The 72089-nt window shown below is 37.8% G+C and overlaps 2 protein-coding genes and 1 pseudogene across 2 annotated transcripts; all 3 read right to left on the bottom strand.

The window, feature by feature from the left end:
- Nucleotides 1-39501: 39501 nt before the first annotated feature.
- LOC143635187 (DExH-box ATP-dependent RNA helicase DExH7, chloroplastic-like) lies at nt 39502-44174 on the bottom strand. The gene is made up of 11 exons (XM_077103075.1): nt 43824-44174; nt 42218-42301; nt 42049-42147; nt 41820-41960; nt 41642-41712; nt 41452-41521; nt 40938-41030; nt 40628-40840; nt 39877-39969; nt 39636-39758; nt 39502-39555 (listed from the first exon to the last, which is right to left on the bottom strand). The coding sequence occupies exons 1-11, from the start codon at nt 44172-44174 to the stop codon at nt 39502-39504; spliced, it is 1392 nt and encodes a 463-aa protein (XP_076959190.1).
- Nucleotides 44175-48242: 4068 nt separating this feature from the next.
- LOC143635176 (DExH-box ATP-dependent RNA helicase DExH7, chloroplastic-like) lies at nt 48243-59568 on the bottom strand. The gene is made up of 19 exons (XM_077103066.1): nt 59377-59568; nt 54920-55070; nt 54380-54843; nt 53613-53757; nt 53419-53471; nt 53249-53360; nt 52938-53126; nt 52763-52842; nt 52535-52657; nt 52356-52442; nt 52161-52241; nt 51658-51713; nt 50990-51170; nt 50045-50191; nt 49849-49950; nt 49616-49768; nt 48615-48719; nt 48368-48508; nt 48243-48260 (listed from the first exon to the last, which is right to left on the bottom strand). Exons 1-19 carry the CDS (start codon nt 59566-59568, stop codon nt 48243-48245), a joined length of 2580 nt encoding a protein of 859 aa, XP_076959181.1.
- A 3752-nt stretch (nt 59569-63320) lies between these two features.
- LOC143635168 (DEAD-box ATP-dependent RNA helicase 53, mitochondrial-like) lies at nt 63321-71398 on the bottom strand (annotated as a pseudogene).
- Nucleotides 71399-72089: the final 691 nt, after the last annotated feature.

The raw sequence follows: 72089 nt of genomic DNA, 5'->3' as shown, positions 1-72089 counted from the left end.
TCATTTTACACAAATCATCACTTGCTTTTCCTTGTTGCTTTTGTGTTTGTTTGGATATTACAGCAAATCCGGTACAAGTTTGTTATTTCGAAAATTCTCATAATATCTATTTTATAAAATGGGGTTGGATCAAATACAAATAACTTTATCATGCGAAGTACACAAATTAATTAAAGTAATTATGTGATCAATAGAGTAATTATTATTATTCAATAACTTTTGAACTAAAGTTTTTTTTTAGAAAGATAACTTTTGAACTAGAGTAATTATTATTAAATTATTTTATTTTTTGCAACATAATTACTTTACTTCAAAACTGTAATTACTCTAGTTTTTTGTATGTTTTGTACGCTAATTTTATTTGTATCGAAACTCACTCCTATAAAATGGTTTTCCAATTTTGTCCACCATTTACAAACAATACCCAAAATGTCCATTACTAAATCAATGGAACGACTTTTAATCATTCAAGATGACTGGTTCGTGTAGCCAATAAAAAACGAACAGGTGTCCCTAAAGCTGGCGTGGCGACTGGTTCGTGTAGCCAATATAAGGGTCAACACTGTGATCGGGCCGACGCCTGCATTCATGTCTATGTAGGGTCGAGTAGATCATGAATATTCCGACTAGATCGTGAAAATGCCGGCTAGATCACAACCAACTAGTAAACCATATTAGAAACCCGGGCCAACTAGATCACGTTATTAAAAGCCCGGGGCGACTAGATCATGAATTATGGAAGAATCATTGAAGGTATACTTTTACCCGTTCAATAATATTTCTACTAATATTTAACTAAAATTTGAATCTACTTCAATTTCACACTACAGCCGATGTACATGGCAAGTTGGAAGGATTTCACAGACAATGAGCTACAGGAACCTTGGTATCAAGAAACGTTAACGTATATACGACAAGAATTCAATTACATTAAAAACTTGGAGAAAAAATTAGGCAGACGGAGTAGAAGGTAACCGACCAGGTTTTCCGTTGACCGTGGATTTAGTTTTTTTAAAAAGCCTTAACTTTTTGGGCCTTATGATTTGGTTGTGTAAAAAAAAGTTTTATATAAAAATATAGTCAAAATGTCTCAAGTGAGGTTAGAACTCACAACCTTTTGGTTGAAAGTCATACCCCTTTGCCACTAAACTAAGCTAGTGGTTGTGATATTAAGTTTAAACATTATATATACATATTATTTTTCATTAAAATATATATATAATTTTTTTTTAAAAAAAATCCGGGCCTATCGAGGTGTCGGGCCGGGGTCGTCGACCACCCGGCCCTCCCTTATAGCCGGGCCTGGTAACATACTCTACTCTGAACATCCAACCCAGGGTCCTTTATTTTTTAATAACGTGATCTAGTCGGCCCAGGTTTTTAATATCGTTTACTAGTTGATTGTGATCTACTTGACTTTTTCACGATCTAGTCGGCATGTTCACGATCTAAGCGGAACATTCATGTTCAACTCGGCCCAACATAGACATGAATGCAGTCGTCGGTCTGACTGCTTTGTTAGCGCTTAGATTGGATACATGAACCAGTCATTGTGTCAGCTTTAGGGACACGTGCTCGTTTTTTATTGGTTACACGAACCAGTCGTTAGAATGATTAAAAGTCGGTCCGCCTTTTTGTAATGAACATTTGGGTATTGTTTGTAAATGATGGACAAATTTGAAAAATCATTTTATAAAATGCATATTATGGGATTTTCCCTTAGCTAATCCTATTAACATAAATTCCTCTATTGTCTTGAAAATGCAAAAATTCAATCTAAAACAAATCAACAAATAAAACGATTAACTTTGATTGGGACCCAATTTAACCAACAAATAAACTTAAGCACATATGCATTAAGTTATCAAGTTCCCACCTTAGAGGTGAACAAAAATTCGGTTCCAGGCCCGAACAGAACCGACCCACACGTATGAACCAGGTTTCGGTTTCTCTTTGGAACCGTTCTCGAGCCCGGATGCGACTCAAAACTAATTCCACCTCTTTCCAGTCAAAACTCAGACCCGACCAGGCCAAAACGAGATAAAAACCCGAACTTACTTGGAGCTAGCTCCTTTCCTACCCGATTCTTGACTTATTGACCAAACTCAGAACCAGTTCCTATCCGGTATCAGGAATTAAAAAAAAAACCCTATTTATCTACCTCTAAATTGGGCATTGACCTGTCCAGCCCACCCCAAAACCAAAAATCCTGTATTATATATTTATATTCACCCTTATTATTATTATTATTATTATTATTATTATTATTATTATTATTATTTGTCATGCTTGCTGTGCGAGCATATAATGTAAAATGTGTGAACCCTCGGGTGGACAAAAGTGAAATTGCACTACTTTTGACGTTATTTTACTAATCTCGTGAAAATAACGTTAAAAGTGGTGGAAGGTTAATCAGATATCATGTGGTGGCGTTGATAGCCAAAAGACAAGGGTACATGCACCAATCGGCGGTGTCCCGATGATTGAGTGTTATGTGCCTTATGTCCAAGGCTTGATGTAAAACTACTATCGAGCCGGGGGTCTCACCGGAAGCAGTCTCTCTATTCCTAAATGGTAGATGTAAGGTTGTCTACATCTTACATTTCTCAGACCTTATCATAACTTTGCTATTGGTGGGGATATATTGAGTACGGCTATTACTATTATTATTATTACTATTTATTATTATTATTATTATTATTATTATTATTATTATTATTATTATTATTACTGCTACTGCTACTGCTACTCCCACGACTACGACTACTACTACTACAAGTATATCAACCCGTGCGTTGCGGCTGAATAGTTTAAATGCATTACATGTTCGAACATTATCACATATTGCGACGGGAACTCGGTCATTACCAGTTCAATTCGTTACGGAAAAAGTATTGTGACAAAAGTTTCATTAACAAAGTTGAAAGCCCAAAAAATATATATGTGAAACTTTTGTGGCAAAAGTCTAATAAACCAAAGTTTGTAATTAAAGCTAAGGGGCCGAAAAATATATACGCGAAATACGACAAAAGTCAAATGTAATATAAAGCTTTTAAATTAAGTTCAAGAGCCGAAATATATGTAAAGAATGGCGACAAAAAGTCCAAGTCTAATGAAGTAAAGTTTGTAAACAAAGTTAAGGGCCAAAAAATATATATACGAAAAGTTTTGTGACGAAAGTCCAATGAAATAAAGTTTGTGCATATAGTTCATGGCCAATATACAAATGTATATTTGTAAAACATTTGTGGCAAATTTTTAAAAAATGGAAACTTGATAAGTTTCCTTTAAATATCCCGGGCAGCGCGAAGCTTGGATGAAGATGTCGAGGGGGCCGGACGAAAATACACATCAAAAAACCCGTAAACAAAGGGACCGGGATCAAATTTTCAGTTGAAAACGGGTAAATTTACACTACATATATAAAAATATCGGACACAAACGGGTAATTTACACTGCCGCACAAAAAACGGAGGGGGCCGGGTGGCTATCCTTCGCCACTGATCCCGGGCATTTACATATCTAGGAATGAGAATTGTTTCCCTAATACTTTTACCCGTACCCGTACGTGTCATTATTGGATGGCGGGTTCAACCCGATATGACAACGAAAATTTTACACGACCCAAACATATAAGCAAATGCTATACACATGAACAACTCCACTCTAACAATGTAAAATTACATTAAAAATTCAAAAACAAAATACATCCACCAATCTCTCTTTTTTAACTAGTACCAACACATGATAAAACACCATCACACTTATGATAATATTCCTTGGGTTTGATTCAATCGCACCACCGAAAGGAGAGGTAGGCTCCAGCGTTAAAAGCCCATTATCGTTTTCCTTTTGAATTGAGAAGCCTTCTGAATTATGATTTATATGTAGTTCTTCACAACTCCCTTTTTCAAGATGGTGGTTTATGTACCATGATCAACATGCTATCTCCATTCTTTTTTAATCAATTATTATTTGGTGTTCCACATTCTACACTTGACTCAGTTTGTATATTCCAGACCCGTTTTTCTCAACAGTTAGATGTCACAAACTTGTATAACAAATTTAGGCTAACAGGCTTCAAAGGTTCCGGTTAACCTAACGCAGGTCGTCGGGTCCCTCTACGTTTGCAAAACGTAGAGAGAGGTTCACTAGTTTAGTTGTTTATTTGTTATACTTCACTAAGGATCCAAGACCGAGATGTTGGAACCGGATTTTGGATGCAAGTTCTTAGTGAAGCTATGTAGTTTTTGGAGTAAGAAAGAAGCAAGCAAAGTGCAAGCTTCTCCGGGAAGAAGAGAAAATTAGAGTTTATGTAAACTCCCAGATCTGGTGTCTCTTTATGGCTGAGTTGTATTCCTTTTATAGGGAAAGAAATCCAAGCCTTTTGTTTGAAGGATAAACTAGTTAACCTCTAGTTTGGTAGAGGGTTGACCGTTTTATGGGCGGGAAGCTTTTGACCTGCGATTAATGATATATAATAATAATACTTTGAGCATATCCCTTCTTTTACGGCCGAGGGATGATGTGAACAGTGATTTGACGTGTTATTGTTACGTGCTTTTACTGTTCACGTACTTGTTTTCCTTAATTGGGCGGGAAAACAAACTTTTTAACCTTTTTTAGCGTTAATATGTGAAAGCCATTTTACCAGACTTTGGGCTACCCCCGTCATCATACGCAATTAACTACCCAGCTTGGATCTGGAGAAAAATTCCAACAATTGTTGGATATCACAAACTTATATAACATTAAACCTAGCCAAAATCGAGCAATTAAAAACCCATGCCAGATTCGATCCCTTTGAGACAAACATACCCGGAGTTGCCATAATTGGACGAAAGAAAGAAAGAAGTTTTCCAATCTCTGGTTACTACGTTGGCGTTGTAAATTAGAGAAGGGCATGTGGGTAAAAGGCATATATGTAATTTATATTCATGGGTTGAGAAAATATGTAATTAAAGGGCTTAGAACATTTCAGACAATTACATTTTGCTATAACAAATATTAAAAAATAAATAAGGGCAAACAAAGTTCTCAAATTTACAAAAAAAATCATTACATTTTCTCCATCTACTCTATAATTTACACTCACAACTCCACCCTATAATTTGTAAATTTCCCTCACATAATTTAATAAATGGGTTGAGAATGCTATATAAGAAATGAATTTGGGTCATTAATTTTGTCTAATCAATGGTCCATAACAAAGATGACAAACTTGTAATAAAAAGAAAAAAATATAGAAGGTTTTCAATAGAAGAGCAATATGGTCTTAACGTTGATAAGAAACATATGCTTTCAATCAATTTATGTCATTTTAGTCAATAATTCCTAAATTTTCCCCAGTATCTCTCTTTACTTTTCTCCATTTTTTTTTTCAAATCTTCTTCATTTATCCATTACGTATTTTTAACAAACAACCAATGATTTCTCAGGAGAACATTTGAGTTTGCGGAATAAACATCATAGTAAAACCTCACCCCCGGTGACCTTAACGAATTTATAGAGTTTAATGCTTAACTTTTAGATAAAATAATAATATTAGTAAGCTTTATAAAAATTTACAGGTAACGAATTGATCTGATTAGCATGTTACATTAAATTTCAATTTTTCTTGGCACTATAATCACTTATTTGATTACCAATTATTATTTTTAAAGACTTATTATTTACTTTGGGAAAAAGAAAACTAACGATAAATGATGGACACATTCATGAATTTTTGTAGCTCTATAACTTTGACCTAAACATATGAAGCTTCAACCTACACTGTGTATGTTTGTGCCTAAAATTGTGTAGGGAAACTTCTAGCTTATGTGTGTATCTTACTTCAGTCAATGAAAAACATTTGTAGGAAAGAATTCTAATGTTTATGTAGTTAATCGAATGCAAATATTATTAAAGACAATAGCCCTACAAAGATGTTAATAACGTTGATAATCCTACACAAATGTATGTGAAGACTGTGGAGGTACTAAACATAACTATACTTGTGTGAGTATTAGTTATATTATGTAAAATATATATTCCATGTGTAGGGATTCATCATGAATACTTACTGTGGAGGTAAGGTATATGGAGATAAGGTAATAGAGACACAAAGAAAACAATAAGCCATCTGCAAAGTGGAAGGAGACCCCCGCAAAAAGAGTTTCCTCCACGGGAAGGCACAGATTCGCCGTAGAAGAAATATTTGTCAGCTATGAGATAATAAGCACAACGGAAGACTCACCATGAGAAAACATGGATAAACACGTGGCAGAGAACCACTGGTCAATAATCCTGGCAATGGTACGAACACACGATAGACCAATAAGGATAGGCCCAACGGGGTACCTACCCAGGAGGAAAGAATCTTATACGCCATATTGTCCAACCAATCAGGAATGAGTATCATGCACATCCATGAGAATCGAAGGTTCCATTGAGTGGGACAGCTGGCCAAACCTTTCGCCCTCCCTTCGGCTATAAATACAAGGTGAGGTTCAACGGTAAAAGGATCCATTTTCTCACTTTCCGATACATATATTCATTACTTACCATACTGATTCTCACGCGAGAGGGTGGTTACGAGAAGACTTCCCATATTCCTCTTCTCGTAACGAGCTCACGGTGTTCGTTTTTTCATGTCACAACTGTCGGAACTCAGAACTGTGTAATAGTAATATCGCCGGAAAATACTAAGCTGGGCCTACGAAGGGTCGGCTTAGATATTAATCAAATTTTGGAGAGATATTAGGTTGAACCTGTTAAGGTTGAACTTGGTATTTCTTCATTGGCGCCATCCATATCGGCTAGAATTGAAAACCTTCGTAACAAAGCGTTATGAGTTCCAGTAGACCTCCTCCGGCGACACCTCAGTCTTCCAACCGCGCAGGGCCTAACCAAGATGGGACCCCAGAAGGAAGCATGAGACAAAGAGAATATTACATCGAAATCGAGCGACCACAACAAGACGCGTTGTTTCGTTTCGCTGAAACCCGTTTCCCTCGTCAGAAAAGACTTGTTGCGACAGAAGACGAGGAAGAAGATCCGGTAATGTGGTTAAAGAAAGAACATGAAAGAATCAGTAGGGAGTATGAGAGGAAGTTGGAACAACACATGAGAATGCAAGCGAAGAGAATAACCGCGCGGGCCATCGTTTTCTCTGGAAATGACCTAGAATCATCAAATGACGATAGACATCCCTGACGTTGCAGGAGCGAAAGACCAGGGAACCACAAAGACCAGTAGAAGAAACAAGGCAGAAGCCTAGAACAGTCTCCTAACCTGAGTTGAGTAGCTAATTCAAGAAACACGCGAGAAAAAAGTGTTGAGGTAAAAAGCGGAAGTGATGTGGAGAGTCACGGACCAAGAGATCAAGCGTGGGGGAAAATACACTTAAAATACTACCCCGACACTAACGTGGACATTTCTAAACCTTATCGGCCAAAAGCCTTCGACGAGAAATCAAAGTTCGTGCAAAATATCGCGGAAGCTCCACTACCTTCTAACTCAAAGCTACCCTCCGCGGTAGGGAAATACAATAGGATGTCTGTTAGGTCACAAATAATCAAGTACTGACGATATGTTATTCTTGAAGACGTGTCTGGATCAATTATCCTTCTAAAGAGTTCTAGAGTTATGTCAGGATCAAGGATCCTTAGTAATTGGTATTACGCACGATTTTTCTTATGTATTGGTTAATATTTGATAGGTATAACGGCCAAAGGAGCTGGTCTACCTAATATTTCGCTACAAGACTCCTTTAGCACGTGGTCAAAAGGCATGGACTAAGCTAGTGGGAGAGTGGCGGATTTATAGGAAATCTTGTTGTAGATATTTTTCTATTTATTGAGCTTATGATCAATTAGGTTAAACACTTTTTTACACGTTCACTATCAAACACAGAGCAAGCTAGAGCAATTTACACACACACACACACACACACACACTTAGCAATATTGTACTCATTGATCATAATCTCCAACCTTGTAACCTCATTTTTTGATTAACAAAGTGGTGATAGATGATTTGTCATCACCCGGGGTTTTTGTGTCGGCGATCCGACCAAGATCAAGGGCTTTTCCTCACAACAAATCCTTGTGTTCTTGTTTGCAACTGTTTCATAATCTTTATTATCAACCTAGCACTAAACCTCACATTACAAATTTGGTTACATTATCCTTAGTTGATTTTGGACCAAAACAATTTGGCGCCCACCGTGGGGTAGTTGGTGCTTTAATCCAGATCATTTCCTATCAATTTTCAACCTTATTACCTATACTATTATCAATGGCCTCTCAACAAACCTCTGCTTCAACCACCATGCCATCTTCATATTCTATCTCATCAAGAGCTACATTGGCAATGCCTCCTCCACTTGCGGGAGCACCAAGGACTACTGCTGCTAGAAACAAGACTCAAACTCCAGTCTTTAAGAGCTCAAAGACTACTGCTGCCACTTCGGTGGTTAACTCTAACAATGATGTTTCTGCTATGTTTTCGCAGGTTAAAGCATATATGGAGCAGCAGAACATAACTAACCAGAAGATCCTACGTGATATAGAGGATCTCAAGAAGACTAAGAGGCCAACGAAGGATCAGACTCCCCTGATGCCTAGGATACTAGATTTCACTACTCCAGGATCCTTGGTTCAACTTGCACAAGGATCATATATCCTTCAACCGGGGTCCATGAGTCAGCAAGCTCAAGGATCCTCAATTTTCCAGCAAGGATCGTCTATCCTTCATCCAGGATCCATGGGTCAGCAAGTTCCAGGATCCTCGTTCCTCCAGCAAGGACCATCTATCCTTCAACCAGGATCAATGGGTCAGCAAACTCAAGGATCCTCTTTCCTCCAGCAAAGATCATCCATCCATCAGTCAGGATCCCCTGGGTTGTATCATCAAGGATCCTTCAACTTCCAGCCTCAAGGATCCTTCTTCCAAAATCAAGGATCCTCGGTACTTTAGAATCAATGGTCCTTAAAGGTCCATGAAGGAGACATCATCCCCATGCAGACCATTGCCTCTGGTGGACCAACTACCGTGGTAGATGCTTTTTACCTCGGATACTCTTCTGGGATGTCGATGTTCAATCAACCAAGAGGTAACACATATAGTCACATATCCTTAGACACTAATCTTGGTTCCATGCAGGCTGCAGGCATTAATCAGGCTATGGCTAAGGAACTTCAGGATCTAAAGGATATGATATCCAGAGTGCCTGGAGTGGTCCGACCAATTCCTGAGATACCGGAAGGGAGCCACAAGATGTCCAGATTTGCTCCACCAATATGTTATGCTGAGACCCCAAAACGCTTTTAAACCCCTAATATGAAGGTGTATGATGGAACAACCGATCCAGAAGAGCATGTGGCTCAATATAGGGAGAGGATGGAGATTAACCCCAACCCTGAATGACTCAAAGAAGCTTCCCTATGCAAGGGCTTCAGATCCACATTAACAGGATCTGCTTTTAAATGGCTGCTAAGTCTTCAACCCTACTATGTTACTTCTTTTTCGCATTTAGTTAATTTGTTCAACTACCAATTTTCTTGTAGTAGAAAATTTGAAAAGTTAACTAGTGATTAATATAGAGTTATCCAACTTCGTGATGAATCCCTAAGGGATTTTGTTACAAAGTTTGGCAAGGAAGCCCTAGAGATCCCTAATCTTGATATGGCTACGGCTGTTAAGGCATTCAAGATGGGATTACATAAGGGCTCCCCATTTTATGACTATATTGTGATGACCCCATGCAAAACTTTAGTTGAAGTCAGAAACAGGTCACTCAGGTTTATAAGGCGAGAGGATGATAAGAAGATCCAAGAACGGTTAGGAACTCCAACAAAACAAGAGTCACTTGACAAGAAACAAGGATCCTGAATCAAGAACAACAACTCGAAGCCTTATTCAAAATTCAACAATCAAAATGTCCGAGCAGTTGAAGAAGGAGACGATGATAATGAGGATTATCCGAGTATTTCCGAGTATTGCTTCTCTGTTGATACTCATGGCTTAATTTGTGCCATGAAGGATCTTGGAGAGAAAGCAAGGTGGTGTTGGAAAAATAAGAAGTCAACATCCTTCAAAGATAAATCCAAGTGGTGTGCATTCCATGAAGATTATGGCCATTTGACTGATAACTGCATTGGTCTAAGAAGAGAAATCAGTTATCTTCTAAGTAAAAGCCCCTTCAAGGAGCTCCTAGGAAGAAAAAATTCAAGGTTCCAGGATCCTGAAGATGTCCCACAGAAAGCAGCTCTGCCCCCGCCTGATGCACAAGTCATCAATTTCATCTCCGGTGGCTCGGATATATGTGGAACTTCCTTTTCCTCGGCCAAGAGACATGCTAAAGAAACAAAGTTAGAGAACGGGGAACGACTTGTCATATCCACTACCTTAACAACTGATAAGAGAATATTATTTTATGAAGAGGAAAACGAGTATCCAGGATCCTCATCACGATGGTTTGATTATAACTCTATTTATTGCTAATCAGTATTTGTGCGGGATCCTAGTTGATGGAGGAAGTTCAGTCAACATCATTCAATATGATGTGCTCAAGAAGATGAATATCCCAGATTTAGGAAAACGTTTCCCGATCATCCGTGCTCATTGGTTTCAGTGGCGAGACTAAGAAAAGAATGGGGGACATCAAGCTTCCTATATACATTGAGGGAGTAAATTCTTATAAAAATTTTTATGTTATTGATAATTTGTCTTGTTGCAATATTATTCTTGGCAGGCCATGGCTACATGGAAAGAAAGTTGTAGCGTCTACTTGTCACCAGTGTATCAAACTACCAACTCCTTGGGGGTAGTGAGAATAGACGGCGATCAAGTGTAACCTAAGAACCATTACTCCTCATTCATGAAGCCAGCAGCTAAGCAAACGGTAGCATAGCAACTACAGCAACATCCTAGGAAAGTGCTGGAGGCTCGAGAACAAGACCGGAAAGAAGTATCCTTGGACCTCGAAGATCCAGACGCAAAAGTTTTCCTAGGATCCAGTATCCCTACTGATATTGAAGAGGATCTAATATCCTTCCTCAAGCAACGAAAACCTACATTTGCCTTCAAGCACTCCGACATGACAGGTATTTCAAAAGAGGTAATTACTCATAAATTAGGCCTTGATAATTCTATTAAACCCATTCATCAGAAGCGAAGAAAATTCGCTCCTGAGAGGAATGCGATCATACAAGAAGAAGGTTAAAAACTTCTTAAGGCCGGTATGATCAGAGAGGTTAAGTATCCTCGATGGTTGGCTAATGTGGTTGTTGTTTCAAAAAAGACTTGAAAGTGGAGGGTGTGTGTCGATTTCACCGATTTAAACAAGGCATTTCCCAATGATCCTTTCCCATTACCACATATAGACTCCATGGTGGATGCAACGGCAGGACATAAGATGCTTGCTTTTATGGATGCTTCATCTGGATTTCAACAAATTCAGATGGAACCATCTGATCAGGAAGACACAACATTCATGACTCCTACTGGAACATATTGCTATATATTGCCATGCCTTTTGGACTAAGAAATGCATGTGAGACTTATCAACGCTTAGTCAACATGATGTATAAAGACCAGTTAGGGAAGACCATGGAAGTCAATATAGACGACATGGTGGTCAAATCCAATAAGGTTGAAGATCATCTTAAAGACTTGGAAGAAGCCTTCAATATCCTTGACCAGTATAACATGAAAATCAGTCCATCTAAATGCCATTTTGGTGTTAAGGCAGGAAAGTTTCTTGGTTATATGATCACTAAGAGGTGTATTGTTTTGGTCAAAAATCAACTAAGGATAATGTAACCAAATTATTTAGGTGAATTTTAGTTATAGGTTGATAATAACGATTATGAAGCAGTTGCAAGCACAAACACAAGGATTTGTTACTAGGAAAAGCCCTTGATCTTGTTCGGATCACCGGCACAAAAACCCCGGGTGATGACAATTGTCTGTCACCACTTTATTAATAAAAAACAAGGTTACAAGGGCGGAATCTATGATCAGCGAATACAAAGAATACTATATGTGTGTGTGTGTGTAAACAGAGAAAAGTCGTGTATGCTGCTGTGTTATGTTTATGATATAAACCCTAGCTGACCATGCTTTATTAAATACAAAAAATATACTAACAACATGTCCTATTTTTATGCCACCTTCCCTCTATAGCCGCTACACTTCTTTGACCACGTGCTAGACCACTTAGAGGGCGAAATAATAGGTTAGACCACGTCTCCAGCCGTTATACCTATCAAATATATTGATATATAAAGAGAACAACCGTTAGTATATAATAAGTACTAAGGATCCTTGATCCTGGCAGAATCTGGAACACATTCTAAGGATAACTGATCCAGGCATATGCCAGGATAACGTATCCACAGTGTCAAATTTCCGTGCCCTAACAATTGCCCCTAAAATGGCGGTTGTGATAAGATCACAGTTGTCATTTTGCCTTTTAATTCAAACTTCCTGCAAAAACATATGAGTTTTGACAAGCTAGATATAATTATCATATATCTTTAGAATTTCCTTGGGAACTTCCCTTCCGGCTATATATTGATATTCTCCCTCTTAGTGACCATACAACCAAGGAACTTTCCCGCCTTAACACCAAATTGGCATTTAGATGGATTGAGTTTCACGTTATATTGATCAAGGATATTGAAGGCTTCTTCCAACTCTCTAAGATGATCCTCAACCTTCTTGTATTTAACCACCATGTCGTCTATATAGACTTCCATGGTCTTCCCTAGCTGGTCTTTAAACATCATGTTGACTAAGCGTTGATAAGTTGCACCTGCATTTCTTAGTCCAAAAGGCATAGCAATATAGCAATATATTCCAGTAGGAGTCATGAACGTTGTGTCTTCCTGATCAGATGGTTTCATTTGAATTTGTTGAAATCCAGAGGAAGCATCCATAAAGGTAAGCATCTCATGTCCTGTTGTTGCATCCACCATGGAGTCTATATGTGGTAATGGGAAAGGATCCTTAGGGCATTCCTTGTTTAAATCGGTGAAATAAACACACACCCTTCACTTTCCATTCTTTTTTGAAACAACCACATAAGCCAACCATCGAGGATACTTAACCTCTCTGATCATACCGGCCTTAAGAAGTTTTTCAACTTATTCTTGTATGATCGCGTTCCTCTCAAGAGCGAATTTCCTTCGCTTATGATGGACGGGTTTAATGGAATTATTAAGGCCTAACTTATGAGTAATTACCTCTTTTGAAATAACTGTCATGTCGGAGTGCTTGAAGGCAAATGTAGATTTTCGTTGCTTGAGGAATGATACTATATCCTCTTCAATGCTAGTAGGGACATTCGATCCTAGGAAAAATTTTACGTATGGATCCTCGGGATCCAAGGATACTTATTTTAGGTCTTGTTCTCGAGCCTCCAGCACGTTCCTAGGATGTTGTGTAGTTGCTATGCTATCGTTTGTTTGGATTTCGGCTTCATGGATGAAGAATAATAATAATTAGCTTCCACTTGGTCACCATCTGACCTTACTACTCCCCAAGGAGTTGGTAGTTTGATGTACAGATGATAAGTAGAGGCTACAGCCTTCATTCCATGTAACCACAGCCTGCCAAGAATAACGTTGTAACAAGACAAATTATCAATAACACAAAATTTTTGGTAATAGTTTAACCCTTCGATGTATATAGGGATTTGATGTCCCCCATTGTTTTCTATGTTTCGCCACTGAAGCCAACTAGCACAGATGCTCTTGAGATGATTTCCGAGTTTGGGATATTCATCTTCTGGAGTACATCGTGTTGGATGATGTTGATTGAACTTCCACCATCGAATAGGATCCTGCGCACATAATGGTTAGCAATAAATAAAGTTACAATCAAACCATCGTGATAAGGATCCTGGATGCTTGTTTTATCTTCTGCATCAAAGGAGATTCTTTTATCGGTCGTTAAGGTGGTGGATATGACAGGTCGCTCTCCGTTCTCCAACTTATTCTCTTTAGCATGTCTCTTGGCAGAGGAGAAGGAAGTTCCACATATATCTGATCCACCGGAGATGAAATTGATGACTTGGGCATCTGGTGGGGGTGGAGTTGCTTTCTGTGGTACATCTTCGGGATCCTGAATCCTTGATTTCTTTCTTCCTAAGAGATCCTTGAAATGGCCCTTGCTTAGGAGGTACCCAATTTCCATCCTTAAACCAATACAATCATCGGTCTGATGGCCAAAATCCTCATGGAATGCACACCATTTGGATTTTTCTCTGAAGGAAGTCGACTTCTCATTTTTCCTAGGCTATCTAGCCTTCTATCCAAGATCCTTCATGGCACAAATTAAACCATGAGTATCAACAGAGAAACAATACTCGAAAATGCTTGGATAATCTTCATTATCATCGTATCCCTCTTCGATCGCTCAGACATTCTGATTGTTGAATTTGGAATAAGGTTTCATGTTGTTGTGTCTGAACGAGGATCCTTGTTTCTTGTCAGGTGACTCTTGTTTTGTTGGAGCTCCTAACCTCTCTTGGATCTTCTTATTATCCTCTAGCCTTATAAACCTGAGTGCCCTGTTTCTGACTTCATCTAAAGTCTTGCACAGAGTCATCACAAGATCATCATAAAACGGGGAGCCCCTATGTATCCCCATCTTGAAAGGTTCCACAGCCATAGCCATATCAAGATTAGGGATCTCTAGGGCCTCCCTACCAAATCTTGTAACAAAATCCATAAGGGATTCATCATAACGTTGGACAACTCTATATAAATCACTAGGTAACTTTTCAAATTTCCTACTACAAGAAAACTGGCTGTTGAACAAGTTAACTAAATGTGAAAAAGAAGTAACAAAATAGGGAGGAAGACTTAGCAGCCATTTAAGTTCATATTTTGTTAGTGTGGATCCGAAACCCTTGCATAAACAAGCTTCCTTGAGTCTTTTAGGAATTGAAGTGATCTCCATCCTCTCTCTATACTGAGCCACATGCTCTTCCGGATCAGTGGTCCCATCATACACCTTCACGTTGGGGGTTTGAAAGCATTTTGGGATCTCCGCATCACATATTGGTGGAGCGAATCTTGACAGCTTATGGTTCCCTTATGGTATTTCAGGAATTGGACGGGCCACTCCTGGCACGCTGGATATCATATCCTTAAGCTTTTGAAGTTCTTTAGTCATTGCCTGATTGATACTTGCATCCTGCATGGAACCAAGACTAGTGTCTAAGGATATGTGATAATAGGTGTTACCTCTTTGTTGAGTGAATGTTGGCATCCCATAAGAATAGCCTAGATAAGAAGCATCTGCTACGGGAGTTGGTCTACCAGAGGCAATGGTTTGCATGGGGATGATGTCTCCTTCATGGACCTCTAAGGACCTTTGATGTTGAAGTCCTGAGGATCCTTGATTCTGAAAGAAGGATCCTTGAGGCTGGAAGTTGTAGGATCCTTGGTGATACAACCCAGAGAATCCTGGCTGAAGGATCGATGATCCTTGTTGAAGGGAAGAGGATCCTTGAGCTTGCTGACCTATGGACCCTGTTTGAAGGATGGATGATCCTTGCTGAAAAATCAAGGATCCCTGAGGCTGCTGACCCAGAGACCCTGGTTGAAGGATATATGATCCTTGCTAGAAAATCGAGGATCCCTGAGCCTGCTGACCTATAGAGGGTTGAAGGATAGATGATCCTTGAGCAAGTTGAGCCAAGGATCCTGGAGTGGTAAAATCCAACGTCCTAGACATCAAGAGAGTCTGATCCTCAGGTAGCCTCTTAGTCTTCTTGAGATCTTCTATCTCACGAAGGATCCTCTGGTTAGTCCTGCTTTGCTGCTCCATATATGCTTTAACCTGCGAAAACATAGCAGAAACATCATTGTTAGAGTTAACCACCGAAGTGGCAGCAGTGGTTTTTGAGCTCTGAAAGACTGGAGTTTGAGTCTTTTTTCCAGCAGCAGTATCCCTTGGTGCTCCCGCAAGTGGAGGAGGCATCAGCAATGAAGCTCTTGATGAGAGAGAAACCGAAGATGGCATGGTGGTTGAAGCAGAGGTTTGTTGAGAGGCCATTGATAGTAGTATAGGTAATAAGGTTGAGAATTGATAGGAAATAATCTGGATTATAGCACCAATTTCCCCACGGTAGGCGCCAAATTGTTTTGGTCAAAAATCAACTAAGGATAATGTAACCAAATTAGTTAGGTGAGGTTTAGTGCTAGGTTGATAATAACGATTATGAAGCAGTTGCAAGGACATACACAATGATTTTTTACGAGGAAAAGCCCTTGATCTTGTTTGGATCGCCGACACAAAAACCCCGGGTGATGAATATTGTCTAATACCACTTTATTAATCAAAAACAAGGTTACAAGGGCGGAATCTATGATCAGCGAATACAAAGAATACTATGTGTGTGTGTGTGTATTACAGAGAAAAGTTGTGTATGCTGTTGTGTTATGTTTATGATATAAACCCTAGCTGACCATGCTTTATTAAATACAAAAAATATACTAACAACATGTCCTATTTTTATGCCACCTTCCCTCTATAGCTGCTACACTTCTTTGACCACGTGCTAGACCACTTAGAGGGCGAAATAATAGGTTAGACCACGTCTCCAGCCGTTATACCTATCAAATATATTGATATATAAAGAGAACAACCGTTAGTATATAATAAGTACTAAGGATCCTTGATCCTGACATAATCTGGAACACATTCTAAGGATAATGGATCCAGACATTAGCCAGGATAACGTATCCACAATGTCAAATTTCTTTGCCCTAGCAGGTATAAAGGCTAGCCCGAAACAAATAAAGGCCATCATCAACCTGAAGTCACCCATGAATGAAAAATACGTGCAAAGGTTGACTGACAGGATTGCAGCCTTGAATAGATTTATCTCCCGATCTTCAAAGAAGTGTAAAGATTTCTATGATATCCTTAGAAAAAATAAAAAGTTTGAGTGGACAGAGAAACATGAGGTTGCACTCAAAGCCTTGAAGGATTACTAATCCTCAGCACCATCATTAATGAAGCCAACATATGGGGAACCACTATCCTTATACTTGGTCGTGTCGGGTAATGCAGTAAGTGTTGTCCTTGTAAAGGATCATGAAGGGAAACAACATCCTGTTTATTATGTAAGTAAAAGACTTCTAGATGCTGATTCCAGGTAATCTCATTTAGAAAACTTAATTCTTGAATTATTTATGGCTTCTACTAAGTTAAGAAATTACTTTGAAACTCATACTATAATTGTGAAAACTAACTATCCTATCAAGAATGTTCTTAGAAAACCAGAGATGTTAGGTAGGATGGCTAAGTGGGCTGTAAAGCTAAGTGCATGCGATATCCAATATGAGCCAAGGACTGCTATAAAGTCTCAAGCATTGGCTGACTTTGTGGCTGATTTCAGTAGTGATTTGAAAAAGGAAGCCGACTTGGAGGTCCAACAGTTAGAGGAAACCAAGGATCCTTGGATCTTATTCACAGATGGAGCATCCAACCTTAGAGGAATAGGTCTAGGTGTTCTACTGAAATCGCCACAGGGGGGGCATAATACCCAGTCTGTAGCCTGTGAGTTTCAAGCCACAAATAATGAAGCGGAATTTGAAGCTTTAATTATAGGTTTGCAACTAGCTAAACGCATGAGGATAAGGTATCTTCAGGTGTATATAGATTCGTTATTAATAGCTCATATGTAGTTACATGAGAAAAACTAATCAAATATCTATGCATTGTGAAAGAACTATCAAAGTTCTTCGATTCTTTTAGTATTATACAGGTACCAAGGGAAGAAAATGCTAGGGCGGATGCCTTAGCAAATCTGGCTTCATCTTTGAAGGTCCCGGAAGCCACGAAGATTCCAATTATCCATGTACTCTCATCAGCAATAGGAGAACAAGAAGTTGTGGAGATAACAACTAACAAAGAGATTGTGCTTTGGGATCCATTATCCTCAAATAATCAAGGATCTTGGATCCTCCCGATCAAGAAATTTATTCAAGATGGAGAGATTCCCGCTACAGAAAATCCTAAAACCTTCAAACTTAAGGTATCACAATACATCTTATTATGTGATATTTTATATAGGAAATCTCTTGCAGGTCCATACTTGAGGTGTATTGAGTAACCTGAAATCCAAGAGGTGCTCAAAGACTTTCATGAAGGTGATTGTGTTAATCATACTGGAGGCAGAGCCCTATTCTCTAGGATTCTAAGAACATGATACTTCTGCCCAACAATGAAGAAAGATGCCATGGAATATTCAAAGAAGTGTGAGGCTTGTCAAAGACACGACAACATTTTGCACCAACCTATATCCTCATCATGGCCTTTCATGAAGTGGGGCATGGATATTGTGGGTAAGCTACCTAAAGAGCCAAGAGGAAAAATGTTCATGCTTGGCATGACTGATTACTTCTCAAAATAGATAGAAGCAGAAGCTTTTGTTCAAGTCCGCGAAAAAGAGGTGATATCCTTCATTAAAAGAAACATTATTACTAGATTTGGTATTCATTCAGAAATTATTTGTGACAATGGTTCCCAGTTTATTGGGAAAAGAACCACTAACTTTTGTGACAGTTGGGGCATCAAGATGATTACTTCTACACCAGTTCACCCTCAAGTCAATGGTCAAGCAGAATCAAGTAACAAGATTATCATCAAAAACTTGAAGAAGAAACTAGGATCCAAGAAAGGCAAGTGGGTTGAGGAACTTCCCTATATCCTTTGGGCTGATAGAACAACACCAAAGAATGCAACAGGTAAAACACCCTTCTCATTGGTGTTTGGACAAGAAGTTGTAGTCCCTACAGAAATGGTGATTCCTACTGCTAGAACAAGCATCCGTGATCCTCAGGCCAATGATGAAATTCTTCTCCAAGATCTAGATATTGTTGAAGAGCTTAGAGACCTAGCCAAGATTAGAATAGCAACATATTAACAAAGGGTAGTTGGGGCATACAACAAGAATATCAGGATTCGAAGGTTCCAAGAGGAGATATAGTCTTGAGGAAGGCTTTCCTAAATGCAACTAATCCCGCAGATGGAAAGCTAGCACCTAAGTGGGAAGGCCCCTACTTGATCGAATCAGAAGCAGGAAAGGGGGCATACCATCTACTTACCATGGAAGGTGACAGATTACGAAGGGCATGGAATGCCATCCATCTTAAGAAGTAATTTGTCTGAACATGATCATGGATGCTTTAAGGAATAAGGATCCTCAAGTTGGTAAAATTTTATTCTATTATTTATTCATTTTTGAGTTAACCTAAGGATAATATATCCTTAACATTTGTCTTTTCCAAGTTTTAAGTAACAATGCAGATTTTAATAAGAGGTTCAATGATGTGCTAAAAGTAGTCTAATATTTATTAATTATAAATAAGCTAATCTAGACACTAAGTAATAATTCTAGACTTTTAACTTAACTAAAACTACTAACCGGCAAGTGAACCGATCGACTCTAGTACAGCTAAGTAAGTCCGGATATTGAACCCACGAGACTCTTTAAATTACGTTAACTAGCTAAATTAGACTTAACTACAGACACGACTATTTATTTATTATTAAAAAAAGGGTTTTACTAAAAACTAATATTAAACTAATTAATAATACTAAAGACGACTTAAATCTAGACTTAATTAATAATACCATTCTCAAGAAGACACCTATGGAATCCTAATAAGCTATTAAAATTACCGGTTTTAATTAGACTCACTTACGATCGCTAATTTATTTTATAACAAGTACCTCTATAAGAAATCCTACCTTACAGCGCGGAAATCAAAGGTAGTTTAAAGAATTTACTCGACTAGAAAAACAAAGCTGAAAAATCAAACCTAGACGGACTCCTTACGAAGAACTAAATCTAGCAATTTAAACAACCAAGACTTATCATATAATCTATCACCTTACAGCTATTTAGATTAGCAGCACACTTTAGTCTACTTGATTTATTAATATTGTTTCTATGGTATTATTGCAAATCAACCATAAACTAGTCAAAAACACACAGTAGATGACCTAACAGAATCCTATTATATGACAGACAATCACCAAGGAAACTGTGAAACAATAAAATTCACCAAAAAAACTTAAGCACACATATGCATCGAACGAAAAAATCAAGAAACCTGTTACTTAGTCACAAACCATAACAAAAACAAAATCCAAACCAAAATCCAAAATCAACAAAAGTTCATCGTAAGCTAGGCAGTCTAAGGGTTTAGCCAACAACCATACTCAAGAACAAAAGAAAATAACTTGGTTCAAATAATGAATTCATAAAGATAATAATAAATTCAAACCAATAACAATGATTTTTGGTTGAGTAGGTGTTGAACCCATACGCTCTTCGCTCGAACCAACGGCTTTCTCTCTCTTTTCCTTTTTTCTTTACTTTGCGGCTCTTTTTCCTAATATCGAACCCCCTGTCTGTGTTTCTCACTTAATGCGTCCCTCTATATTTTTAAATCAGCCATTCTCTCCACAATATATGGCGCTGACATGAGTTGTAAAAGAGTTCACGTGATGGGCCTCACAGCCCATTAACCTTTATGTAAATTTGATAATGTTCTTTTAATTGTAACCTGCAAAAAAAATAATACTAATTAAGAATGTGATTTATTGTACATGTGCACGTGAGATAATATTATTAGTTTGTTGTTATTGTTATTTAATTATTAATATTTAGTTATCAAGAAATCCTCTCATTAGAATAGCTTTTAAATGATGTCTTTTTCTGAAGGATCCATTCATAAAATATAGGCATGTCCTTGTAAAATTTAAGTACTCTTTTCTTTTCAGTTTGTTATCACTTGAGACCTTAAAACTTAAATATGAGTAATTTTCAATAAAACCTAGCTCAAAAGTACTTAAAGTGTATGAAATATATATAATATTTATATATAATTTAGACCATATCATTCAATGACTAAGAGGTTGGCCACCTCTCCCTCATGCTTAAGGTACATTGTTATCTCCCTTGGCCTAGCCCACGATTAAGGTGTGACCCCCGATGGTCATATCCTCCAAGGTTTTAAAGGTTTTCACCTTTCTTATAAGTTAGAGTTTCTACACTCTCGCCTGTAGCGCACGTTATCCAACGTATAGTCCGGGGCTGCGTGACCAGTAAACGCTTAGTGGCTGACAATTTCGTTGCCTTCGGCTATATGGAGGATCCTACGATTTATGGTAGACGTACCATACCCCCGGTTTATAACATTTTCATGTTATCTTAAGACAAAGGTTTCTAACATTTTCATGTTAGCTAAGGTTTTGACGTTATCGCGTCACTCAAGTTTGGGCCAAATCCCGGTTCGGGCGAGTCCCCAGTTTAACCTTAGTTATTTGGGCTTGTCCCCGGTTTATTTGGGTTTATCCTAGTTAGTTGGATTTAATCCCAGTTAATATGATAAGTTATTTTTATCAGGTACCCTAAGGTCAAACTACAAGGATCATGAAGATATTAACACTTGTGGTAATTTAGGTCTAATCAGACCTTAAGGTATGATTTCAACTTATCAATTTATATTTATTCGGATTTTATATCTTTATAGATGTAAGGATCCAAGATTCTTAACCTGTTTTTATAAGGATAATGTATCCTTGAGACTTTATTTCAAAACATATATATTTTTGGAATAATAAATAACACGCAAATAGACAAAAGTTTCAAATTATTATTAATAATAAGTCACTTGGACTTACCAAAATCCTTAACCCGGATTTCACCATTAAAAAGATGGACCATCCACCCGGGTTAAGCAGGTGTTACTAATTGTTCAAGAGTGCAGGAAAATAAAGACAGGGGCATCAAATGCTTCATTCCCACAAACAGAGGGTCCCTCCACCTTCGCTACCCCTGAGGGTGTCTTAAGGATCACAAATCCTTTATCCTAATTACTATTGTTTATTACATACCAAGATCAAATATTCTTGAAAACACAAACAAGCAAATAAAAAACAGGCTCGGGCTTGTCTATCTTATCCTTCATTGCCCGCCTTAGCAGTTTCCTCATCGTCTGCTGCTTCCTTTCCTTAACCCATCTCACCTACATCCTTCATACCACTAGCTCCAGCTTCACCTTCCTCTGCAGCCTTGTTCTCTTCGCCAGCATCCTCCTCATCCTCTACCATGCCCTGTCTAGTCAAAGACTTTTTCCATTCATCCACATCCCAGTTAGCCATGTCGAAAGAAGGATCATTCGCTTCAGCCACAAACTGGATCCTTACTTGCAGAATCAACTTGGCCGCATACATCTTTGCTTTGTCAGTAGCCGCTTTGATCCCATACTTCATCTTCATTTCTATGGCCATAAGTTGGGAGTCAGCTTGTTTCTTCTCCTTTGTAAGCTTAGCAACTAGCTTATCCTTGGCAGCACTAAGAGTCCTCATTCCTGACAAAGTATCCTCAAGATCTTTGATGATTGATGCATAGTAAGAGTGGAAACCTTGGACACCCTACAAGCCACAAGCTTGGCATCAACAACAATTATCTAACGAGATTAACAAGAAGAATAAAGGATCCTTACCTAGGTAATCACTTGGGAAACTAAGGATAATGTAACCAAATTTGTAATGTGAGGTTTAGTGCTAGGTTGATAATAACGATTATGAAACAGTTGCAAACAAGAACACAAGGATTTGTTGCGAGGAAAAGCCCTTGATCTTGGTCGGATCGCCGGCACAAAAACCTCGGTGATGACAAATCGTCTATCACCACTTTATTGATCAAAAATGAGGTTACAAGGTTGGAGATTATTATCAATGAGTACAATATTGTTAAGTGTGTGTGTGTGTGTGTGTGTGTGTGTGGGTGGGTGGGTGGGTGTAAACTGCTCTAGCTTGCTCTGTGTTTGATAGTGAACGTGTAAAAAAGTGTTTAACGGCCTAATTCTTCTTCTGATGATCGATTCAACCTCTGATCAAAAAGATATACCTTGGTTATATTTCATCTCTTCAACAAGTTTAGTAATGAGCATAACGGCCCTATTGTTCCGATGGAGAGAGAAACCTATGATTAGATTTTCGGGAAATTTCCAAACGAACAATTTCAACGAAATCTTTCACTTTCTTATTTTACTATGTTCAACTCTATGTATTCCTCTATCCGTAGACTACATTGAATGTATGGAAATGGCTATAACAGAGTTTCTCTTATTCGTATTAACAACTACTAAATGAGGAATGTTTTTATGCGGTGCTAACGATTTAATAACTATCTTTGTAGCTCCAGAATGTTTAGCTTTTGGGCGCAGGCAACCCTCTACCATCTATCCCATTGCATTCCATTGTCTCGTATTGTAGAGTACCGTATCAGACCATATACATCTATTGAGTGAGAGAAAAGTAATCTATTTCATTATATTTTCTTCATTTTGATATTGATATGGATCCCCATTCATTCCTAGATTCCCGGATTGATTGTCCCTACCTAACTACATGGTAGTGGTCTAGGGAGCGCAATTGATAGAGCACGGGAGAATGAAGAGTAATGATTTCTGCAAGAGCAGCTGGACAGACTACTATAGTGAGTCTAGTGACTACTAGAGTAGAGTTAAGTCAAAAGGTATGGTATAGCAGCCTTTCCGAGCGAGCCTCTGGGATCTCCTGTAAACCCCCATGATGTGGTAAAGGGAGGATATTAGGGGAAGAAGTGAGTGGAGATTCCCCTGTAGAGAGCAGGATGAGGGGAGGTGCTTTACCAAAATAGTATTGGACCACTTAAAAGAAATCTTTATCATCCGAAAAGAGGAAAAAACGAAGTCTTTGTCTAAAGAAATGCGTTGAGAAAGGGCAGATGTATAGAACTTTTCAACGAGATAGTGCTTATTCAAGTCTCTCAAAATGGAATCTATTCCAAACATATATGCCATGGTTCCTTACTTCGACAGGGTACAGATATCTAAAGTTTTTATTTTATATACTTTTTCAGACCTATTGCCGATACTAAGCAGCAGCCAAACATTTGTATCCATTTTTCATGATATTATGCATGGATCATTTATTTTCTCATTGCTGGGCATATGTGTAGAAAATTTTGGGATTAGGCACAGTATGAAAGATCTTCTAGATGCACATATCCCTACGGGAGGGCGATTGGGACGTAGGCATAAGGGCCTTTATGACACAATTAATAATTCGATTCATTTTCAATTAGGCCTTGCTCTAGCTTCTTTAGGGGTTATTACTTCTTTGGTAGCTCAACACATGTACTATTTACCCGCTTATGCATTTATAGCACAAGACTTTACTACCCAAGCGGCTTATATTCCTACTAATGTCATTTCAATTACTGATGGACAAATATTCTTATTTACCGACCTATTCGATGTTGGAATCCGACCAGCTATTAAAGTGGGTATCTCTGTTTCCAGAGTGGGGTCTGCAGCTAAATTAAAGCTATGAAAAAAGTAGCTGGTAAATTAAAACTGGAACTGGCGTGAAGTCGTAACAAGGTAGTCATACTGGAAGGTGCGGCTAGATCACCTCCTTTTCAGTGAGAGCTAATGCTTGTTGGGTATTTTGGTTTGACACTGCTTCACACCCAAAAAGAAGGGAGCTACATCTGAGTTAAATTTGGAGATGGAAGTCTTCTTTCGTTTCTCGAGGGTTCTTCCTCCACTAGTTGATACTTCAAGGAGGTTTTACCTGGAATGAAAGAACAAAAATGGTTTCATGAAGGTTTAATTACTGAATCGCTTCCCAACGGCATCCTCCGGGTTCGTTTATATAATGAAGATATTATTCTAGGTTATGTTTCAGGAAATATCCGACGTAGTTTTATAAGAATATTGCCAGGAGACAGAGTCAAAATTGAAGTAAGTCGTTATGATTCAACCAGAGGTCATATAATTTATCGACTCCGCAACAAAGATTCGAAAGATTAGGTGTTTTCACTATTTTTTTCGCGGAAATACGATTTGAAATCGAAAATTTCAAGAAACGTATTTTCGTCCAAGAAATGGATTCAAAATTAAAGTAAGGAGTGGCATATATGAAAATAAGAGCTTCTGTTTATAAAATTTGTGAAAAATGTCGACTAATCCGTCATATTACATTTTGGCCTTGTTGATTTAGAATTGTATATGTTGTTACTGCTGTTTTACTGGTCTGTCTATCCCCAATAATTAATTCTCGTTGACCACGTCCTATGGGAATCATTGAATCAATAGCAATAAGCCCTGTTTGAAGAGGCTCATATACAGAACGTCGAGAAATAATCCTCGGAGCGAGTGATTCAATTAACCTTTATTCAGAAGATGAAATTTCACCTCTTCCATCAATAGGTTTAGTCGGGGCGTTGATAACATGACCCAAAAATGTCCCGACCATTCACGGAACGTGAGAGGCAGATGATTAATCATATGCATCCGGAAGAAATCGAAGAAATTTATTGGGAATCCTACAAGATCCGTTCGTTCTTTTTTCTCTGACAGATGGTCAGAACTTCATCTAGGTTCGAATCCTACTGAGAGGTCCACTAAAGATCAGAAATTGTTGAAGAAACAACAAGATCTTTCTTTTCTCAGGCGATCAGAAAATAAAGAAATGGTTAATCTATTCAAGATAATTACGTATTTACAAAATACCGTCTCAATTATTATATGGGCAATACTGATCTACTTTAGTAGATCATATGGATGTAGAAAAAGTTTCTCATTTATGAATTGGAAACATCTCTTTTCCATTTCTATTTACCTAGTTCATATCTTTGTTTCGTGTGTTCCCCGGAGGAATTCGATCTCTTCAATCTCGAGATACTACCTAAATAACTATAACTGCAGCCAGACAGTCAAATAGGTCGGGAAGAAAGAGTCTAAGGTTGGGTTGGACGACATACGTCTTGGTTGGTCCCACCACCACTGGGGATTGGACATATATAGAATCTATCTTCCAAAAAGGTCTTCTATTATATATCATTTTATATTCTTATTTATATAAGATCAATAAATAGAAAAATATCTACAACAAGATTTCCTATAAATCCGCCACTCTCCCACTAGCTTAGTCCATGCCTTTTGACCACGTGCTAAAGGAGTCTTGTAGCGAAATATTAGGTAGACCAGGTCCTATAGCCGTTATACCTATCAAATATTAACCTACACATAAGAAACAATCGTTAGTAATACCAATTACTGAGGATCCTTGATCCTGACATAACTCTGGAACTCTTTAGAAGGATAATTGATCCAGACACGTCTTCAAGAATAACATATTCTCAGTACTTGATTATTTGTGACCTAACAATTGCCCCTAATTTGGCAGTTGGTGATAAGATTACAGCTGTTAAATTGCATTTAAAATTCAAATTCTGCAAAAATCAGATGAAAAGACGCAAATAGGGGTTGAAGTTAAAAATAATTAACAAACTAGGGATCAAAGATAAAACCTGGTTTCCTTCTTATTCTCTTCATTCCGGAACATTGACCAAAACAATGTCAAACCCAAGCGATCACTTACAAAACTTTATAGCAGCCAGAGGAGTGGTGGGTTGGACACTGCCCGTTTCTTGTCACATGTTTTCCCTGACCCTTCATGGAGAAGCCAGAGAATGGTTTGAAAGACTTCTGGAAGGTCGAATCACAAGCTTTGAAGACTTGATCACAAAGTTTTCCCAACACTTTAGTCAACAGCGGAGACACACGTGTGACATACTAACTGTCCGTCGGGATAGCGAGTCCATTGAAGATTTCATCACACGATATAACACGGAAGGCCTCAAGATAGAAGGATTAAGTGCATATATGATGAGGGTCGGCTTCCGCCATGGAGTGTGGAGTGACGACCTTATCCGATGCATATCAAGCCGAGACGACATGCCAATGTCATGGGATGACCTAATGCCAGCAACCAAAGTTTGCGAAGATACCGAAAAATCCTTGGATGGAAGGGGATATTCCCGGAATGATACCAATAGTGAACCCAAATGATACAAAGGTAACAAAAGAGATAAGAGGTCGATATGGTCTAGAATCCAGCCCTCGGCAGAAACATTAGCACCCCCAGTCACAAAACGTTGATAGGGAAAAGACAATATGATCGAAACCGCGCGTACAAATATAGAGAATGGACTCCGTTGGAAAAAACCCATCTCAGATCTTGGCAACAGAAAACGTAGACTTCCGGACACCCAAACCAATCTTCAAGAGAAAATATCTGGATAAATCAAAATATTGCAAGTTCCATGAAGACATTGGGCATAACACAGATAACTGCACAAACTTAAACAACGAGATTGAAAACGCAGTGAAGTCCGGGAAGCTCGAACATTTGGTCCTAGAGGCCAGGAAACACGCCAGAAATCAAGGGGTAGGCAAGGACGAAGGTCCTCCAAGAAAACAGACAAAAAATCTGAACACACATATGATACAAGGCAGAAGGCACCAAGAGGCAAAAGGGCAAACACCAAGTAGTGAAGCCCGGAAAGAAGAGCATGTCTTCTTTCCGCGGATCAAGGGAGGTCCATGCTTGAAACAACCATTAATAATCATTGCGTTGATATGGCATTAAGCTATTACGTCTTCATAGACCAAGGCAGTGTTTCGGACATAATGTACCATGTTTCGATCAACTCGACGCGGAAGATAAAGTAAGGTTAGAACCGGTCAACGCGCCTATGTCTGGGTTCTCAACTGAAGTCACACATCCGTTGGGAAACTGAAATTCCCAGTAACATTAAGTGACTGTAAACATTCAAGGATTGAAGAGGTAGAATTTTTGGTATTGCCAGTAAAGTGCAAGCATGATGTGCTTCTGGGAAGAGAAGCGATAGGGGATTTTAATGCGAACCCATCCACCACACATGGCATAATGGGCATCCCCACACCAACGGGGATAGCACTAGTAAAGCCAAACAAATATTGCCTGGTCGCGGAAGGGTAGAAACCCCCGATAGCACAGAAAACGGTCAGTAACAAGGAACCAAAGAAGTGGATGTTGAATGCCAAGTTCCCAGATCAAACCATCACCATCGGACCTACCCTGTCCAGCAGTGTGAATTCACACTTGAAACATTTATTGCTGAAAAATATAGACGCGTTCGCATGGCAGTCGACTGACATGGTAGGAGTTCCGTGAAGAATAGTGGAACACACCTTGTAAGTCAACCCGGCGTTCACACCAGTCGTTCAAAAAAGACGGAAAAATGGTCCCGAGCAAACAAATGCAAAAAACAATCAAGTAAACGAGTTGATGAAGGCAGGAATCATAAGGGAAATATGGTACCAAACATGGGTAGTAAACCGAGCAATGGTACCAAAAAGCAAAGGGGCGTGGCGAGTGTGTATTGATTATAAGTATATAAACAAAGCATGCCCCAAATATTGCTACCCACTGCCTGAAATAGACTTAAAAGTGGACGCAGTGGCTCCATAACGTTTCAAATATTTTTCAAATGCATACAAGGGGTACCATCAAATTCATATGGCAAAGAAAGATCAAGATAAGACAGCCTTCCGCACAGACAAAGGCACATTCTGTTATATAATGATTCCCTTTAGATTGAAGAACCCATGAGCTACTTATCAACGCCTGAAGAACAAGCATTTCAGTGAGCAGATTGGGAACAATCTCAAAGTATACAATGATGACTTGGTAATTTAAAGCCTGAAATAAGATCAAATGCTTCAAGACATCGAATACACTTTTCAAAAGTTGCGAAAGATGAGCAAGAAATTGAACCCAAGCAAATGTTCCTTCGGGATGGAAGAGAGTAAGTTCTTCGAGGCCATTGTGACAAAAAAACGGATTCAAAGCTAACCACGAAAAGGTGCAATCAATCTCCCGCATGCCCTCTCCAAATTCGCAGAAAGAAGTCCAAACCCTGAACGGAGTGTTTGTGGCAATGAACAAATTCCTAGCAAACCACGCCACCAAATCATTCCCATCTGTGTCAACATTGAGCAATTGCCAGAAGAAATCACAATTCTGATGGACACCAGAGGTGGAACAAGCTTTCCATGAGGTGAAGAAATGTCTGATCGAGTTACCAACTTTGACCACCCCGGGGAGAGGTGAAGAATTAATCATGTACTTATCTGCATCAACCAAGGCAGTTGGAGCTGTGCTACTAGTAGATCGAGATAAAGTCCAAACACCGATCTACTAAGTTAGCAGGACTCTTACAGACGCGGAAACAAGGTACTCCACAATGGAAAAGTTGGTCTTAGCATTGGTATACGCATCAAGGCGCCTCCGCAGATATTTCCATGGCCATCCAGTCAGCGTGTTGACAAATTACAAAATCCAAAATGTGCTCTGCAAACCAGAAATCTCAGGTTGGCTGATAAAATGGGCTTTTGAGCTAAGAGAACACACCCTCCAGTACAAACCTAGACCAACAATCAAAGGTCAGGTATTGGAGGACTTCATCGCGGAAGTGCCAACCGATAAAGATGACGAGTACAGGGTAAAAGAATAATCAACCGTAATTGTGGAAGAGAATGAAGAATGGATGTTATTCACAGATGGAGCGTCCAATGACGAAGGTCAGGGCTGGCTTGAAATTAGTAAGCCCGAGTAAGCAAGAGTTCACATATGCCACCCGCCTAGATTTCAAGAGTACAAACAACGAAACGAAGTATGAAGCATTCTTGGTTGGGTTACGCAAAGCTAACAAACCTGGAGCACAACATGTCGAAGCACACGTCAACTCAATGCTTATAGCCAACCAAGTCAATGGCTCATATGAAGAAAAAGATGAAGTCATGGAATCATACCTAGAGCAAGCCAGACAACTGATCCAAAAATTCAAGTCATGCAACGTAAAACATATTAAAAAAATGAGAACAAATCCACAGACGTGTTGAGCAAATTGGCAGCCACAAGCTTTGAGCATCTAGCAAAAGAAGTCAGAGTTGAAACCTTGGCGGAACCATCAGTACCACCGAGAAAAGTATGCATTACACAAACTCCAGAAGAATCATGGATGAACCCCGTTAAACTGTTAAAGCATGCCTCGTGGAGGGAATCTTGCTTCAGCAAAAGGCAGAAGCCCAAAAAGTGAGGCACAAAGCCTTACAATACCAGATCAGATATGGGATTCTATATAGAAGGTCATTCCTAGGCTCGCTGCTCCGCTGCATGGATGTGGAAGATTCCAGTTATCTGATCCGGGCAATCCATGAGGGGATTTGTGGATTGCACGCAGGACAAGAATGGTCGTGGCAAAGATCATTAACGCCAGCTATTACTGGCCGACATGCTCATGGATGCCGTGAAAGAGCTGCAAAAATGTGACTCGTGCCAACGACATGAACCCAACACTTTACGACCCAAGAACGATCTGATCCCAGTCTCTTCCGCATGGTTATTCCAGAAATGGGCCATTGATATCATGGGTCCATTCCCCGAAGCATCAGGAAGAGCGACATTTTTAGTAGTCGCAATCATTACTTCACAAAGTGGGTCGAAGACAAACCCTTGGCATCCATTAGCAATGTCACCATAAAAAATTTCATTTGGGAATTCATCATATGTTGTTTCGGGCTACCCCAAACGATGGTCAATGATAACGGTACCCAGTTTGTAGATAAGAATCTTCAAGAATGGCTCGCGGAACTACAAATAAAACAAGTATTCATATCGGTAGCACATCCGCAGGGTAACGACCAAGTAGAATGAGCCAACCATACCATTTTAGAAGGAATCAAGCCTAGGTTAGGGCTGAAACGGAACGAATGGGTAGACGACCTGTCACACATTTTGTGGGCATACAGAACCCTAAAAAGGAGAAGCCACGAAGAAACCCCGTTCAGCCTCACATATGAAACCGGAGCAATGATACAAGCGCATCCGCATGGGTATTGTTAGTCGAAGAAGACAATGTTGCAAAACTACGCTTGAATTTGGACTTGCTAGAAGAAAGAAGAGCATTGGCATCGATTAAAGAAGAAAAATACAAGCGCCAACTCGAGAAGTATTATAGCAGCAGAGTCAAAACAAGCACCATCAAAATTGGGGAGTACGTGTTCCGATTTAGAGAAGCATTCAACACGGAACCCCCAAGAAAGCTAGCACCCAAATAGGAAAGCCCTTACATAATCTCCCAGATGCTGGGCAAATGGGCTTATTCCTTAGAAAAAATGGACGGGTCACCAATCCCGAGAACATAGAACGCGACACAGCTGAGAACATGTTATCTTTAAAATATATGTATCAAATGGGCCAAAGGCCATTTTTCTTTTGGGTTAATAAAATCCTTTCTTATTAATTATCTTTTCAAGCATATTCTTATGACATTTATAAACAAGCGCATAACTTTTAAAGCAAACATGAAAAGATTAGACAAAATAAACTAAACGGATTTGTTTATTAACATTGAGGCGGAACTAAACGGTAAAAGGATTACAAAATACAGAAACCAGCGGAACATCAGAGTTCACATCCAAAGAGTCTAGCTGTTAGTCATCACAAGATCACATCCAACAAAAAATAAAACTAAACAAACATTATGACCTCAGTCATAATCCACCATCTCCTCGTCTTCATGATCTTCCTCATCATCATAATCACTGCCATTGCCATCATAACCGCCACCTGAATACCTGCCAAGCCCAGTCAAAGCAGCATTCAGTCGATCAAACCCAACAGGTCTCTCGGCTAGCTTGGCGGCAGTCTTGACCACACCAAATGGAAAGCTGTTATACTTCACTTGCAGATCAGGCGAGTGATGAGCCTCATCATAACCAGCTTTGCGTCCAGATTCACGCGCAATGGCCAAGAGCTCTGTGACGCAGTCAGTCGTTCAGGACTATCCTTGATCCGCTCAACAATTTGAACAAAAAGCAAAAGAGTTAACGAGTATAGGGGAACATGTTAAAATATATATCATGTAGAAGTCATACCTCAGGTTCTAAGTCGGCCATAAGCCACTTCTGACCAGCATGCAGGGTCTAGACAGTGAGGTCACTCATGCGGAGCTCATCCGCTTGACCATCCCCAACAGTTAGAAGAATCGCATTTTCATTGGCAAGCTTCTCGATTTGCCCATCCTTAGTGGCCGCACCCGTTTTCAACCCATCAAGCTCAGCCCGCAGACGAGCAAGCTCTTCATCTTTCTCTTGAATGACCCCATCCCGGCCAGTCAAAGACTGGGTGAGGTCTGAAAAGAAAGAGTCTTTCTCCTTCAACACACCATCATGAGCCGCTACTTGCTCTCGTAAAGCAGCAAGAGCGGCATTGGAAACTTCCAGCTCGGCTTCCACCTTCTGAGCTCTCTCCTGGGCACCCAACAACTTCGCATTCTTGCGCTGACAAGAATCCTCCCAACATTTAACAACTTCACTATGCGATATGCCAATTTCTGGCGAGTAGTGGCTAGATTCCATTCAGCGGTGCGAGCCTACCTGTAGTGCTCCTCAGCATCCTTCAACAGTCTCTCACGCTCAATATTCAAATCAGCCCAATCATATTTCATGGCCATCCACTAGCGAACTATTTCATGAGTCGGAGAGAGTGACTGACAGGTTCCACAGATATAATAATCATATAGGTTATCCCGAGCACGATCACTTTGATACTCATAAAGGCAAACACCAAGATCTTGAAATCGAGATTGGGGAGTAAGACCCCAAAATGGAACATAAAACTTTCTATCGTCACGGGAATGAGGACCAAAGAAGAAACAACCCCCCCCCCCCGCCACCACCACCATCACCATGACCACTACTTCCACTCCACTTCCGGCACCACCACCGGCAGAAATATCAACATGTTGACCAATAGAAGGTTCCTGGAAGATTCAATGTGACGGTGTAGGTGGACGATCACTAACAGCTTCATCATGTTCTTGAGTAATCTCCACATGTTCTTCTTCAATATCCATGTCCTTCATGGGAGAAGGAGAATGAGAAGGCATCTCGACGAAGGCCGTGATGGTGGAAACGATCAATCTAGTGGACAGGCTTTCTGGAATTATTGACTTGGCGTAAGAAATAAAAGAAAGGAAGTGGACAAATATACCCCTAGTTCCCCACTTTTTTGGAGTTCCCAAATGAACTCACCCCTATATATAGAGAGAACAAGGTTATAATAAGTAGACTTTTCATAAGAAGTGTAGAAAGTGTTATAAATAAAACTCACCGCACAATAAACACACCGAACAATAAACACACTTTCCATATCCACAATCAGATCAACATATCTAACGCACCATACTACTTCTTACACTTCTTAGACACACTCCACTTCTATTATATATATATATATATGTGTGTGTTTAAGTTCAAGAAAGAAATGAAATTACTGCGAGAAATGCGAGAAATGAATATGAGACACTAGTTTTATTTTAGGTTTTAAAAGTTTAAATATAAATGAAAAATATATAAATGTAACAATAAATGCACACTGTTTCTCCAATTAATACAACTAATATAACCATAATAAATCTCTCTCTAATTAATATATCAACATAATTTAACTAAAATAATTAAAAAGATAAAAACACTAATTTAGTTTTCATAAATAATAATAAAAATGTCATACAAATGTGTCCATTAAATATAAACAATTAATATACAACCTACAAAAAATTATATAACCTACACTTGTTTTGAGCAATAAAAACGTACAATATACAAAAAAAACATACAACTTACATATTAAACTCGACATCAACAATTATATAAACTACACAAATACACACATATCCTACACGTGTGTAGGTTATATGTTTTTCATGTGTAGGTTATGTTTTCTTATTCTTAGAACAAGTGTGGGTTATATGTTATTGTGTAGGTTGTATATTTCACATTTAATGCAAAAATATGTAAGATAGGTTTTGGTATTATTCATCACAATGTAACTACGTGTTGATGTATATTGATAAGTTGAGTTGGAAGAATGGTTTTAAATAGAAATTTTTTTTAATGTATGAATAAATTGTATTTATGTAGGATAAAGTTTTCATGTGTAGGTTATATGTTTTCGTGTCCGTGTATATTTTATTGATGATGAATTTGTGTTGTTATATTATATATTTTTTTATTCTCAGAACAAGTGTAAGCTATATATTTTTGTGTATGTTGTATATTTTTTGTTGATATTTAATGCTAACACATGTAAAATAGTTTTTTATATTATTTATCACAATGTAACTACGTTTTGATGGATATTTATATATTGAGTTGGATGAAATTTGGATAGAAAGAAATTTTAACGTATAAATAAATTGTACTTGTGTAGGATAAATATTTGGATAGAGAATAAATGAATTCTTAATATTTTTTAATTATAGTAATTTGATTATTTATATTAATTTAATAGATATATTAATTGAAGAGAGAGATGCATCTATAGTTTCTTAATTAATCTTAAAGCTTTTAAAACCTAAAATAAACTAGTGGCTCATATTCATTTCTCGCAGTAATTTCATTTATCTCTTGAACCATCCTCTCTCTCTCTCTCTCTCTCTCTCTCTCTCTTTCTATATATATATATATATATAGGTATTGGTTTATTTCAGAAGTTTTGTTACAGTGAGAAATGCGAGAAGTGAAGGTGTAACTCCATTAATCCCTAATTTCACTTCCTTTCTTATGTGTAGGTGCGTTGTGTAGGTGCATATGTATGTGTGTAGGTACGAATGATTGTATATGTGTACCTATGTTTGTATATGTGTATGTATGTTTGTATGTGTGTAGGTACACAGGTTTGAATGTGGCTCGATACATTTATATGTTTGTAGGCCGATTTGAATGTGTAATTAAGACATAAATACAACCAATCTACATATATGTATGTAACATCATATGAATGGGAGTGAACTTAAGGATTAATGGAGTTATACATTCAGTTCTCGCACTTCTCGCTGTAATATCACTTCTCGCAGGATCCATCCCATATATATATATATATATATATATATATAGGGGAGGGTTAACGTACAAATAAAAATAACTAACATCATATGAATGGGAGTGAACTTAGGGATTAATGGAGTTATACATTCGGTTCTCGCACTTCTCGCTGTAATATCACTTCCCGCAAGATCCATCCCATATTTATATATATATATAGGGGAAGGTTAACGTACAAATGAAATTAACGTGTTAAACGTGAGAATCAAGTAGAGTAATTATATATACAAGTAGAGTAATTATGTAATTACTATATGATAATTACTCTATGATGGAAATAAATAATTACTCTACTTGATTCTCACGTTTAGCACGTTAATTTCATTTGTATTTGATCCAAACCCTATATATATATATATAGGGTAGGGTTAATGTAAAAAACAATATTTTTGTGAGAAGAATAAGAATAGATCTAGGCCCTTGGATCTATGATCTAGTGGTTAAGATTGGTAGTTTCTAAATAATTGTATTGTTTCATATTTACATTGTATAGTGTCATATTTAGGTGGTTTGTTTTATTTTAAAGCTCTTCTCACACTTCTCACAAAACACTTGTTTTTTATTTGAACTCTTTTATATATATATATATATATATATATATATATATCAATCAATCACTATATATATATATATATATATATATATATATTCATATTCTCACATCTTCAATGGCCAACCTAAGCGGTGTGTGTGCTAAACATCAAAAAGATTACTGCCCATTCAAAGCGGTAATGGCGGTGGATGAAACAATTACGGTCGCTTACGTTACCCACAGCTTACGAGTTTAAGTTTATGGAAGATCGAACCGCTCTGATGGAGAGATCAGTCCAAAGTTAATTTCTTCAATAATTACGGTTGCTTACGTCACCCACACCCGGTTTTCGTATTGATGGGAGCTGAGTAGAGATGATCAAATAAACCGGTTCCTGGAACCGAACCGGTGGACCCGAACCGGAACCGAACCGGTTCCTACCCGTTTTTTGTAGGAACCGGACCCTATCTGATTCAACCCGATGATCCGTGACCGGTTCTTGCATTTCTGAGTGGGGGCGGGTAGGAACCGGAACCGGCTCCTAACCGGTTCCATCCGGAACCGGTTCCTAACCGGTTCTAGCCGTTGGATCGAGTATAGCCGTTGGAAATCGTTTTTTGGCCGTTTTTTGACCATTGGGGTCAAAAATAGCCGTTTTTTTGGCTCCCCTAAGCACCCCACTACTAGTATAAATAGGTATTTAGTGTCATGGGTTCATCACAACACTCAAAACGCAAACCCGAACGCAAAAAAATACAAAAAAACGCTATTACAACGTTTTGAGTTCTCTAATCTCTTGTTTTCTCTTCTTCTATATTCATATTTGTTGTTATGGCTGCCTCACAATCATCGGTTGGTCAAGGTTCCAACGCCGAACCAAGTTTCGTTCGTATTGTACCTCATAATCATAATCAAGAGATTTGGTGCAATTGGGATTTGGTTGAATTGAGTGACCATTCATTGAAGGCTCGGTGCAAGTTTTGTGGGGTTTATTTAAACCCACTTTCGAATTCAAATTTGAAGAAACACATCGAAAAACCGTATTGCAAGGCGTTGAAAAAGAACGTCGATTCGCAACAAACGCAAATGGATAGTGAAGGTGGAATATTTACATACCAAATTGATCGAGTTCAAGATCGTATGGCGAAGTTTGTGATTCAAGAAGCTTTGCCGTTTAGCCACTTCGACAACCCTCGCTTAACCGCCATGATTCGAGATACGCTTCAACCACAATACACTCACGTAAGTCGTCATACTCTTAAACGTTATTGTTTAAAATTGTGGAAGAAGGCCAAAGAGGTACTAATTGCATATTTTGAAAATATAAATATGGGAATAAACTTAACTAGTGATGTTTGGTCTGCTCCACATGGTCTACCCGAATCTTATCTTTGTGTCACCGCTCATTGGGTAGACCGGTCATCGTGGGAAATGATGAAACGCACCATTGCTTTCGAACTCTTTGAGTATCCACATACGGGAGATAATTTTTTTGAAATTTTAGATTATGTTATAAAAACTTATAAACTAGAAAATAAAATATTTTCAATGGCATTTGATAACGCGTCGAATAATACATCGGCGGTTGATAAATTAAAATTAAAATATACGCCGATTTGCAATAGTGTATTTTTTCACTCAAGGTGTGTTGCACATATCATTAATTTAATCGTGCAAGACGGACTTGCTTCGGATGAGGTTACATCGGTTATAAACGATTTTAGACTAATGATACATGAAGTTTTTAAGAAAAGTAAAAAAAGACAAATGGAATATAGAAAATTTTGTAAAGATACGGGAAGAAAAGCTTTGGGAGCTAATTGGGATGTACCTCATCGATGGAATTCCACTTGCATAATGTTTCAAAGTGCTTTGGAACAAAGAGAAACTTTACAAATGTTTCATTCTAGTTTTGCCGAGAATGATTTGGCAATCCCCTTTTCAAATGAGAAATGGAAAATTATCAATGACTTATCGACTTTTTTTGAAGTTTTTAAAACATCAACTACGAAACTATCGGGAACGTATTATCCGACAAGTCCCTTGGTTCTTTCGGAGTTATTTTTAATGGTTAACAATCTTAAAGAATTTGAAAATAAAAGTCCAATGTTTTCAAACATCATATTACCAATGAAGTTTAAATTAAAAAAATACTTTCTTGAATTGCCACCGGTTTTTACTTGCGCCGCCACTTTAAACCCAATGTTAAATGTTACGGGGGTTGAATGTGTGATAGACGAAATTTTTTCAGCCTTAGATATGCATGAAGTTGACCCAAACTTTTCAACAGAGGCAAAAAATTATTTTAACTTGAATTTTAAATTTATGTATGACTTTTATTTAAATAAATATGGGTCAAACATACACATGCCTATGCCGGGGGGGTCTTCATCAAGTTCAAGTGCTACTAGAGTACGAGATCCCATGATTAGCCTTATGAACACCGTTCGCAACGTAACGGCTAAAAAACAAAGGGGTAAACCCCTTCAAGCGAACTAGGAAGGTATAGTGCAAATGATTACTCTACCGGTTTATCCGAAGAGGAATATGACACTTTTGATGTTTTGGCTTGGTGGAAGGTAAAGGAAACCGAGTTTCCGATTCTTGCCACCATGGCCCGTGATTTACTAACCGTCCAAGCTTCTACGGTAGCTTCGGAATCCGCTTTTTCTCTTAGTGGCAGGGTAATATCGGTGAGAAGAACAAGACTAAATTCGGAGTCGGTGGAGATGTGCATTTGCTTAAAGGATCACTTGGACTCAATCGATCGTATTCAACACGTAACCACTCTCGAAGATGAAACACCACTTGATGTTCGAGTGCACGACGAACAAGAAGGCATTTCTACAAGTAATTCCGAGGAAGAAGTCGCCGCTCAATAATTACGACGAACAAGAAGGCTTTTCTAGAAATAATATGTCACAACTTTATATTTATAAGTTTAATGTTTTGTTAGTTTGTTTTTGAAGATTTTAAAACATGTAACCTTTTTTTTTTGAACTTCTTAAAGTAAATAAAATGAATTTTATGTTAATTGTTTTTTTTATTTTTCATGTTATACAAATATGAATCGTAGTTTAGAATCTAAATCGCAAACGAAAAACGAAAAAAAAAATAAAATTTTACACTGTAACCGGTTGGAACCGGTTACAGTACAGGAACCGGTTTAGGAACCGGTAAGAACCGGTTAGATAGGTTAGGGGTCCGAGGGTGGGAGAACCGGTTCGGTTCCCTAACCGGTTCGAGCCTGGAACCGGTTTAAAATGAGGTTTTGAATATAGGAACCGGTTAGGAACCGGTTCCGGTTCCTAGTCCCAAACCGTTTTGAACATCTCTAGAGCTGAGGATGAGGTCATAAAGGAGAGAAGCAAGGTGATTGAAGAACTTGAGTCTCTTGATCAACAGATTTTGGATTGTCAAAAGGGTATTGATGATATGAAGAAGGTGATTAAGCAAAAGAGAAACAATTGAAGAAATGAATAACGAGAAACAGGACTTGGGTTCAAAAAAGTGGTTAATGGTTAGAGTCGATAATAGTTTTATATTTATGGAAATCCTTAAAACTGACACTTTGCTAATCATCTTTCCCTTTGCTTAGAAGATGATAGTTTTATATTATCAAAGTAACTTTATGTTTTAAATATCTTTATTATAATTATAAATAATTTAATTGTTAAAATCCCGATACAAAGGTTAACAGGTAATTAATTACATGTATGGGATACAGATATAATCAAATATTGAATAATAGTTGTTATAATCCGTTATCCACCTCAATCCCGACCCATTACCATCCCCACCAACAATAACAAATATGATATTTTACTATATCATATTACAGAGATTTTTGTATATGTTGAATAGTTGAACTATCATTATAAGTTAAAAGTTATGATAAAAAATCATAAAAATTACAGAGATTGCCCAGGTTACAGGTATTACGACACTACCCTACCGGTCACCAAGGCCTGGTTTGTCAGATATAGAAGGCTCAACTAGTACCAGAGTAGCCGCTGCTTAGCACCACCATCACCACATATTTCAGCGCCTCTTGTGATATAGCAACTATGGGTTTTAAAAATTGTCCCGTTGTAGCATATTACCTTTTAGGTTTATCTACTTCTAATAGAAATGTACTATAGACTGAATGACATTATTTTCGGCTATGTTTGCAGTCTGCAAGAAAGGATAAAAACAGGTTTATAAGCTCGGTCAAACAAACAGTTGACCGATTTGCAGCTCGAGTTAAGTGTTACCTGTGGCTTCCTAATTAGCTCCTTCAAAATTGAATGTAGAGTTAGTCTAAGTTCCTTAAATAGGACAGCGGTTTGAGCCGGTGCAGCCATTTTCAACCAACCATCTATGGTTACCAGACCCGTCTGCAAAAGACAATAACCCACCACTAGAAACTTTAATCCATTGCAAACCACTTAAAGGTATAATAAACGGTTGGATCATTGACAATTTCAGCCTAAGAAAATCAAAGAAGAAGGCTACCTGGTGTTGAATGTTCATGGCACCACCAAACAATAAAATAGCGTAGGGTGAAGTGACGGTTGTATCCCGAAGAAACACCTTTGTTGTCTCAACCTATAGATATCAACACCAAATAGAACAAAATTAAAATATTATGAGGGGCAATTCATATATTATGCCACTACAAACTTGGAACATAACAAATATACCCAATTCATTAAAAACAGTTTTCTAGAAGACCATTTTGCCCTTAATTTTCTAAACCTTAAAATTCCAAATACGCTCAACTTCAACTTTTTTATTTATCCATTTTTTGCTTAAATATTTTTTTACTCGTTTTTAAATTAAAATTACTTTATTTTTACCCAATATCAATAACTTATCAAAATATTAGATTGCTGCGTTCAAATATCAGGCGACCATGCGTAGTTCGATTATCTGGTTCGAGTTCGGTTATCTAATTCGAACATACGAAATTGTTCAATTATCTGCCTATGAAAAACAAAGAAGAGATGACTGTTCGGTTCACTTGCTTTATCGTCGATAAATCCAAATAATAAATAAGGTTTAAGCAAATATAACAAAAACGGGTAGAATAATCATTAAGTAAAAACTGATTAAAATTGGGCATATATATGATATTTTTAGCTTTGGTTTTGTACATATGAAAATCTTCATGTTTGTAAGGATATATATGTAATTAATCCTTATATAAAGAAGTATATTACTTTACGTGGAATAATAAACGAAGAAAGAAGAACTGAAGTTATACCTTTTCAAGGAAAACAAGAAACGGGTGCTGAAAAGTTTTCAAGTTGCTATTAACAGACGAAGGATGAATGTGGACCACCCTTCTTCCATCAAACCACACATTCAATTCATCGATTGTTGGGCCCATGGATTGTCTAAGGCTATTTAGAGCTTTCTCTGAGATGCCTTGTTCGGTTGCAGCTACATTGGGATATAAACCAGCACATAGCAATGCCTGCATATGTATATTTTGGATTAAAAGACGTCTATTTCCTCAAAAACCATTCAACTTATTTTTTCATAATTCACTGATCATGGTTATCGAATCTTACCTTCACAACTGATGAGTGATTTGAATATACATTGAATGTTTGTGAAGTATCTGAAAACCAACTGTCAAGTTTCTCTTTCCATTTGCCCCCAATCTGATGGATAGAAAATACCAACTATTAAGAACCATAAAATATGCAATATTTTCATGTTTCTTTGAAAAGCATATAATTAAATCACCTTTATTAAAAATCCATAATATTTATCTTCTTTATCTTTAGAGTTAAATATGGTTTTAGACCACGTGGTTTGATCCAAATAACTCCTTTAGTCCATCAGTTTAAATTTGGCCTTTTAATAAAAAGTTAACAGAAAATTTGGCCTTTTAGTCAATTGTAAACTAACGAACGAAAATGGTTATTTGGGTCAAACCTAGAGACTAAAAGGTATTTACCTCTTTATCTTTACTATAACCTAGCAACCATCTTGTCATCTATAAAAGGTTCTAACTCTCAATAATACATAACTTTCACTTCTAACATGTTCATAAATCATGTTGAGAACTTTGATCGCTACCTGATAATTTTTCGGGAGCTCAATAAGACCAATGTCCGCCAGCAATGTTCCAAATTGCACGCGCATGTCCCTATCATGTCAATGAATATATTTACTGAGTCTAAATTGATAATTTCTATTGATTTAATTACATACTCAATACACTTTTCCTTTGAAGAAAAAGATAAATTATTTATAAATATAGCCATACCTTATCATGTACATAACAGAGCTGCTTAAAAAATAAGATTTGCAGAACCGTTCTGCAGCATTTGATCCATTCTAGAACAAGAAAGTGTCAAATGTAAGTACAAAACTTTAATTTTGGATCGGAAACGAGTACTGGAAAACTGATAGTTCAGGATTCTTAAAAACCAAATTACACTAACCTCGCGTAAAATTTTGTCCCACTTTTTGTATGCAATCATCATAATCAAATGGTCAGACTGTTGATCCGCATTATCCACATCATTTGCACCACCTGACTTATCAGTTAATAGAGCCAGCTTTGCTCTCTCGACAGCATGCCTCTAAAGTTTAGTCGTTTATTTATTATTTCATAATGCATTTTATTTCCTACAAAAAAAATATACGTAATTTTGAGTAATAAGGAAAAACCTCATCTTTTGGGTATATGAAGGGTGATTTATAGCTCAAAAATGCTGAGATGGATAAGATAGGTGATAAGCAGCCAAATATTCCACCATATAGCATCATCTGCATTGAAATAAACCATTAACAACACATAATTTACAGTTATGTACAATTATGTAAACCAGATGTGAACCTTTCCAATTAATACATCGACTGGTAGTTTTGCCAAATGATGCCCGAGAGGTGTTAATTCTTCATCACCTTCAACCGCACCAACCTGAACCACATTCCAAAATTAAAAACATCACATGCAATAAATATTTGATTAAACAATAAAATCAAGATCATATGAAATCACAATACCTCGTATAATAATGAGATTGCTGAAGTAATTGCCTCTTCTGTTGGAGGTTCAAGGGCCTAACAGCAAAATAAATTAAGATTATATATATATATATATATATATATATATATATATTAGTGAGAAATAAAAAAACAAATTGCAAATTTAAGTTACCTTTTGTAAAAATGGCATTATACGGCCGAGAGAAAGTAATTTTATCTGTAAACACAATTCCACCAATGGCATCCGCAACATCTCTGGAAGCTTCGAACAAAAAAAGAGTGTATTAGGTATTCTTACATTTAATTATGATAAGTTATATTGTTATTTGTAAAGAAGAGTGTTGTAGTGAAAGAGATGTTTATTACTTGAATGTGTGAATATTACAAAGGGGGATACACCTATATATACACAAGTAAAACCCTAATTACAACCCATAATAGGCCCATGGGCTTTAACCAACTACATGGGCTAAAACCTTAATAAATACAATTAACACTCCTCCTCAAGTTGGTGCATAGATGTTAATCATGCCCAACTTGTTACAAATAAAATCTATCTGAGTTTTCCGAAAAGGTTTAGTGGGCACACAAGGCTAGACCGAATAAGAAACGTTGTGTTTCGCGAGAGATTAGGGGTGGCGAACATAGCAGACAAGATAAGAGAGTGGAGATTGAGATGGTTTGGACATGTAAAGAGAAGACAGACGACGAATCCTGTTAGATCCGTAGAAAACATTACTATAGAGGGGAGGAGGGGTAGAGGACGACCGAAATTGACTTGGGATGAGAGGATTAGGCATGATTTGATAGACCTAAACCTCTCCGAGGACATGGTTGAGGATAGGAATTCGTGGAGAAGTAGAATTAAAGTTAAGGATTTTTAGAGAGAATTGAATACCTTAGGGCTTAGACTTAACTTATTTAGGCCACATACCATAATGGTATTTCCCTTACATATATTATTATTATTATTATTATAATTATTATTAGCTTTTATATAGCTGTTAAACTGTGATCTTATTATTAATATTATTATAATTAGTAGTAGTTTTTATATAACTGTTAAACTTTGATTTCCTTTATTTTGCTTTATTTTCCTTTATTTTGCTTCATACACATGTACTTAGAGCCGAGGGTCTCTCTGGAAGCCACCTCTTTATTCCTTTGGATAGAGGTACGGTGTGCCTACATCCCACCCTCCCCAGACCCTACCTATAGCTTTGCTGTCGGTGGGATTTTACTAGGCATGATTGATTGATTGATTGATCTGCAAGTTGTAAGTTTGTCTTGATATGAATTGGTTGAATGGATGGAGGATTTGCTTGTGTGCCTACTACTCGGTCTCTGATAAGGTGGCAGTCAACCTCAATGTGTTTCGTCCTTTCATGGAATACTTGATTCTTGGCTATCTATTGATTATCACAGTATAATCACATCAAGTCTTTAGAAATAACCCCAAGTTCTATGAGAAGACGACGAATCCATGTCATTTCTGATGTTACATCTGCCATAGCTCTATACTCCGATTCAGCGCTCGATCTAGATACCGTGTGTTGTTTCTTACTTTTCCATGATACAAGATTTCCTCCAACGAACAAACAATATCCAATGGTAGATCGTCGTGAAATTGGACAACCTGCCCAATCTGCGTCTGAGAAACCTGATATCCGACTATCTCCTTCCGTGAAAGCACCCACTCGACAATGACCCTGATCAGAATATAGGATGCCAAGGCCTGGGGTGGCCTTGAGATATCTTAAAACACGAAGAGCAACATCCCAGTAAACGGTGTACGGTTCAGCCATGAATAGGCTCAGAACACTTACAGTGAAGAAATATCGGGTCGTGTGACGGTTAAATAATTAAGTTTACCAACCAACTGTCTCAGGATCTTTCATTGGATCCCCTTCCTTTGGGAGGAGTTTCTTTGTAGGAAACATTGAGGTATCAACTGGTTTGTAATCCAGTAAGCCACATTCAGTCAACATATCAAGGACATACTTTCATTAAGAGAGAAGTATTCCTTGTCGAGAGCGAGATACATCTATGCCAAGAAAATACCTCAATTGACCTAAGTCGCTGACCTGAAACTGAGACTGAAGAAACTGTTAGAGTTCGGTGATCCCGACCTCGTCATCACCTGTGATTATAATGTCATCCACATAAACAACTACAATAATCATTTTCCCTTTCTGGTGTCTAAAGAAAACAGAGTGATCGTAGGCACTACGAGTCATCCCAAACTGTCCCATAACGCTAGAGAATCGACCAAACCAACCATGCCCTGGGAGACTGTTTAAGACCATATAGAGAACGACGTAGTCTGCAAACTTTCGAGGCCTCATCCTCAACAATGAACCCCGGTGGCTGCTCCATATATACCTCCTCCTCAAGAACACCCTTAAAAAAGGCGTTCTTGACATCAAGCTAGTGGAGCGGCCAATGATAAATGGCAGCAAGAGCGATACAAATACGGACAGATTGCATTTTAGCAACCGGCGAGAAAGTTTCATCATAATCAATGCCATATGCCTGAGAATACCCTTTGGCGACCAACCGAGCCTTTAACCAGTGTAAGGAGCCATCCGGGTGTAGTTTAACTGTGAACACCCAACGACAACCAACAATACGCTTCCCTTTAGAAAGTGCTTCAAGATCCCATGTATGATTAGACCTTAGAGCCCCAATTTCATGCGACATCATGGGTGAGCGAGAGCGCTCGTCACATTTCTGGGAATCGGGTAGGAATCAAGGATAGTAGTATAGGCATGAGATTCAGGAGATAGGTGAGTGTAGGCAACATAATCCTGAATCGGGTAACGAGTGCATTTTCGTGGTTCTTTGCGAAAAGAAATAGGTATATCGGATAGATGCATCGAGGGTAGTTTCCGGTAAAGGTGTAGGATCGGGTAAGGATGTATCAGTGAGAGGTGTAGATTGCTCGGATGCAGGCGGAAGATCTGAGGATATTCCAAGGATATTCCGGGGTTATGGCTTGATTGTGAATCAAGCGTCTCTGATATTTGACTCTTACCTCGCCTAGCATATGTGAAAAGTAATGGCGGAGGTTCTGTCGGTGGGTCATCAGAATCAGCAGAGACCGGATCAGTAGAGGGAACCTACACAGGAATGGTGGGGAGAAAGGGAGATGTGGGTATATCGAGTTCCGGGAACGGGTCAAAAAAGGAGTGGAACACTCGGGAAAGTAAGGACATGACTCATGAAAGGTGACATCGGCACTAGTAAAGTATCGGTGAAGGGATGGGCTATAGCACCGATACCCTTTTTGAACACGTGAGTAACCAAGAAAGACAACGAATGACTAGGGGATCAAGTTTGGTGATTTTCGGACGATGGTCATGAACATAGGCAACGCAACCAAAGACTTTAGGTGCGAGAGGAAATGGAGTACTGTTGGGAAATAGTAGAGAAAACGGTGTTTAACCATGAAGGACGGGTGTGGACATGTGGTTAATCAGATATGTGGCAGTGAGAATGGCATCTCCCCAGAAACGATGAGGAACACGTGATTTGATAATGATTGTGCAAGCAACATCCAATAGGTGACGATTTGCGTTCAGACACCATTTTGTTGAGATGTATACGCACACGAAGATTCATGAATAATGTCGTTGGTTTTTAAGTATGAAGAAAAGTCGCTGGAAAAATATTCCTTAGCATTATCAGATCGTAAAGTTTTAATGGTGGTGTTAAACTGGTTTTGAACATAAACATTAAATTCTCAATACCTCACTACGAGATTTCAACAAATAAACCCAAGTAGTGCGAGAATAGTCATCAATAAAGGTAATAAAATATTTAAAACCCAACGTAGATTTGGTAGGACAAGGACCCCATACATCAGAATGCAAAAGTTCAAAACAAAAACTGACTCGATTAGACACTCTAGAAGGATAGGGACACCTGGTGTGTTTACCAAGTTGACACGACTCACAATGAAAATTAAAAAACGAAAGTGGTAAATCTGGTCTCATTTGCCTCAGAACCGCTTAGAGGGATGACCTAACCGACAGTGGCTTCCTTGACTCTTGAACCACAAGCATTTGTAGTAGAACACGTTGTAGGACGTGACAGGAAGGTTAAGCGGTAGAGGCCTCCAAATTCAAAACTTGTGCCAATCAGACGGTTCGTCCCTAGTTCCTGAAAGATACAGTGAGTAGGATAAAATTTAGCGGAGCAATTGTGTTGTTTAGTAGGTTGGCTTACTGAACAAAGGTTATCGGGAAATTTATGAACAAACAGAACAGACGAGAGGTTTAAGTTGGACGAGGTGTTAATTGATCCAACTCCAAGTACAGGGCAGGAAGATCCATCAGCAAGTCGAACTGGTTGGTGGGAAACTTTATGAAGGTTGGACAGAATACCCGGGTCCCAGTCATGTGATGAGTAGCTCCCGAATCAATAATCCAAGATGAAGTAAGACTAGAAAACGTACCTGAATCGACCGTATTGGCACGTGGAGTAGGGGCAGGTGTCTGAGAGGCTAGAAGATGCTGGAGACGACAGTAGTCCTCTTCATTAAATGTGTAAGCAGGAGTGGCGGTTGGATCTGAAGCCTCACAAGTGGCAGCCAAACGAACTTTGGGACGAGGAGGTGGCTGGCTTCCAGGAGGGCGGTTCAGGCAATCCCATTTTGTGTGACCTGGTTCCTTGCAATAGTGACAAACAAAACCACCACCCCGTCCAATACCCTTTTTGTTGGTCATATGAGAACCTCGACCAGTACTTTTACCGGTAGATGTATACATAGCCGATGTATCAGTAAGAGTTGGAGTTGCATCAGAACAATACATTTCCCGTAATAGATGATAAGTCGATGCAACCGAGGATAAATACTTAGGTGATATCCCGGCAATGAAGGTCATGACATCCATCTTGGCGTTTCGCTCCTGAATCTTCAAATCAGTAGTGGGTGGAAACAAAGTGCGAAGCTCATCTCGGAGTTTGGAAAATCGTGTAAAGTAGTCGGTGAATGTAGAATCGCCTTGCTCAGCCCGGCCATAGGCTTGGACCACGGAATATGCATGAGAATAGACTCTTTAGCCGAAAAGGATGATGAGAGGTGATCCCACATTTCTTTCACGGTGTAAAAGTTTTGAGCAATAGTAAGGATTTGTGTGTCCATGGCATTCCATAGTGCCATTTGGATTCCCCTATCATCAATTCGACATTCTTTGGAAATCGGGTCAGGTGGTGGTTTAGTGAGATGGTCGTCTTTGTCCATACTAGTAAGACCCTTTTGGACAAAGAGACTCCATGAACCCCAATCTTTCGAGTCAAGCTTAAGGGGAATGCGAAGGACAGAAGAATAGTTGATAATACCTGGAGCAATCTGACTTTCAATGGTCAAGTCTTCCATTGAATCTGAAAGTTAGTGTATCGAACGTATACGAGCACACGAACTGAGACAGAAAACTATAAGTCCCCAAATTGAAAAACTAACAACACAGGGAGGTGCGGAAGAGAAAAACAACAGATCTGGAAAAATCCAGTGACCGGAAAACCAGTCACGCGCCGGCGCGTGAGAAACAGTGACGGCGGCCAGGCGGCGCGTGGCGGCGCGTCAGGCGGCGGTTGGCGCCGTGTTTTTGACGGAAGGTGGTTCGGAGATTGCTGGATACGTTGGTGGCTGCGGTGATGGTAGATTGGTAGGGGATGTCACGAAAAAAGATTTCGTGACAAAACAGTAGGTATAACGAGGTCAAAGTTTGTTTCAGATCTGGTGGCGGGCTGGTCAGACTGTGGTTCGGATCAGATGGTGGCTAGGGTTTGGATCGAGATCCGTAGCTCTGATACCATGTAAAAAAGAGTGTTGTAGTGAAAGAGATGTTTATTACTTGAATGTGTGAATATTACAAAGGAGGATACATCTATATATACAACAGCAAAACCCTAATTACAACCCATAATAGGCCCATGGGCTTTAACCAACTACATGGGCTAAAACCCAAATAAATACAACTAACATTATTGATACCTGAAACGGTCTCATGAGTTTTTCAAATCGGTAACGCGTATACAAGCAAAAGCAAATTCCTGGTTTTACACGTCCAGCTCTTCCTCGCCGCTGCCTTGCATTAGCGCGAGATATCCAATCTTCAACCATGCTTGACAGTTTCTAATGACATCAACAAAACATAATAAAAGTTTCTTACACATTTTTCCTTAACAAAATGTGAAACTTAATTACACTTGAAGTAAAATAAACATAAAAATTGTCAAACCTTGCGTGGGTTGTAACGATTCTCCTTATGCTTACCGCAGTCAATGACATAGACTACATCATCTATTGTAATACTAGTTTCTGCAATGTTTGTGGCTATTATAATCTGAAAATAAGAACAATTTACAGAATCAATTACATGAACATTAGGAACAAATGATTTGGAACTGATGATAGATAATTGATTACTTTAGAAAGTACAATGTATCATTAGGATAATATATATAAATGTTTGATGTTAGAATTAGAACTACCTCATTTGGGAAACATATGCAGGGTGTGATTTGGTACAAAGGTTAATACAGAATGTTTGACAAATAACTAACATGCCCTTTAATAAAGATAAATTTAAGGATATAACAGATACAACTGCAGCTTAAAGGTGTTCATGGATAATTAACAGGTAGTGTCAGTTTGACAATTTTTTAACCTAAACATATGCTTATAAACCTGTTAGCTAAATTTTTTTATTCAATTAACCAATAAACTGTTTTCTTCTAAACAAATAAGTTTCATATGTAAATGCGCACACTTAATCAAAAATCATGAAGAGAAAGTTAAAAAACTGTAGACTTTATTGTGGACAAGAAATTAGAAATTCTTAAAAGGTAAAAACATCCTCAAAACAAATTTTAATACTCCTCCCAGTGGTAGATTGACAAATGACACGCATGCACACACACACATATAGATATAACAAGTAATTTCAATTTTTTTTTGTTTTCGGTTAGCAGCCAGTCCTCGTAATCATGAACTCTAACCGAGCCGACAAGTTTTTCAGTTCATTTAACCAAAAGAACTTATCAAGATAGTCTCTCCAGCTTTTTTTAACCTCAAAGCATGTTTTATTAATAATCTTTAAATTTTATCTTTAATGCACTTGATAACAATCGGGAAGTAACCAAAATACCAAATAATATCACCTAAGGATCTATTCTCCTTATAAAAGTTTATATCATATACTCATATTCCAAAACCAATATTAAAATATCATGTATTTACCTTACGGATATCATCAGGTGGTCTTAAGAACACCTTTTTCTGCTCAGATGATGCAATAGATGAATGCAATGGTAAAATCCAATCAGACACTGCTCCACGAAACTGGTAAGAAGCAGCTAACTTGTCTAGCAATGTGTGAATTTCAGAAACTCCCTGTTACATTTAACTAATTTAACCCATCTTATATACACAACAAAAGATTAAATCACAACATAATTAATCAAAGGACTTACTGGTAGAAACACCAATATTGCACCGTCAGGGTAAGTTTCATCAACATGACAAATCAGGTCTTCTAGAAGATCAAAATCAATAACATCTTCATTCAACTTTTTCTGTTCAGACAGTAACAGAATTTGTAAAATTTAACTCCACAAGTGTATTAAGAATATTTCCCAGACTTTTTCAAGCATTATTAAGAACATTTACCAGATTTTGCTGTGTTTGCTCGCTGTATGATTGGTAGTTTTCTGCGACATAATACGGATTTGAATAACCTTTGAATAAAACAGGTTCATCACCCCATGCAGATAAGACGAGGTTTTTCTTTCCCCTGTGATTATCAACAACTGCACCCTGAAATGATCAATGTTTTATTAATTATGACTTCATTAATATGTGAGACACGCATGTAATGTTAAAAAGAATTAAAACTAAAACACAAATTTTACAGACACACAAATAAATGAGAATGATATGAGGGATGTGTGCATGATGAGACTAGTTTTTACTTTTTACCCCTTTGAGCTTGGAACATGTACAGTATAGAACCAATGAATTACAGAGAATATCTTTGACTGCCTTGTAAGTGTATTGAACGTTCAATGAAACCTATGTGAACCGTGCGGCTGGAAATTCGCAAACATTTTTTTTGTCATTTAGTTAAATGAATGAACATGAACACATGTTTCGTTCGTTTAATTATGCTTGTGAACATTCATTTACGTTCGTTCATTTAAGTTATTTTATGTTCGTTCCGTTCATTTATGATCTTATGTTTACACTTGTTTAAGTGTGTTCGTTTACGTTTGTTAATATGCATTTAAACTTTTTAGGCAAATTACAATTTAGTCTACTTTTAATAACTTATTAGGCCCAACACATTGTCATTCACATTTACTTTCAACTGGTTTTAGCTCAGTTATGTTGGTTCATCCTCATCTATGTTCAGTTATGTCTGTTTGTTTGCGGTCGTGACTGTTCTTTTATACTGTTAGCAAACAGATATACACAAACACAAACAAAATAACACAGTTTGTTTAATTGTTCCCGTTTAACCGTTTGTCCGGTTAAATTTAAATGAACGAACACGATCCATGTGTGTTCTTTCGATTCGTTTACAGGCCTATTAACGCAAGAAAGTGGTAAAGATACCTTTTGCTTTGGCATATCAGATCTCAAAGAAGCTGGGGAATCTGAAGCGAGTCGGTAATCAAGATTTTCGTGAATGTCCTCAAGAAAGTGTGTTGTCACAGGATGTGTTCGGCCTTGTGCGTGTATAACAGGACAGTCACCAAAGTAATGTGAAAAAAGTTGTGAATCAACTGTTGCAGACCTGCAAATCACATCAATTCGTTAACAGAGTATGTAAAACATTGCAGCATTAAAATAGAAAAATATCATTGTTCATCTAAACATACATAAGGATAACTTTTAGCCTTTGTTGTGTGCGTTGGGTAGATTGCTTCTCAATAAAACTCTTCAAAATAATTAGTAGAAAATCGCCCTGTTACAAAGTGAAGGGTTATGACAAAAGACATCTGAAAATCAGACTGTAACCACGCTCGTCTGTTTTCAATCACATTTTATATGGTAGTAAAAGATATCAGAAATAACTAATTACACCATAAAATGTAACGACATAAGTTAACAAACATATATAAGAACATGAAATCATGCTAATCTCATAGTACGGGGAACAGATGAAATAGTCCTTAAAGAAAACAGAATTAAAATGACATACACTTGAATGAAAATTGACATAGCAACAAACAAATTAGATCATATACAAACTGTAATCTCACTAACTCACCAAGAGAGACCTTTCGTGCACTTCATCAACTATGACATGAGTTATATCAGCAAAGCTTTTGTTTCCCTGCAGTTTAATTATGAAAAAGGTAAGAAAATGAAATAATAATAAACATTCCTGATACTATAGCAACAAAATTCATCTGTTACAAAAGAAACTTCAATAAATAACTAAATCATAAGCCTCAATATAATCTCTAGTACTTCATAAAGATAACTACGGAGATTAAGGAATACTAGATTAATTGCAGTTAAACACCATGGCCCAACCTACTTAATTTGAAAGTAATCCCAATAGGTTATATGTGTTTGACAAACTACACATAAGTGTAAAAAATATATGTAAAGTGTTCACATGAAACGATGAGTACTAAAATCAAAATCTGCAACTGGCCAACTGCAAGTAGAACAAAGTTACTTAAAAAAAAAAGCATACCACAATCATCCTCAACAGAATGCCAGTTGTACAAAACAGAAGTTTTGTTCTCTCAGTTCTGGCACTATCAAGACGTACTTGATAACCAACCAAAGAATCTTTAGAACCTGGCGAAGATTCACAACGCTCATCTGCAACTCTTTCAGCAACAGAAATCGCCTATACCATACAAATTGAAAAGGTCTTATATGTGTCAACTTGTGCTATAATCACAATTGCTTTGCCAATAATATATTCTATGTGCATATGTAATATTACAAACTGTTGACTAACCGCTATTCTCCTTGGTTGTGTGCACACAATGTTACAAATTCCACCATGCCCCTGCTCAATCATGTCATACAAGATAAATTGAGGCACCTACATGAAACACTAGTTAATGCTTGTCTTGTATCAAGTACAAAATTAACATTGGACAAAGCACTAAAATCAACAAAGCTTTAATATTTCACCTGAGTTGTTTTTCCGCAACCTGTTTCTCCGCAGATAACAAGTACATCGTTGTCTTTTAACAAATGCAAAATGTCGCCTTTCAGTTCTGCAATGGGAAGTTTAGCTCTAGTTTTTAACATGTCCTGCAAAAACAATGCATAAAATATAAGTTAACCATAACTGATCAAACACCATGTTATCTTAAAGCAAGACCACAAAAGATTTAAACTAACTGTAAGTATGCTAACCTCATACTTCTTCATATTTCTTTTACTCTCTTGTTGCTTTTTAAGATAAGAACTCTCCACCTGCTTATGATAGTCAACACCTGTAAGTGGATCAATAGAAGGTAGTGTACATATTAAATCAGGTGGCTTTTGTAAGCAGAAATATAGATTCTTCTAGAACAAACCAAAAACATACTTTCAGGATTTTTATCAATACCAGGGTCTCTTGAATTTTTATCTTCTTGAACATGAGATATTTGAGAATCAGAAGTATCCAATAGATCCTCAAAAACAACAGCATCAGATGCATCAGCATTAAGCAAAGAATCCACAAAGCCTGCCCGTCTGTCCACTTCATTGTTTTTCACATCTCCTGATAGGTCCTCTGCAAGTTTTACACTTATTGGATCATATGGTTAAGTGAATAATAATTTCAATTTAAAAAATAAAATATTGTTAATTAACTCTTTTAGCATTCCTATTTACATATTTGGTTCCAAAAGTTACCTTCCAGCCATTGTAGAACAAGTGAAGCATATGGATCTGTCATCATCAAGTGTACAGGTAGGTCAGGAAAGAGCTGATGCAAAGCATATGCAGCAACTCTGTTTTGTGCATCCTAAACACAAAAATATCATAAATGTGAAGAAAATCATCAGTAGCCTTAGTGTAAGTACCCTTGTTAAACAAAGGTGACAGTCATATATTGACAAATCCACACCATCAGAATCTAATGCAAACATGGTAAAGTGATACACAAAGCCAAAGTTTTATCATTAAAAGGATCATGCAGACTACCTCGCAGTTTGAAATGATTCTCCAGGAGTAGGTAGTTGAAGAGTAGTTAGTCCTCCAACTTTTCTGTTCTTACCCCTGCCACTAGCTTTACGTATCACACTCACACTGTAACTACTTCTATCTCTTGTGCCTTGTACTTTATTGTATTTTGGTGCCTCCCATCCAGATCTTTGACAAAGCAGCTGAAGAATGGCCTTAGGAATCCTTAGTGGGTCCCCCTATATGGAATAGGCTATAAAATCAGTATATTGAAGAGAAATTTAAATTGTGATAGACAAGAAAAGGTGCTCTGAGTAGCATCATAGTTTCATGCATTATGTAAACTTCTATCTGGAAGTAATGACTATGATTTATAACAACTGTTCACAAACTGTATTGCAGTACCTACTTGTTCCTAATGATCTTTTGTTTCCTCTTACTATCCACACCCTAAATTATTTTAATTGGCATATATGTGTTTAAAAAAATGTTATATATCAGAGAAAATGTGATGAAGGAACTGATAATACAGAAAAAAAAAGGTAGAGCGAGATAAGCATAAACATTAGAGGTGGCAACTTGAGTTATATTTCTCTTTAATGTATCAAACATGTGTAATAAAAAGTAGCTAATAAGGAAACGAGTCAAATTGGTAGAACAAATCGAAACTTGCCCAAAGTGTAATTTTAGTACATAAAACCTTCTAAACCATTATATTTAATAAATAATAATATTGCTGAAATACTATGATTTATGTAATCATATTTGGCATTAACTTTCAATACAAATTTTACAGATCTGGACAACTAGTGATCCTAGCCAAAAACTACTGGATTTGACCTGTTATCCAACCCACTGAACCTGCCCAATCTTGCTGCCTCTAATAAACACCCCATAGACATAAATCAAGAGTAAATGATACCATATGAAACAACAAAACAAACTCATGAAAGCAAGCATCACCTTTTTCCAAATTCCTTCCAATTTTTCCAAATTCTTTTCACTTGTTAACTCTTTCATTTTCTCCTTCTTTTGCATCTCCACAATCTCCGGAGGCAAAACTTGGCCAGATGATGAATCTTCTAGAAACATATCACCAAGCTCAATATCTCCTGAGTCCTCGTCTGCATCTTGACTTGGAACACTTAACGAGACATCCTCGGTGGAGCAATTATCTGTAACCTTTTCATTATCCTGTGGGCCCACTTGGTCGACAGTAGATTCTATGCAACCATCTTCTCCAGCTATTACAGCTTCAATGTTTTTGTTCTCCATTGCGCGCTGACGACTCTCAAATTCTGCAGCTAATGTATCAACCGATATGCCTGCATGTAGTGTTCACATTATGTAAATTATACATAGAAATGAAGTTAAACGTGTTAACTATGAATTTAAACTAACCTAGGGCAGCCATCTCCTGTTTAAGTTTACGAATTATTTGACCAGACTGTTCTTGGCCTTTCTTATCCTTTCTTTCTTTGGCATTAATAGCATGCAACCGAGCACTATGATATTCCTCTCGAATAATATCATAGCTTCTTGGCTCTGATGTCTAAAAAGGGAAAGCAATGCAAAGAAGATTTGAGTGGTTGCTTAAACAACAAAAAAAGTTCCCAGTAAAGTTATTAATATGAGGAAAATGCTATATGATGAAGAACTAATAGGTTGTAACACATAATAGTCTATACTACTTAAGTGTCATGACATGTACAGAACAGCTGGATTTGAGTGTGCAGATTATGATAGATGTTTAACGAGATTGAAAGACTAAATACTTTTATAAACAGCTGTAACTTATTAATGTTAGTGGAAGATGGAAGTAATAAGGATCTGAAATTGGATAATAAGAAGCGTGATTTCTTATAACAGATCAATATATAGCATCAACAGTACCTCTTCAACGGCAGCATCTTCCCAAGATTCATATTCGTCCTAGGAATAATGCAGAACACCACTTGATTAGTTTGCATTTTCAGTGTGTACAAAAAGATGAGATGATTGGGTTTGTTATACCTCTTCTTGTTGCTCCATATATTGACGTATCCAATCGGCTTGAGACTGGTGGGCATAATCCAATGTATCAACTCTTGGTTGGTATTTCTTCTTCCGGTTGATATGGGGGGGTGTAATATGAATAGAATAAAATAAAATTATTAAATTAGATGAGAATACCCTGGAAGAAGTGCTGCGAAACTTCAAGGGCAGGCAATATGAAGCATAGCCAGTCTTCAAAAGTAGCACTTTCCTTTTGAATAGTAAGGTGTCTAAGTGTGAGATGAGCAACAATGATCCAATTTCATTCAATAAACATAAAAAGCCTACCTTGAGATGAGAGAGAGCACGTTCAATATGAAGCCCTTCTCGTAAAGAGAGTGTAGCTTCTTCGCCTTCTGTGCGTTTGTAAGATTACAATTTTTTTTTTCTTTCTGAATCCGTCACGATCGAAGTTTTATATAATTTACTATAAAACGATTACAATAAAGTGGCAGGCAAACGGACAACAAGCTGCGCCGCAACCCCCTTTTGAACAGCAAAGCCAATCCTGCTAAAAACGAAGCTTTGGGACCTAGAAGCTGAAGAGGTTCCGTGTACGACGCGCTGAACCCTACTCAAAAATTTCACAGCCTCTGGAGCCAGAAAACCAAATGTATCAAAGGCAAATGGTAGAAAGACATGTTGATTATCTAAACAAGCTTTCTCGTGTTTAACAACTTTGCCCGATTCAGCCTTCAACGCAGCCTGACCCACAACAAACCCACGATCCCTGAGCCCAACAAGAGGAGACACTCCTGTAAGATCCACACAGGCGTGTTTCCCCCCTGCCCACCCGAACACAAGAATATCAGCTGGTCGTAAAGTAGACCTCCCTTCAATAGGATCCGTGAGAAAGTTAACAGGGGCCTCCTTTTTAGCAGAAATCCCTGCCCGTTTAAGAACATCACACAGAACATCCCTAACCAGATCATGTCTGTATTTAAAGCCAGACAATTCTTTGCAATGCACCGCATGGTCACCAAAAGAATCCAAACAGACCTTGCGACAAATTGGGCAAGGTTCATCCGTCGGGAACATAGGGATCATTAACCGGTACTTAAGGATAGCCCGATACTCCAAACCCGACATACGTTGGCCTAATCCTTCAATGGGGATGGCCGTTAGAAAATCCCGAGCCCGAGGAGCCCGAAGGCATTCGAACACCGCCTTTTGGCGAGGGGATAGATCAAACTTCACTTCTAAACTCTTGACGATTCCACTAAATAAGGCACTCGCCACAACATGTTGGGCTTTAGGGGGGCAGTGTCCTTATTAGAGAACCCGCTAAGATCAAAATCTGGAAGTGAAGTACGTAAACGATCAATCGCACACCCATAATCAGAGTCCAACCCATAAATATCACAACCCCGAAGAATATGGTCTTGCAAACACCACGACTGTGCTCTCGAAGCCACAAAAGCATATGTAGATACATCCTCGGCCGAACAGAGACCCAACCCCCCATAACGGATCGGAAGTGATGCCAACCTCCATTGGAGATACCCAAAGAACGGACCTCCACAAACCACGATGTCCTCAATCGCCCTTCGAAGACCATTGTCAAATATAGAAACAGCTTCCCCCACATACATATGTTGGCATGTTCTCAAACCGAACAAAAGCTTGGCGACTCCCATACATGAGCGAAGCAAAAGAAGCTCGCATTGAGGATCCCGAAGTCTTGGGAGACAGCTCATCAGTTCCACAGTGCTAGATGCCCTTTTCATAGCCAAACTGCTGATAAACCCCGCATCCTGGCTTATAGCACACCAAGGAGTTTCACGCCAAGCACCGGCCTTCCAATCCCGCAAGGGAACAACCCCTCCTGTGCCTTCACCCCATTGCATGTTGGCCAAAATAACTCTGTTTTCTTAACGTTTAATTCAAGACCCAAACGAGGCCCCTCAGACCTGATAATATCTAATGCTTTGGCTACCTCTCTAGTATCCATGATAATCGTGCCATCGTCCAAGTACCAAGCATGAAAGAGAAGCTTGCACCGATCTCTGATTTGGTGAACAAGTGGGTGCAAAGCTAAGGCAAAAAGGAGAGGCCCAAGAGGGTCCCCCTGTTGAACCCCAGTAGTGGATTTAATGAAAGTATTACCCACATATAACCTAGCCGACTGCCCATATAAAAAATCCACCCAAAGAGAAATGGAAGGACATCGACTCCGAACCTCATGTAGAAGGGTCGTCCTATCTACTAAGTTGAAGGCATTGGAGAAATCAACAGTAAGCATAGCCAATGACCCATCCGAATGAAACTGATTTAGAAACCTGTTCGCGCTATGAAGCACGGCCTCTGCCCCACTGGGGACTCCCACCCCAAATTGAAAGTCACCGATGTATTTAACCATCTCCTTCCCGACACCCCTCATAGCCACCTTAGAGACCAACCGCCTCCAAATGGCCCCAACGGCAATAGGTCTAATCTCATTGTTCGGTTTAAGCAACGGCGTAAGTGGGGCAGACGCAACAAACTCTGCCAACACCTTAGGACACCTTCCCCCCAAAAATAAATTAACCACCGCAGAGATAGCCTTGAGAAAACCATCCGCAATCGGAGACCCCTCTCCGCACAACGCATCTAAAATGTGTTGGGCTCGCAAACCGTCCCGCCCACACGAAGTCCCTTTAGGGAAAGACTTAATGCACCCAAGCACACTATCAACGTCCACGACAAGGGGAGACTCAGAAAGCAAGGAAGCAGGCATAATCGGAGGTGCCATGATGGGATGCTTAGACAACAAAGCGTTCAAAGTATCCTTACCGAAAGGTGCAACCCCTGAAGAGCATAATACCTTGACCGCAGCAGTGAAATGCCCGTCCGCAACTTTTCGCAAACATTGTTTAACATTGGCGCCCAACCCGGCGTTGTCAGACTCGGGTACAAACGCATCACCACCCGGGGCATCTCCTAGGGGTTGGTTAAAAAGCGATATAAGGAGCTCAAAGAAACCGTCACGGTCACCCCAAGCGGATAGCGACCGTTGAATAATTCGGCATTGCTCAGACTTTCTATTGCCAGACCTGCGTTGCTGACGATTAGAAGGTCTGAAAACTCGTAAGGTGCAATGTGGTAACAACAACAGTTTCACCCACGCCTCAACAGACTCTGGCATAGCCGCCACCTTACCCAGAGCACCCACTAAGGCTTAGGAAAAAGCCATACGACAACTATGAGGAATGTTTTTAACAGTCGTAATAGGAAGAGTGAAGACACGCTCAAGGAGAACTACATCCACCTCTACCCTTCCCACCGCGACAACTTCCCTCCCAACATGTGGCTTCGCAATCCCCACTATATATTCCTCCACATCTCCTGTGACACACTTGTACCAGACCGACCCGTCATCATGATGGCACCCCCGACGGAGAGCATGTGACTCCATACACGTTCCACACATCTACCTACGCGAGACCTTTAAAGCCTCACCAACCGAAATAAACAAATCCAAATTTGTCGAGATCGCCTCCCGTAAGGTCTCTTTCTTGTCATCCGAAGACAAATGAAGCCGCTTAATATGTGCGGCCAATCGAACCCCCTTGGACCCCGGTAATCCATCCGGGCAACAGTGGAAGCCTCTAAACGGACACGGCCAAACAACCTCCTCAATAGCCCCGGTCATACCACCCCCGACCCACAAAACACCCCGGTAGCCAAATACCACAACAAGAAAAATAATAATAAAACAAAACTCTAGTTGAGTTTGAGGAATGAAAACCCGAACCAAAGAGGAAGGAGGAGAGCAACCACCCGTTGCCCTCCCCTCCTCAAAACACCAAAAACAAAGATTATTTCATTGAGGCGTTTGGTCAAACATTAGAATTAGAAGAAGGATCTTGTTCTTGGTGTATCCAACGGCCGGAGTTGAGTAAAAGCCGTCGGAGTCGGGATTCGTTTTCGGCGGATATTTGGAGCTTAGGACCACCGCTAGAAGAAGAAGAAGAAGACTGCTGCTTGCTTTTGCCTTTGGATGACTTCTGTTGCTGTTGTTTCTTCTTTGGAGCCATGTGTTTGTGTGTGTGTGTGTCGCCGGTGAAGTTGCAGTCAAGTCAAGTGCGTTTACGCTACCAAGAATGGGCCTCCTGGGCTTCCAAGAATAACGGACCCTTTTACTTCTTTCATCTTCCCTCCGCATAATCTCCCTATATTCATGTTACACTAGTTTTATCCTTCGTATCACAAATGGGATTGTTTAAATTTTTCGTTTCTGATATTTTCGTTTAAAATATTATGAATGTATTCTTTGTATTTTAGTTTATTTTTTATTTTAAGAAATTAATGTTGGAATCGATCTGCCCAAGACACATATTTGAGTTGATGTGGCTATACGTTATGATCCAAGTCGGGTCATACTCAATAACAAGCTAAACAAACACCACGATATTTGTTATTAGATATGATCTAGTAAATAAATTGACTATTTTATTGTTATAACACTTTTATTTAATAATTCAAAACTTACAAAACTTGGCATTTTTCTCCCAAACCAAAGCTTTAACCCAAATATGTTTCCAAACCTAAACTACAGGGACCTGCTGTGTAAATCTAGTATTATATCATTATTATTTAATATATTTTAATCAAATTAAACATAATTCTTCTAACCTGGTCCGACCGGTCTGCCCTTGGATCCAAACCTGACCCGACGGCACCCCACATCTTCAAAATCATCAATTCTCGCTCGTCTTGACCGATTATCTTAGGAAATTAGCATATTCCACTAAGTAAACGCGTAACCGACACTTAATTATAGGATGAGCGTGTTAATTAGTCCGTAATTTGATAAATTAACCATTTTAAACAAAAACGAACCCTAATTTGTGATCTTATATAATCCCCTCGTTACGAACCAATTAAACTCGCTGAAACCTTCTCCTCCTCGTCGCTAACTTTTCCCCTAAACCCAATTTGATTTACACTATCATCCCGTCACTCAAATTACCCCTCCTTTGGCCGCAACTAACTTGATCGGTTTCACCATCTGAACCACAGTTCTAATCCAATTAAAGGTACACTAGAATCACGTTATGTCAAAGAACATTAGCCCTAAACTTGTTTGAACGAAAGGGTTCATGTCCCTTTTAAACATGTGTTTATATTTTTTTGGATCTGCAACAGTTAACAACTGGCCATGATGGCTCAGTTGGCTAGTCCACTGGTTAACACAGGTTGGGTTATGGGTTCGAACCCGGCCCAGCCCGTTTTGGGTTTTGTTTTCTTTTTTTTTTCTTTTGTTAACTTTATTTAATAGTTGGTCCTTTTAATATTAAATAAATCCCTACACAACTAATCATTTAATTATTATAAACCGACAATTTGAGTAGTTTTCCTGTCATCCTAAAACCCAGTTTCCTTTTATTAATTGTTTATAAAATATATTAAGCAATAAATGTTATTTTTCTTAAAACTGGACCTCTAAGTGTCACGAAACCCGGTTTTTTTTATAGCTTTATATTTTTAAAACCTTTTTAATCAAATTTTTACATTTACATATAATCTAATATTTTGATAAACTGAACTTAATTTATTCATAATAAATATCCTTTTAAAACGTTAATTTATATATATTACATAATATTTATCTTATAATAATAATGATGATTAAATACTAATAATAATAATTGTAATAATTAAAACGTTAATAAAATACAACAACCATACGATGATGATAATCAGACTAATTACGCATTAATATTTCATCGAATCTCAAAACTCATCATAAATCTTGATATTTCATTAAGACTATACTTAATTCATGTTGTCTTAAACAACTAGGAATATTTGTCGGTGAACCTCGAGGAGCTCGATCGTTTTCATCCTAGTTCTTTTATTTATCTCGTCCTCACTTAATCCACTTGTTAAAGTAAGTAAATTCACATCCCCTTTTTACCACTTTACAATTTTGGGGCGTTATGCGTTCACAATCAAATTATTGTTTTCACTAGGATTCCATTATATGCGTAATTGAAATTGCTCGATTAGTTGATATGTGCAAATGTGACTATGTGTTTATTTTATGTTGGTTGGTATCTCATCCTCATCCTCATCCTCATCCTCATCCTCATCCTCATTAGTATGATCATACGCCGTCGGAGTAAACCCTTATCTATGTGATTCGGTTGAAAAGACAACTTTTATTTATTGTTACACAAATTGTAGTGATTTACGATTATCGTATGAAATTGTCGTTTTATTATTATATATACTCAAAACCGTGGTTTACTTGCTCAACTTTATGTTGACGAATATATGTATTTTCACGCATGACGCAGGTAGCTCTATTGGATGACTTCAAGATTGTTGAAGTAGTGATACCTTAGGTTGCTCGATGATGTGAAGAATGCTATTTAATTTAAGTTTATTATTGATATATGTATCTGTTTTGAGAACTATGTATTATTGTGCTTTAATGTATGGTTTATGTGAAATAATAAATTTAGATATAGACACGTGTAATTACATAGTGTCTTCTGAGCTATGATACAATCAATGTCGCGCCCCGGCATGTTCCGTCGTAGGTTGGGGTGTGACAAATTGGTATCAGAGCCGAAGGCTATAAGATAGGTGGTTAGACGTAACGACCTAGTAGCATACTTAGGGTCCCTATACGTGTTCCCATACGTGCACCCTACTTGTTTATATTTTTATACATGGCTTAGCATATTTAAATTGTTTATCATATACAACTGTACACAAAAGCACACACCTAATCCGAGACTATGCCTCACTCTCAAAAATTGTTTTAAAAGCTCTAGGACAATTTTAATCGAAAAATTCCTTAGGAAATCCCACCTTTTTGTTCCCCTCTCTTTGAGGATGATTCGTGGGACAGATATGTAGTAACTAGAAGAGGGACACACTTGTTTACCGAACCATTGACACCAAGGCTTGCGAGCCTAAGAAAGTGCAATGCGCATAAATCTCAATCAACCGCGAGACCTGGTTGCCTTCCTGGAGTGTTCGGTAAGGGTGTGGAACTTATTAGGCCAAAGCATATCACACTAAACATACCCGAATCTACTACCCTCATTGTATCAACGTTGTCATGTGACGATCACATCCTTAAATTTATAACCGAATTCACGGTGATTTCGTGGCTAAACTCGGTTTTTCCGTATTGCGTTTTGTTGAACGGATGGATGAAGTATGTATAATGGGGTGGTTCCCGAACTACTTCAACCATCTACCTAAACACCCCCTCAAATTCGATTTTCGATTGATTTTGTTTATATGGTGTTCGATATTTTTCATTTGTTGGAAGGACCCATGGTGGTTCATGAAGCCCTAGCCGACAGATGAACCCATGTATTTTAATTCGAATTATGTTATGTTTTCTCAGAATGTTAAAGATGATAAAGTGTTATATAATCAAGTCTCGTAAGTAATGAAATTCTTAACCTCAAATACAATCCCAACCTCAAATTGCTAATATAATACACGAGTATCAACTTATCTTCAATGAACACATGGAATAAGTTAGAAGGAGAACTAACAATAGTTACCTATATAAATCCTGCCACCATTCGCAATCCCATAAAGACCAAACTATATCTTCATTGCAAAATTCTCACGATCATCCATATTGTAATACTTCGAGCCCATTTAAATCCATGGACTGAACATTACTAGACATCCCAAAGACTCGGTCCAAGAATATCCATAACCTTGGGAAAAAATTTATATATATAAATTATTTAACTACAAAATGAGTTTTCAAAAACTTAAAATCAAAAGTCAATACTCACCATAATACAGAAAAGTGCCTTCACATCCCTTTTATTGAACTGTCAAATTCCTATAATATCCATTTAACGAGCTTTTGTACACAAATTAGATCATAATGTCATTTATACTCATAGCCTGACCCTGAACATTGCTTTAGTTCCAGACATCCCAATGACTCGGTCCAAGAATATACATAACCTTGCAAAAAAATATACTATATATACAAATTAGTCAACTACATAATGAGTGTTCATAAAATCAAAAGTCAATATTCACCACCTTCGTGTCCCTTTTAGTGAACTCCCAGAATCCCATAACATACATTTAACAAAATCAAATCATAATGAAATTAATTAAAGTTCATATCTTTTCTTAATAAAAGAGTATGAATGATTGAGGCGGAAATTCCCGAGACAATAAAAAAATGATATAGACGTTGGGTTGGCAGACACGAATCATTTATTAAACAGGTCAATCTAAATACCGCCAGAAAAGTTAATATTTAGCTTTTAGAAATTAAGAGTTTAAAATTATGTTGAATATTTTGATTAAAAATCTAGATATACACTTTGTTATAAACCCTTAAACGGGTTTAAACTTTAACAGTCAAACTTATTAAATCGTGAATGTTCAGATAGACCTGTTTAACAAACAGGATGTGGCAACCAACCGAATACGTGTCTTATTTTCGTGTCTTGTTCAGATTGTGTCATAACTCAGGAATTGCGACCCCTAAAAGTATGCCACGTTTGTTCATTAATGTTTGTTCCTTTAGGTTCATTTTAGGTTTGTTTACATATTTCAATCAACTTATTTATCCATTTAATGTTATTTAGGCTTTAAATTAGCTATCTTTGTTTAGTTTTGAAATGTTGGATGTAATGATGATGGTAATTAAACTTTATGTTTGGGACATTCACGTATCTTTATTAGTATTCGTTTATGTTCACCTGTGTTTGTTTATGGTATTGGTTTATGTTTATATACTGTTCATTTAGAATATTAACGAACAAACATAAACACAACTATAAATTCTAAAAACAATTACCTCAGTAAACTTGCATCCTACTTCACACTTGTATCCTTTAACATCCCTCCATTGCTGAGACGAATACATTAAAATCGCCCTTCCTTTCTTGCCAGCACGACCCATACACTCCGATCGATGAACAAATATCTCAAACGAGTTAGGTATCTCATAATGTATCACCTAACCAACATCAAAATCATGGTTACAATAGGAAAATGAAAACTCAAATCAAACAAAACTAAAACAATCAAAAAGATTCACACCAGATCAATTTAGGAACGTTAAGACCACAAGCCGCCACATCAGTAGCTATCAATACATTAATTTGACCATTTCTAAATCCCAAAAGCGTTGTCTTCTATTGACGCTGTGAACTATCTCCATGCAAAGCTTCACATCCAAAAATTTTTTTGCAACGCATATGCTAAACAATCCGCACCGCGTTTTGTTTTGAGTAAAAATCATAGATTTTCCACCATCCCCATGCTCCTTAATAAACATAAATATTATTTCACACCTCCATTAAAAAAAATTCAAGCAGAAAATGTCGACCCATATAGTTATTAATGGTCCAAGAATTGATGCTTTATCACGTGTTTCAGACGCAATAGAATAAAGTGCAATTCCATTAGCCAACTTTTGGTCTGAATCACCAACATGAAATCAACACTTTGCATTAACCAAATGTATATAATAATATTAAGTAGTTAAATATTATTAAAAAACAGATTTATGCAAAACTGGCTTATCAGATCGATAGTTATAGGTGTCTTCGAAAACTAATCCAACTTGGCATGGTAGCTAAAAACATCATGGTTTGACGTTGTTTTGGCAAATACTGCAATATGGTTTCAACAACTTCAGCAAAACCGACATTGAGCATCTGATCTGCTTCATCACATAACTTCTGATTGATTCAAAGCACCTCGTTTAAGCAGGTCAATAACACGTCCCGGAGTACCACTTATAATATCAACATCGCGGTCAATAGCACTCATCTGGCGTTGAATTAGTGAACCACCATACACATACAGAGAATCCAAATTTGGTGTTGCCTCATAGAATTCCTTTTCCACTTCTCAAGCAAGCTCTCGAGTAGGAGCCATAACAATGGCTAACGGGTTTCTCCCGCTTCTGTTAATATTTGACCAAATATGTGAGTACTTTGATAACCGGTTTTAAAAAGATTCCAAATATTATGGGTGCCAATTGTGTCGGGATGATGAGATGGAGAGCTGAATTTTGGAACCCGGACACGGCCCGTATTTATACCAATGTCAAATATTTGAAGTTTTGAACCCTGAGTTGGAAATACATGAATTCAAGTCAACCCAAAAACGACCATTTAACGTGATTCTAAACTTTTCATCCAAACCCAAGATTAATTTTCTTGGTTTTTCATAAACAAAAACGAATTTGACTACAAGAATATTATCTCCATAAATCAAAAAACATAAGTTTCTTGCTTTAAAATAATTGATATTTTAACAAGGGTTTTACTTTCATTTTAACCAAAAAAATGTGCCCAAAAAGTTTGGAAAAAAAACTTCGATGACATATAAATTCAGGTCAACCTAAAAACAACCCGTTTAACTTGAATCTAAACTTTTCATCCAAACTAAGATTAAGTTACTTCGTTTTTCATATTAACAAAAACAAATTTAACTACAAGAATATTATCTCCACAATTCAAAATAACATAAGTTTCTCGCTTTAAATTAATTGATTTTTAACAAAACTTTCATTCTAACCAAAAAGTGTGTCTAAATAGTTTGGAAAAAAACTTTAAACCAAAAATTATTCGAGCCTAATAGAAAAACAGTTAAAAACAAACAGATAACACTTAAACAGCTCAAGTTGAGCACAACCCGTTATTTAAACGGGTTGTGCGTGTTGTATGAGGAACTACCGCCCCTACTAACCACAATAAAACAATATTTACCCATGCTTCTCATTGTATTGAATTATCTTATCCATAATAGGAATGCCAAAAGCAAGTGTCTTCCCAGTTCCTGTCCTCGCTCGTCCAATTATGTCCCACCCCTGCATTACTGGTTCCAGCACAACTCTCTGATAAAAAAAGAAACAAACTTGTAAATTATTCATGAAATCATTTACAAGCAATCTTAGTTCCACCATACAAAAGAGTAACTATAGTTGATTGATTTGAAAATTTGCATTACCTCATAACTCGCTGTTAATCAACGATTTGTTCCCAATGATGGAATGGTTTAATTCATCAGGTAATCGAACTTTCAAAAAGAGCCATAAAACCAACTAATTACAAATTATTGAAAAATTAATGATAAAATCTGGAGTTGCGAAATACAAACTCATCAGGACCAGCATCTAAAGCGACGGTGCCGGTGCAGGGTTTCAGATTCGAGTAGATAACGGATGATGGAAGAGGTTTGTGGAGATGGTGCGGGAGTGGTGGCCATCATGTGAGATGTCGAATGGTGGGGTTGGCAATTAGGTTTATATAACATGCAACGTGACCTAAGTTTTTCATTCAATTGATTACATGTATAACCGTTCAATTGAATTTATTATTGATTGCAATTTACCGGAGAGTGAGAAAATTAGCCATTAATATTACGGCGTCTCACGAGAGAGAAGAATGGAAGATGAAAAGTTGCCTATATCTATTATAATGTAATATAGATAATATAGATTACACTAGTTTTTATCCTCCGTGTTACGGGGATTGTTTAAATTTTTCGTTTTTTATATTTTCGTTTATAATATTATGAATGTATTTTTTTGTATTTTTGTTTATTTATTGTAAGAAATTAATAATATACTTGAATCTATTTTGATTAATTTATGTTGGGTTATATTCTTTTTTAATGAAACGTACTTAAGTTTTATATTTATTCGTTTATGTTCATTTGTTATAATTTGGATATTATTTTGTGAAACTTTATATTTAAGTTTAACTTAAAAGAAAAAACAACCGTGTAACTAAAACCGTATTGAGAGGGCTTTATTACGGGGTTTGTTTTACATTTCACGTTTCTAATATTTATATTATTACTTTTGTATTTTAATTTTATTTATTGTAAGGAAATTAATAATATACATATGGTTTGATAATTGTTTTGGTCAAAAACCGATTAAGGATAATGTAACCAAATTTGTAAAGTGAGGTTTAGTGCTTGAATGACAATAACAATTATGAAACAAATGTAAGCAATAACACAGTGATTTGTTGTGAGGAAAAACCATTGATCTTGGTCAGATCCCGGCACAAAAACCCCGGGTGATGACAAATCATCTATCACCTCTTTATTAATCAAAAATGGTGTTACAAGGTTAGAGATTATAATCAGCGAGTACAAGAATGCTAAGTGCATGTGAGTATTGCTATGATAATATCTGAGTATTGCTAATGAATGTGAAGTATGTCACCTAACTAATCATAAGCTAAGTTAAATAATAATAAAATAAAAGCTAACAACTAGTCCTATCTTTGCTCCACTCTCCCACTAGTCGCGTCCAAGTCTTTTGACCACGTGCTGAATGAGCTCCATAACGTAAAAATAGGTAGACTAGGTCCTCTAGCCGTTAAATCTGTTAATCATAAACCTACACACGAGAAACAATCATTAGTAACACAAATAACGAGGATCCTTGATCCCACGCAACCTGGAACATATCTCAAGAATAAATAATCCAAATGTTACACAAGTATCCTTTGCATAAAATGTCACACCCTCAAAATCCACTAACGGAGTTTTACCGTCAGAGGGTGTGAACTAACAGGATCGGAATCATTAGTTATAATCAAACCATAAAATAAAGTTTCAAAACCATGAAAACGTTTACGAGTAATTAAATGCGGAAGCACCAAAAGTTGCGTCACGCAGGACGACTTAAAACCAATGATAACTGTTAAAAATAAGTTTGCATAACAAAAGCGTTTTCAAGCAATGCATGTTCCTAAACCGCGCGCCCGCCTCGGCTACCTGAGAATAACATTCTAAAAGTGTCAACACAAGGTTGGTGAGTTCACAAGTTTATATAAAAATAAATGTTTAGCGTTTGCGTTCAGTTTTGCGTTAAGCGTTGTGCGTTACAGCGTTTTGCGTTACCAGATAGTGTTATGTCAATTATATATCTATAGGTAGCTAGCCTATAAAGCAAGTATTACTAAGTGTTCGACACCGAAGCTGACTGTTTATCAATTTGCCTTGCCACCAGGTCATCCAGACCATGGTATGTGTTTAGCCAAGATTACACCCGCTCGACCTCCAGTCGAGTTTAGCGTTGGGTGGGGTTTGTCAAACCCAGTAGTACTACTCAACAGTGACTCGCTATTATCCAAATATTAACCGGTTCGATGTTATGAAGGACTTTAGTTTACGCGTTTGCCACTTAGTCTTTACAAGTGATATATAATCTATATTAACAAAATCTAAAATGCGTTCGGAGTATGTTATCTCCCCCAAGAGACAAGCGTTTAAAGAGTTTAAAAGGGGAAAGTGAAACTCACTGTTTGCGAAGAAATTCCCAAATTAAATCACCAAGATGCGCGTCACAGAAAAACTCTCTCTAGCGTTCTAAAACAACAAAGAGATTTTTCTAAGTGTCGGAATATTATCGAGTCTCTAGACCCGGCACATAATACCTATGCACATAACATGTTTCGTGTTTCGTTTGTGAATCGTGTGTGACTTTAACAAGTGTATTTGTGATACGTTACATGTGTAAGCAATTATTTACGTGTCACATATTCATAAAGTACATCACTAGCAATTACTCCCCGTAAGGGCAATCTGGTCAACACATAACAATTAACTAGCAACTATTCCCCACGAGGGCAATTTGGTCAAATCATTACAATCAATTAGCTATTATTCCCCGCAAGGGCCTTTTGGTCAAAACACGACAATTAACTTGCAATCATTCCCCTCAAGGGCAATTTGGTCAAAACACGATAATTAACTTGCAATCATTCCCCTCAAGGGCAATTTGGTCAAAACACGATAATAAATTAGCAAGTATCATGTTTTATGCATTTTCACAAAACTCAGCAGCTAGTTTCACCGAGACAGAAATTCTACTTGAAAGATTGTACTATTCCACTGATCATAGCATCTCAATTAATTTACCAAAAATCATCACAGAAGCATATATGTCTTAGGTTTCTAGAACATATTTTATTATATTTTTATTCCTCATTGTTTTCTCACAATCATCAAATCATTACAGCAAACTCATAACAATCAAATTCATGCGCAACAGAATGTTATTTGCAATTCCCGTTAAAACGAAAAATCCAATAAATGCAAGACCACTTGGGTTAGGTTCCTAACTCAATAAGTCAACTTCCAGAAGTGGAACCAACCCAATTGGTCTCGTAGTTCATGAGATATAACATTTACAAAACAACCTAACAGCAGGTCTAACAGCTCAGCTTTGCACAACGTTTTTGTAAAATCATAAAAGTTAACCTTTACTTGTCCAAAAATTACAAATTTATACTCTATAGAAACTAGACTCAACCTAGTTTACTGTAGTGCCAATAATCTCAACCAATTTTCACATTTACACTTCGTTACAGTCACTTAAACATCAATAACACATTCTATCCAGAAACTGTTTGCATCCAAACTCAACATATTAACAATCTATGAACTATCATGCATTCATATAACACTCTAGACTCCATAAACACCATTCATGCACATCAATTACACATTACATACATGATTAGGGTTTTTGTTTGAACTCAAATCAAAGACACAACAATTAACGTGTAACAATATCAATACTAGTTATCAAATCATTACCCAATCAACAACAATCATATTAACTATACACACACACAAAATCGGCTCATTAGGGTTTTCAATTAACCCATTAAACATCAAAATCAAGTAATAAGGATGTATAGGATAATCGATTATACCTTCCTAGCACCTAATTCTTCAATCAAGGGCTTGATTTGATGGTTGTATGTGTGTGTATAGTCGACGGCAGCCAAGGAGGTGGGTTGGGGGAATGAAATAGGTTAGGGTTTGTTTATTATTATTATTTATAAACATAATAAGTTACACTCAAGTCCCTCCACTTTCAATTGTTGTTTTTTTCTAACTTAAATAACTAGTTTACATCTTGAGTTAACGTTTATAACCATGTTATCACATAACACATAAGTCTAACATATAATTATCACATAATTACTGTTTTGACGTTTTTCGTTTATTCATCAATCGTTTGCGTCAACTCGTTTGCGTTTCGGTGCAACTCCCGAAAGACTACACATGTAGTAAGTGTTAAGCGTCATTTAAACCCTAGTTTAAATGTAATGAAGTGTGCGTTATAGATTCAGTGATCTTAAGTTTGAATTGACGGAGTTGAGTTAACGGAGTTAACCTGAAATTGACGATTGTCACATAAAACCTGTGCCCTTACAACTGCCCCCAAAAATGGCGGTTACAAGTGGATGACAACTGGCATTTTGAAATTCGAAACTCCTGCAAAAACAGATGAAATGACAGAAATATGGTTCAAAATATAAATTAAAGAATAAGCTAGGGATTAAAGATAAACCCTAAGTCCTTCTTATCTTCTTCATTCCGGAATCCATTCATCTATTCTTCATCATAGATCAGGTAATCCTCTCTTCCTTTCACTCTTTATTCTGCATTCCTATTTATCCGATGTCGAGCGATAGCCGACTTTCAAACTCGGCCAGCCACATGGACGAGGATTTGCAGAGTCAAAACTTGTTACAAAACCCTTCATCGGAAAACTGTAAATTCACCGACCCCGAAATACATCGACTTGCATCCTCGTTTCCCCGTGGAACCATATTCAGGCCATACGATTCTTTCACATTAAGCGATTCATCGTCTAAAATCTGGGTCTGTTTTCCTGCCTGCCCCTTCTTGCTCGCCTATTAATATCCCTTCCCGGGTTTCACCCAGCGATTCTTTACCCTTACCGGCATCAGCTACATTCAGGCTATGCCAATGATTTGGCGAACCTTAATGACCCTCAAAGAAATCATCGCTGACCATGAACTAGACTTCAGACTTTCTGAGTTTTCTTACCTGTATTCTCTGTACACCCATGGTTCCAGTCGATTCTTATTTAAATCCAAACCTCACCAACCAATCCCGCTCTACAAAGTTACCCGGCTCGTATCGGATGAGCCAATTTTTCTTTGTTAGACGAGATTCGATTCCAAATGGGAATAAACTTCCAACTAGGTGGATTAGGCGGGGTAGGATTATTATAATTTCGTTAGCTTCTTGATAACGGTTGAAACTTTAACACTAATTTTCTTCACTTTTTTGTAGTTGATAACTTCACACAGTTGGCTGAACTTCCAGGAACCAAAAAGAGAGTGGCTTCTTTCCTTGCGCTGAACTCCACTAGGCATACTTTTAAAATTAGGATTCTTGATTCTGATTCAGAAACCGATCAGTCAAATCTCTCACTTCACAGTAACATGTCAAGTAAGTAATATTATAAAGATAAATATATTAATTCTGTAATAACAAATGAAAACTTATCTGTTTTGTTGTTTTTAAAGACATGTCCAAGTCTGCTAATAAGCCTACAACCCAGTTCTTACTTGATGATATTGGCCATTTGATTTCTCCAAAGCCAGTCAAGAAAGAACCTTCTAAGTCTACTCCGGCTCCTAGCCCTCATACCGTAACTACCAAGCTAAGGCTTAGTCTGTGAAAAGGTGGAAGTTACCCAAGACCCAAGCAGAGGTCCATGAAGTCGATAAGCAGCTCCACGAGGCGGTTTCTC

Source organism: Bidens hawaiensis, unplaced genomic scaffold (genome assembly GCF_021521415.1).
Source record: "Bidens hawaiensis isolate Kalapana, Puna unplaced genomic scaffold, B.hawaiensis_p1.1 tig00000536_1, whole genome shotgun sequence".
Lineage (NCBI taxonomy): Eukaryota > Viridiplantae > Streptophyta > Magnoliopsida > Asterales > Asteraceae > Bidens > Bidens hawaiensis.
Note: the sequence above shows the minus strand (reverse complement) of the source record. Positions and strands in the feature narration are given on the sequence as shown.

Bases quoted from the DNA above. Each gene is read 5' to 3' on its own strand.
- LOC143635187 (XM_077103075.1), bottom strand. From the start codon at position 44,174: ATGGCTGAACCGTACACCGTTTACTGGGATGTTGCTCTTCGTGTTTTA. The intron at 41,522-41,641 runs GTATGGCTATAT...TTGACATGATAG, and splicing joins TCTGTTATGTACATGATAAG to GGACATGCGCGTGCAATTTG. The intron at 39,970-40,627 runs GTATAACTTCAG...TGATATCTATAG, and splicing joins TTCTTGTTTTCCTTGAAAAG to GTTGAGACAACAAAGGTGTT.
- LOC143635176 (XM_077103066.1), bottom strand. From the start codon at position 59,568: ATGGCTCCAAAGAAGAAACAACAGCAACAGAAGTCATCCAAAGGCAAA. The intron at 53,472-53,612 runs GTAAGAACAGAA...TGTTTGCATTAG, and splicing joins ACGTAAAGCTAGTGGCAGGG to ATTCTGATGGTGTGGATTTG. The intron at 53,127-53,248 runs GTAACTTTTGGA...TAAAACTTGCAG, and splicing joins TGTTCTACAATGGCTGGAAG to AGGACCTATCAGGAGATGTG.